The sequence below is a fragment of the Cervus elaphus genome, chromosome 27, assembly GCF_910594005.1.
Source record: "Cervus elaphus chromosome 27, mCerEla1.1, whole genome shotgun sequence".
NCBI lineage: Eukaryota > Metazoa > Chordata > Mammalia > Artiodactyla > Cervidae > Cervus > Cervus elaphus.
In genome coordinates, this window is record NC_057841.1 from 11,549,120 (window position 1) to 11,621,208 (window position 72,089).

Genomic DNA, 72,089 nt, shown 5'->3' on the forward strand with positions numbered 1-72,089 from the left:
AAATCCCATGGACAGAGGAGCCTGGTAGGCTGAAGTCCATGGGGTTGAGAAGAGTCGGACACGATTGAGCAGCTTCACTTCCACTTTTCACTTTTATGCCTTGGAGCAAGAAATGGCAACCCACTCCAGTGTTCTTGCCTGGAGAATCCCAGGGATGGGGTCGCACAGAGTTGGACACGACTGAAGTAACTTAGCAGTATAACTCATGTGAACTATAATACTACAAATTTCCACCCATTCAAGCATTCATTCTTCCATCTTTTCCTTTAGGAAATGCCATCATTAACCATCTTCTACGTACCAGACGCGGCTAAGCTCTGAGAGCCCGTGAAGCTCATAGCATGTAGGGCTTCCTTGCTGGCTCAGTGGTAAAGAACATCTGCTGATGCAGGAGACATGGGTTCGATCCCTGATCCAGGAACACCCCACACGCCGAGGAGTAACTAAGCCCGTGGGCCACGACTACTGAGCCTGTGTTCTAGAGCCCGGGAACCGCAACTACTAAAGCCCTCGGTCCCTAGAGCTGGTGCTCCACAGCAAGAGAAGCCGTGGAAATTACAAGCCTCCCCTTGCCACAACTAGCAAAAACCCGCACCACGAGGAAGACCCAGCACAGCTAAAAATAAATAAATGAATAAAATAAAAAGCTGATAGCACGTAATTATTGAAAACACAGAAGCAACAAATACTTCTAACAGTCTCTTCCCCATCCCCAGTTTACTGACAGGACCATACCCTCTGCAAATGATGTAAGCTATTCCACTAAGAAGCGCATGAGACACACCAGAAGAAAACAATTTCCAACTGCTTCTCCCACAAAGAACACATGTGCATATTTGGCCATCAAACCCCCAGCAAATGAATGAAAATCTTCCCCGTCTCAGGAGACATTTTCTAAAACCACTTAACTGGGTCAACGTTAGAGGGAGTCACAGCACACTCTAGAAAAGAAACTTTCATATCAGAATAACCTTGGGGCAATTTAAAAAGTAAAAAAATATTTCTGAAATGATCAGATGGCTAGTCAAAGAAACTGGCTACAATTAAACCTCACCTTGTACAGGGCCAAGCTGAAAACGACAGAATGCAGATACCACGTTAGCATAACAGAACAGCTAGCTCGCTGATGTTTTGACATTAATTGAAAAAGAACGTTGTGTTTGCTGGCGTTGAAATTTCTGAGACTGTCAACGCACTTACTGGAAATTCATTTGAGAATTCCCTTCTGAAGTCGGTTTAACCTGAGTTTCAAACCCCCAGGAAAACCATGATCTCTTCATCTGTATCTTATACAGTAGGCGGCGAGACACTTAATAAACTGAACAAGACTTTAGAAAGACGGGAAGTCTTCAATTTGAATTCAACCCATGCCTTACTTGCTACAGACGCTCTTTTTTTTCCCTCCCCCCGCACAGACGCTCTTTTTTTTTTTCCCCGCAGAGAAACCTCAGGCTGTTACAAATGAGACGCAGAGGCGGTGCCTCCCCAGCACACACAAATGCTTCCTATCCGTTTGAGGACTGTGGCTGATTGATTTGTTTGCCCTAAGGCAGACCGTGAGCAGTATCTTTCCATAAAGCAGGTGGATGCAAAGTGGTGAGGGGTCAGAATGACGACACCACCACCACCACAGGGCAGAAAAGGACCAATTAGCAGGAGAACCGATCACTATGAAACATGAGTGATTTAATTTTGTGACAAGTTGCTAAAATTTGCAGGAGAGGTATATTTTTATTTTGTCACTTATATACTGTAGTCACACACACACACACACACACACACACACACACAGCCCTACCTCACATCCAACGTTTCAGCAAATCCTGCTGCCAGTTCTACCTCCAAGTATACAAGAATCCAACCACCTCACCCCAACACCATCACCAACACCAGGCCACCACCATCCTTCCCGGTATTTCTATGACAGATCCCCACGCCCGGTCCTCTTCCAGGAGAGGTACGTTTTTTAATGGAGGGGTCATCAAACAAACAGGACTTCCCTGGTGGCTCAGCTGGTAGAGAATCTGCCGGCAATGCAGGAGACCCTGGTTCAGTTCCTGGGTCAGGAAGATCCCCCGGAGAAGGGAAAAGCTACCCACTCCAGTATTCTGGCCTGGAGAAGTCCATGGACTGTATAGTCCATAGGGTCGCAAAGAGTCAGATACAACTGAGTGACTTTCACTTTCACCAAACAAATCCAAGTTTTCTCTAATTCATGATCCTTAATCTGATAATCTCTTGAACTTCTGTTTATACAAATGAGTTGGTTTGAATCAGTTCTAATGAGATGGATGAAACTGGAGCCCATTATACAGATTGAAGTAAGCCAGAAAGATAAACACCAATACAGTACACTAATGCATATATATGGAATTTAGAAAGATGGTAACGATAACCCTATATGCAAGACAGAAAAAGAGACACAGATGTATAGAACAGACTTTTGGACTCTATGGGAGAAGGCGAGGGTGGGATGACCTGAGAGAACAGCATCAATACATGTATATTATCAAGGGTGGAACAGATCACCAGCCCAGGTTGGATGCATGAGACAAGTGCTCGGGGCTGGTGCACTGGGAAGACCCAGAGGGATGGGATGGGGAGGGAGGCGGGAGGGGGGATCAGGATGGAGGACACATGTAAATCCATGGCTGATTCATGTCAATGTATGGCAAAAACCACTACAGTATTGTAAAGTAATTCGCCTCCAACTAATAAAAATAAATGGGAAAAAAAAAGAAAGCTGAAAAAAAAACAAACCAAATGAGTTGGTTTACATATGCACTCACTCGTTCACTAATGCATTCATTCATTGCATTCTTCGGATGTGTAACTCATGAAGGATGGTATTCTTAAGTGAGCCTCTTTTATAAAATTTATTTTTAATTGGAGGATAATTGCATTGCAATGCTATGCTGGGATCTACCGTACGACAATACAAACCAGCCACAGGTACACACATGTCCCCTCCCTCCTGATCGTCCCCCCAACCCCCAACTTCATCCCACCCCTCTTGGTCATCACAGAGCACCAGGCTGAGCTCCCTGTGTTATCCAACAACTTCCCCTTAGCGAGCTCTATCACATATGGTAATGCACACGTTTTAATACTATTCTCTCAATTCTCCCTACCCTCTCATTTCCCCCACTGTGTCCACAGTCTGTTCTCTATGTCTGGATCTCTATCCCTGCCTTCCAAATAGAGTCATCAGTACCATTTTTCTAGGTTCCACATATATGCATTAACATACGACAACATGTTTTTCTCTTTCTGACTTACTTCACTCCGTATAACAGGTTTTACATAATGTTCTTTTTTATGGATTGCCAGTTTTTAATGCTCAAAAGGCAATGAGATTTTCAGCCTTTCTTCAAATTTTCAAATATAGGCAGATGCTGGAATAAGTTTTTGAAACAATAGGACCAAAACCAGCCTATTTTACTTTCACAACCCTACTGAAAAAATAAATCTATGCTATGATTTCAGGTCAGACATTTTGTCTCTAAGGAATAACAATAGACTGGAAACACTTGTTTAGTCATTGTTCAGCGGATAAGTCTTGTCCGACTCTTTGTGACTCCAGGGACTGCAGCATATCAGGCTTCCTTGTCCTTCACCATCTCCCAGGGTTTGCTCAAGCTCATGTCCATTGAGTCAGTGATGCCATCGAACCATCTCATCCCTTCTCCTCCTGCCTTCAATCCTTCCCAGCATCAGAGTCTTCTCCAATTAGTTGGCTCTTATATCAGGTGACCAACGTATTGGAGCTTCAGCTTCAGCATCATTCCTTCCAAGGAAAATTCAGAGTCGATTTCCTTTAGGATTGACTGATTTAATCTCCTTGCTGTCCAAGAGACTCTCCAGAGTCTTCTCCAGCACCACAGTTCAAAAAGATCAATTCTTTGGCACTCAGTCTTCTTTATGGTCCAACTCTCACATCTGCACAGAATTACTGGAGAAACTATAGCTTTGACTATATAGATCTTTGTTAGCAAAGTGATATCTCTACTTCGTTAATACACTGTCTAGGTTTGTCATAGCTTTTCTTTCAAGGGGCAAGACTTTACTGAGCCAGTGGTCTATAAATAACCAATAATATTTGATGCCTGCCTGTGTGCATGCTAAGTCACATCAGTCATGTCCAACTCTGTGTGACCCCATGGACTATAGCCTGCCAGTCTACTCTGTCCATGAAATTCTCCAAGCAAGAATACTGGAGTGGTTTGCCATGCCCTCCTCCAAGGGATCTTCCCAATTCAGGGATCGAACCCATGTCTCTTATGTCTCCTGTGATGGCAGACAGGTTCTTTACCACTAGCGCCACCTGGGAAGCCCAATAACATGTGGTAGCTATAAACAATGTGTAACATGAACATTTAATGCCCCAAATCTGCAACAGGAAGACTGGAAAACTGCACCTCACTCAGTTTTGTCAAGGTCAAAAGAATAAATCAAATCCAAATAAAATTTTGTCTAAAATCCATATGCACCAAGAAAGCCTAAAAATCCTGGGGTAAAAAGAGCTCTTTCTAGTCTGACTTTGTACTTCCTCTCTGTTCCTAACTGTTCCGAAACATACCCAAACGATTCAACATCATCACAGACCACTCACCTCCACATCCCAAGCTTTCAAATAGTTTATACCATGAAATCACAAAGGCACTGATTGTCATTCTCAAAAGACAGAATCACTCTACTATCACATCAAAAGCATTTGAATAGTTCCTCTAGTTATGGAGAAGGTTAAAGCTAAAATGTTGAAACTGTTGCATTATTATTTTGAAATGAAATAGCAAACCACATCAGACAGCTCAATAGGTATTGAATCATGCATGCCCAGAAAACTAAAGGCAACTGCTCAGACGACACCCAGTATCTCTTACACTTGATTTATGTTTATTTTCCTTGTGCAGGTCACCATATGTTCTAGTTTTCCATTAAGAAACAATAGAGGAGTCCTTCCGAAGCTAATTTAGCACCTGTGAATTCCCATCAGTGGGAACCAGAGAAAGGTCTCTGTTTGATTAAATGACTACCTTAAATTTCAAAGGTGCTAAGTTCAGCCTCTGGCTTCCCTGGTGACTCAGTGGTAAAGACTCCACCTGCAACGCAGGAGATGAGGGTTCTACCCCTGAGTTGGGAAGATTCCCTGGAGAAGGAAATGGCAACCCACTCCAGACTTCTTGCCTGGAAAATCCCATAGACAGAGGAACCTGGCAGGCTACAGCTCATAGGGTAGCAAGAGTCAGACACGACTTAGCTGCTAAATTACCACTAAGTTTGCTCTAGGACTGCAATTTAGCTACTAAATCACCACCATCCTCTGCACTAGGATTCTATTTTCATGAGAAGCTCATTTTTAATTTTAGTGGTGATATGAAATGGGACAGAACTGCAGAGGTTAACAGACGTACAGCTTAAATTTTCCAATAAGGGAAGTTATGAAACATTCCTCAACTTTGACATCAATGTGACTTTTTTTTTAGATTTTTTGTCTGTGAATGTGGACCATTTTTTAACATTTTTATTGAATTTGTTACAACATTGCTTCTGTTTTGTGTTTTGGCTTTTCTTCCGAGAGGCATGTGGCATCTTACTCGGGATTGAACTTGCACACCTTGCATTGGAAAGTGAAGTCATAACCACAGGACCACCAGGAAGTCCCCAGTGTGACTTTTTGGAATTGGCACACCATCACAAGAGTGGAAGAACAAGCAATATTTGGTTAAAGATGAGAAGATCTTGTATCACAAGGCGTCCTCATGGGTCCTTCATACCTTGGGCACCTTGAACACGTGAATTATACATAAAATACAACATATTTCATTTTCTGGATCTATCTTACAGCTAAGAGTTGGGTTATTTTCCCCAAACTTTTAACAAATTCAAACAAACCTCTAGAGTAAACTCCCAAGTAAAGTAGGCCACTGTGAGTCTCTGAAAATACAGATTACTTTATGAGTAGCATGAAAACATATCAATTTTTCCCCAAGTAATTCAGTACTGGGTCAGGCTGGGTGGACTGCTAGGAGAACTTAAAGAATTTATACAACTGCAATAAAATACTAATGGTTCTGACAGTATAATTCTTCCAAGGGAGTGTTCATTGGTTTAGGAATTTTTCATGAAATAAAACTAAGAGAATGACGATCTGTTTGAGGGGGACTATAATATTGTTCCTCAGCCCTTTTAATCCCTTGCCCCTTCTGCAAAACCAATCGTTAATACAAATCTTGCTTTGTGATTAATTCTGATCTGGAAATAAAAGCTCACGATGCAAGTACACACCTTTTTCACTTCACACATCTGCCTACCACGATGCCCACTCCCACCCTCCATCACAAGCCATCCCCCTGGAAAAGGAAATCACAGATGTTATAATGAGAGTGAATAGATCCCATGGTCAAAATGAGAGAGAAATCTGCAAGCTGTGATCTAAGGAATTTATTGCCCACACAATATAAGCCAACAGTATAGGTCCCCAAAATGATTCACCGAAGCTCAAATATAGACTCATGAGAAAGTAGGAAAGGACATTAGACGTAGGGTGCAGTTATGATCTTTTAGGTTAAACCACAGGAAGCCAATCTTCTGAGAAAATTTATTCCCCGGATCTTAGCAAAGCATTCCTTCCCTCGCTGCAGTCCCCTGTTTCAACGAGATAGGCTTGCCCTGAATATGGGATCAAACGTAACACCTCCCCAACCACATCGCTCTGCAGGCCCTGGGCTTTCCTTCCAGCTCTGATTACCTCCCAATTTTATGTTGTGCATTTACTTGCTTTCTGGTTGTTTCTCTCGCCCACTGGAAAACAAGCTCCATCAGAGCTCGGTCTGCTGTATTCATCTCTGTCCCCCAGAGGCACTTGGCAGACACTCCATAACAGGATATTAAATGAATGAATGTGCCCTGAATTCCAGCTGTAGAAACACTCACACAATTACTGCAATCACGAAAGATGGGGGGAAACCAATTAGAAAGAAAAGCCCTAACGGAGGACTTCTTAAAGAAACAAACAAATACCACAAGGATTATGCCTCCAAACTTCAAGATGGAAATAAAATTAAACTTCACAGCTTCTAAAACATACATAGATTTATTCATCTGTATTCTTTTCCCCAAATAGAAATCCATAGTTTCAAAACCACTAGTCATCATTTTATAGTACATAATTATTTTAGAAGGGGTTTCCTTGATGGCTTAGATGGTAAAGAATCTGCCTACAATGTAGGTGGCCCACTCCAACATTCTTTTTTTTTTTTTTCTCATGAGTGAGGTTCTCTGTTGCTAGTTTTATTTTTTTTTTTTATTAGTTGGAGGCTAATTACTTTATGCCTAAAGAATCCCATGGACAGAGAAGCCTAAAGGGCTAAAGTCCATGGGGTCGCAAAGAGTCGGAAACTGCTGAGCAACTAACACACACACACACAATTATTTTAGAAACAATACTTAAGGCATGAATAGGCTGACTGCAGCAGTTATGCACCTCTAGCTTCTAGTACACTCCAGTATTCTTGCCTGGGCAATCTCATGGACAGAGGAGCCTGGTGGTCTACAGTCCATGGGATCGCAGAGTCGGACACAACTTAGTGACTTAAGCACACCTGCACGCAGCTTTTGGTATATGCGTCTGAGCCTTTTTTGTCTCACTGGTTATCAGGCTGATTTTAGGCTTCCAAGAAAGGAAACTATCATAGGAGTCTGGGAATGAAACCACCTGAGGCCAGGGACCAAGCTGTCGAATTCCCAGCTGCTTCTCTGTGCTCTGAGAGTCAAGGCACCCGAGTCATTCTCTGGAGCACCCTTGCTGAGGCTTCCTGCCCTGGAAGTGTGGTTGTGCTGACCGACACCCCCTTGGCCAAGCAGAACCATGCCCTCTTGCAGTGATCCCCCCCAGGGGGCTGCGCCCACAGTTCTCTTGGACCAGGAATATTATCACGCCCGCTATTTCATAGCTTCCTGCTTGAGCATTCCCAGCTTTTAGTGTTGGGTGGGAACACAATTGGGAAAGATATAGATGGTAGCTTTTGTCCTTCTATTGAAGTGTCTCCTCCCCAAAAATAAAGAAACGTAGAATGCCAGCACACTCTACAGTTTCTTTCGCTGTTGTCGTTTAGTCGCTAAGTGTCGTCTGGCTCTTTGACTCTGCAACTCCATGGACTGCAGCATGCAGGCTCCTCCGTCCACTGTGCTGCGCTTCGTCCTCCACTATCTCCCTTTTATTTGTCAGTATTATATAGAATCTCAGTATTTCTGTGTAAATAAAATCATTAGCAGCAATTATAAGTTACTTCTTAGTCTCTGACTAAATACATCATAGGTTAGTTATCTTTTTATAGTGATATTAAACTACTCTAAAAGATACTTCCTAACACAGTCCTGAGAAGGACCTTCCTTCCTCCCAATTTATGTCTTCCCCTAAACACTCCATTTGTGCATAACAGCACCCTTGCACTGTCTCGTGGTTCTTCTCGTCCTAATTTTTCTTCATCAGTGGGTCAGGTTAACCTTTAGCGAGCGCCTTATCTCCTCTGGATTGCTCTTCCATCATTCCCCGAGTGCTGTCTCCTTTAATACTTCCACTTTTATCACCTCATTTTATTATTTGGTGTTAAAGGCAATCCCGCCTGCCAGCATCTGGCAAGTGGTCACTTTGATGGATATCACTCACACCGCACCTCAAAGCAGACTCTGATCGTCTGCTTGAAATAGACTCCAGCCCCATTTATAAATGAACGAACACCCCGCATGTCAGTTCACCACTGACCACTCGCGTGGTCACTTGTCCCTTCAGATGCCGGATGGGGGCATTAAGGGAATGGCTGCCTAAACTTAGAGCTGCCAAAACCTAGATATGAGGGTGCATGCTCACTCATGTCCATGACCCTATGGACAATAGCCCCCCAGGCTCCTCTGTCCATGGGATTTCCCAGGCAAGAATACTGGAGTGGCTTGCCAGTCCCTTCTCCAAGGGATCTCCCTGATCCAGGATTGAACCCCCGTCTCCTGCTTTTCCTGCAATGGCAGGCAGATTCTTTGCCACTGAGCCAACAGGAGCAATCTCCAATTTCCTAGAGAATATTCTTAAGAAAATCCTTTTAACTGAGTAATTTTTACGAAGGAGAAGGAGGATAATACAAAAAAGTAAAGTGGTGATGACGTTGGAGGCCGTTTACCTAGGGACAACCTGTTTCCATTGTTTAATTAAAAAAACACCCATTTTTATAGGTTCTATATCAATGATATGGCAGTACAGGCACAATAGAATCTTCCTGAAAAGGTTCTAATTATACTCCAGAATTACCTGGGGTTTCTACGGGCAAAATGAATGCATTCTTATCTCTTCAACACTGTAGAAGCAAGGACAGTTTCTTGCTTTAAAATAGCTCTTTGAATTGTCTCTGCCTTTACACTGAAAGCCAGACCCAGCTGCTGTATAAACATGCATCTTTGTTTCCAAGTCTCCTTAGAGCGCATAGGAGTATCATTAATGAAATAAAACAGAAGACCATTCACACAAAGAAGGCAAAAGAGCAATGAGCATGTAGCAAATGATTCCTGACAAACAGACAAAATAATTAATGACCGATGACCAACAAGGCACAATTATCTGGAGTGGTGTAATGATTACAAGTCATGCGGGTGACAGGGTTGTTTTTTTTTTTTTCTTTTTCCTTTCTTGACCCCTGGGCAAGCACACAAAGGCATCTGAGAAAAAAAAAGCATCTTTCACATGATCTTCTTCCATCCGCCCATCACCGCGTCTCCTATTGTCACGTCTTCTGGGTCCTTGGGGGGAAGAGCCTCCCAGAAGCAACGCAAGGTTTCTAAATAATACATCACAACTGGGCTCATCATTTACCTTCATCATTATTTTTCTATGTCACCAAGTCGGAATTCTATTTTCATATTCATTTCGAATTTCCACAGTCATCCTGGGCTGCAATGTAGAGGAAGAAAAAAGGGCCCGGTGAGACAGAATGTCAGGTGGGAAGGATTGTTTGCGATCAACAGGCAAACAAAGGACCGCAGTGAAAATTGCAGGTGGAAAGAAAGATGCTCATTACCCCACGACATAAAAATGCATGTCCTTCCTCTCTGCACCCGCGTGGTCCACGGGGACTTGAGATCATCAGCGGAGGCTGACACCGTCTTCTGTCACAGTTGCAAAGAAACAGCTGTAATACAGAACCCGCACAGGGAATGGCATCTGATAAATGGAAATGAAAGATCCTATGAAATAACACTCGGAAAGCCAAGCCCCATCAGTGATAGCTTTGGGTGTCGTTTGCATCCCAAACCCTGCATTAGTCAGTATTTTCCAACAGTTATTTTTAACTATGTCATGAAGTATTTACTTGACAAGAAAATCATTTGACTCTCTACAGAAGAAAGGTCTTGATAAATCTTTGAAATCACCCTGTTCTTCTTATGGATGGGATTCTCTCAAGAATAGTGATTCTATCAGGAAATTGAGAATCTAATGAAATGCTCAAAACAATAATTTTCACTTCTTTTAACTTACTGAATATTTTCCAGTAATGGTGCTCCCATCAGGAAATCTAGAGTATAATCAAAATAATGATTCATTTCCTGAAAAGTTTTTATGTTAGTGCTCTTTCATGCCAAATTTGTTTTCTGCTAAGAGAGCTTAAATAATATATTTATCACTATTAATCCTGACTAGGATATAGGGAAGAGCAACTGAGAAAATCTGCTACTATTTGGCAAACCTAATATTTGGATAATAGTCGCTTTTGGCTTTTCTTAGAAAATACCACAGTCTCTGGCTTAGCTGGTCACACAATTTCAACAATTAATTTCAACCCACATTAATTGCAAAGGGTACAAAATCCCTCAATAACAAAATTATAGTAAGAATTAAGCAGAAATCTCAACAGTTTTGTAGATGCAAGCTATTATATACAGTGTGGAAGAACAAGGTCCTACTATATAGCACAGGGAACAATATCCTTCTGGGATAAACCATAATAGAAAAGGATATGAAAAAGAATGTATGTGGCTGCATACTTGAGTCACATTGCTGCAGAGCAGAAATTAACATTGTAAATCAACTATACATCAATAAAGAATAAACAGAAAGAATTTCAACAGTTTTAAGTCGTCCCTCCATTTTAACAACCCTGTGCTCTCACTCTGTAATATCTAAACCAGAAACATTACCCTAGAAAATGCTTTGAAAAAAATAATGGTGGGACTTCCCCAGTATCTCAGTGGTTAAGACTTCACCTTTCAGGGCAGGGGTCGGGGTTCAATCCCTAGTCAGGGAACTAAGATCTGACATGCTTCAGAGCCAAAAATCCAGACCATAAATAGAAGCAATATTACAACAAATTCAATAAAGACTTTAAAAATGGTTCACTAAAAGAAATCTTTTAAAAAATGGTCCACATCAAAAAAAAAAATCTCTAAGTTAATTAATTTTTTTAAGTAAAGGAATTTGACAGCCAAAATAAATACTTGTCTGGGTGCCTCTCACTCTCTTATGCTCTCAAATGCTTAGTATCCCCCAGAATATAAATACAGTGGCCCCAACCAACCAAAAACACCATCACGCTGTTCTCGTCTAGCATCCAAATGTCCTTTGATGTCTCTCCTCTTTATAATTTAACTCAAAATCTAAACAGGCAATCCACATGTAAGTAACAGATTGTGTGTAAGTCACTGCAGTCGTGTCCGACTCTGTGCGACCCCACGGACTGCAGCCTGCCAGGCTCCTCTGTCCATGGGATTCTCCAGGCAAGAATACTGGAGTGGGTTGTCATGCCCCCCTCCAGGGGATCTTCCTGACCCAGGGACTGAACCCGCGTCTCTTGCATTGACAGGTGGGTCCTTTCCCACATGCACCACCTGGGAAGCACAAGTAACAGATTCGTCAATTTGCATTCACTATTCCAAGTTAAACTGATATTGGTGGGTAATGAGTTCTTTAAGAATTTTCCAAGATGGGAATACCAGACCACCTTATCTGCCTCCTGAGAAGTCTGTACACAGGTCAAGAAGCAACCGTTAGAGCCAGACATGGAACAACGGATTGGTTCCAAATTGGGAAAGGAGAACGTCAAGGCTGTATATCATTCCCTGCTTATTTAACTTATATGCAGGGTACATCCTGGGAAATGCCAGACTGGATGAAGCACAAGCTGGAATCAGGATTGCTGGGAGAAATATCAATAACCTCAGATACGCAAATGACACCACCCTTATGGCAGAAAGCGAAGAGGAACTAAAGAGCCTCTTGATGAAAGTGAAAGAGGAGAGTGAAAAACCTGGCTTAAAACTCAACATTCAGAAAACTAAGATCATGGCATCCAGTCCCATCACTTCATGGCAAATAGATGGGAAAACAATGGAAACAGTGACAGGCTTTGTTTTCTTGGACTCCCAAATCACTGCAGATAGTGGCTGCAACCATGACATTAAAAGAAGTTTGCTCCTTGGAAGAAAAGATATGACAAATCTAGACAATATATTAAAAAGCAGAGTTACTTTGTTAACTTTGTTACTTTGCCAACAAAGGTCTAGCTAGTCAAAGCTATGGTTTTTCCAGTAGTCATGTATGGATGTGAGCGTTGGACCATAAAGAAGGCTGAGCGCTAAAGAACTGATGTTTTTGAACTGTGGTGTCGAAGACCCTTGACAGTTCCTTAGACTACAAGCAGATCAAACCAGTCAATCCTAAAGGAAATCAACCCTGAATATTCATTGGAAGGACTGATGCTGAAGCTCTGATACTTTGGTCACCTGGTGTGACAATTGACTCATTAGAAAAGATCCTGATGCTGACAAAGATTGAAAGCAGGAGGAGAAGGGGACAACAGAGGACAAAATAGTTGGATCTTGTCACCAACTCAATAGACATGAGTTTGCAAGCTCTGTGAGACGGCAAAGGACAGGGAAGACTGGTGTGTTGCAGCCCGTGGGATCGCAAAGAGTTGGATGTGACTGATCAACAGAACAACGAGTTCCTTTGAAGATGAGATACATGAATGTTATTATCATGCACTGACATCCGTCCCTCAAAGATTATGTCTTGCAAAGTTATACAGGAAATGCATATATTATCACCTTAATTAAATGCAAAATGTTATATACGTCAGATTCTAAAATCTTTACCTTAAAGGTAAATCCATATACTAATTCTCTTTCATTTCTACATATGAGAACATAATGGAATTGTCTAGAACCTTGAGAAAACTATATCATTGATAAATATTTGCTGAACTGACTTATGTGTGATGCTTAGTTTTAAGTGGGTCAGAGATGGAGTTAGCCTGGGTGTAAAACCCGGTACCATGAGCTACTCTGTGTGTGGCCTGGAAAACTTACCTGCCCTCTGTGCCTCAGTTTCCACCTCTGTAAAATGGGCTGGATACCAGTCTGGTTTGGTTAGTTGGCGTGGTGACCAAATGAGCTCATGTATAAACTGTGCTGAGAGGGAGGCCTGGCCAGTGAATGCGACCTCTGGTTCTTCTTGTTATATTATACACTGACTTTTGCTTTAAATAGGGTGTCAATGTATTTAGCTCTTAGTATGCTGCGCACATTTACTTCGAGGTGATCTTGCTCTGAAAATTTTCCTTTAAAAATAAGAGTCTCGCTGCTTTATGCAATAAAGAGAAATACTGCAAAGGAAACAAGTGGCAGAACTTTTAACAGGCTTCAAATTTCTTAACTTCAGAACCAAAATCATTAAACAGTATTTGAAGTCGTACTAGATAATAAATTCCCCATTACCATACCAAGAGAACATACCAAGTTTTTTACAACACTGTGTCATTATAGAAAATTAATAAATGTAGCAAACATACATTGTGTTTTCTGCTGAGTGGATTGAAGGACAGACAGTTTAGCATTTTGTCTAAGGTCACACAGCTAGTCAGGTCTAGACCAAGCCTTAAAACCTAAGCAATCTGACCCTAGACGTCTCCCTGTTGATCGTTATCCTTCCCAGTTGCCTTTCTTTGCCTTGGTGACTTGATGACAAAAATGTCCCTTTGTAAATGAACTATAAATACATCTACCTGTTTCCACTACCTGCAAAGAAAATGGAGAACCTTGAGACATTTGCTATGACAAACCATCATTCCCAGGAAAATAAATGCCACTTTTCTGATAAGAATTGCATTAAAATTCCGAAAAGCTTTCAATTACTCAATCTCTTTGGAAATTTTTAAACACAAAAATAAATTTGCATATAGAGTAACAGAAACATATTTTTAGGCCTTAACTTCAAGGCACAACCTTGAGGAAGAAAATAGCTGCTGATATCACAGAAAATATCAAATTTAAAACTTACTACCATGATAGAGAGTAGTAATAGTTAGGTTAAGAAATATTTCTATTCCAAAGCCTTAAAGGAAAACTGGAAATGTCAGAAAGCCAGCTAGCTTTGGTTTGGGGAAAATTCTTTCTGAGCCGTGCAAATAGAAATTCACTGTGTCAGTGCCCCAAATGCAGAGGACTTTCCTCCCCGGAATTGGCTCTCTGCTCACCCAAAGCAGATGTATCAACTCATTTTACTGTCATATTAAAACCAAAACTTTAAACTCCGAGGAGAAGACTTAAAATTGTACTTCCTTCCCTCCCAGAGATATTTCACAGGCAGCTCAGCGGTAAAGAATTCACCTGCCAATGCAGAAGCTGTAACAGATGCGGGTTCCATCCCTGGGTCGGGAGGATCCCCTGGAGAAGGAAATGGCAACCCACTCCTGTATTCTTCCCTGGAAAACCTCATGGACTGGTGAAAGCCTGGTGGACTAAAGTCCATGGGTTTGCAAAGAATAAGACAAGACTGAACGACTAAATAACAACAAATTCTAGCCTTAATCAAGCACAGAACTAGTTGGGAGGCTTTGGGTTTTCAGAGGCTTTGACTCTGATCCCCTTGACGGGCACTTTCTATAGGAAGATGGAGCCTCTGTTACCATAAAATCCTGGCCCCTGGAGCAGACTGAACAAGATGTAGAACAGTGTCCTATTTGACATGGCTAATGTGTGCAATATGACCTAAACCGCACAAGTAAGAACCCTGACAACACTCAGATGATGCTAAAGGCGTTTAACTACAAGAATAAAAATAACTCTTAGTAACATTTTCACAACAGAAAAATAAACATAAAAGGGATGTTAGCCTTTTTTTATATAGATCCTCAAAGTATCTGAATGTTGAACTGGTTGTTTGGTTTCTTAGGAATAAATGTGTTTTTTTTTTTAATTGGAGGATAATTGCTTCACAGTATTGTGTTGGTTCCTGCCATACATCAGCGTGAGCCAGCCACAAGCACACACAGGTCCCCTGCCTTGGAACCACCCTCCCACCCCCATCCTGCCTCCCTGGGTGGTCTCAGAGCACCAGGCTGAGCTCCTGTGGTATTCAGCGACTTCCCACTCGCTGTTCCCACAGGGTACTGTGGATGTTTCAATGCAACTCTCTCCATTCATTCCACCCTCCCCTTCCCTACGGTCTCCACAAATCTGTTCTTGATGTCTGAGCCTCTTTTCCTGCCTAAATTTTATTAACACCACCAAGAATTGGGCCTTTTAAATACCCTGGTTAGGAATTTCCTTCTGGAAAGACAAAAGATAGACATATTTCTATACCAAAAACCAGCGGAAAACTTAGCCCACAACATAAGAGAGTCGCTTGGTCTCCGGACCCCAAGAGAGATGCAAATAAATTCACATCTGATGAATATTATCCTCTATTCTATTTTTTAAAGTCGCCTCCAGTGCAGTCTGCCCCAAGGGAAAATGTGACAAGCTGCACAAAATTGAATATGTTGTCATTCTCACCTGCTAGTTCATTTCAACTTCTACAGAACTATTCCTACATCCTTAAAAGACCAGCAGGTTATTTTAGGGTGTTACTGATAACAGTGACCTGGGTAATGAACGCTCTTAGTGATTCACATGACAGAAAATCTCCTTACAGGAACTTCATGTCCTAGCTTTCTATGCCAAGAGACTGGTATGACAACCAGGCACGTATTTTTAAAATGTCAAAGACCAGACCCTGATGGCTCGGGGTAAAGAATCCACCTGCCACTGCAGGAGACTTGGCTTCAATCCCTGGTCCAGGAAGATCCCACATGCTCCGGGGCAACTAAGTCTGCGCCACACCTGTTAAGCCTGTGCTCTAGAGGTGGGGAGCTGCAACTAACAAAGCCCGCACGCCCTAGAGCCCGTGATCTGCAACAAGAGATGCCGCAGCGGTGAGAAGTCCGAGCGCAGCAACTAGAAAGTACCCCTGCTCACTGCAGCTAGAGAAAGGCTGGGGCAGCAATGAAGACCAGCTCAGCCACAAATAAACAAATAAACAAGCAAACAAATAAAATCTTTTAAAAAAAAACTAAAAGTGCCTAAGATTAATGGATAAAGGATAACACGCCATGAATCAGTGACAGCATCACAGATCAGGAGTCTACAGAACAGACTTCCGGTCTTGCCACCAGGAAGCTGCTGCTGCTGCTAAGTCACTTCAGTCATGTCTGACTCTGTGCGACCCCACAGATGGCAGCCCACCAGGCTCCTCCATCCCAGGGATTCTCCAGGCAAGAATACCAGAGTGGGTTGCCATTTCCTTCTCCAAAGCATGCATGCATGCTAAGTCGCTTCAGGCATGTCTGACTCCATGCGACCCCATGGACTGCAGCCCACCAAGCTCCTCTGTCCACGGGATTCTCCAGGCAAGAAGACCACGGTGGGTTGCCATGTCCTTCTCCTACCAGGAAGATAACTAAACGCTAACAGGTGACGTTATGGGTGTTACCTCTCTGCTCCTTGACAACTTTGCCACGCTGGTACAGACGCCCATCATCTCCCACATGTACTAACATGGTAACTGCCAGGCTTCCCAGTCTAACCATCTCCACCTTACAACATCATGGCTCTTCCTGCTCGAAACCCTCCAGTGGATTTTCCTCACTCTTGAGATAAAATTCAACATAAGGACCTGGGTTTACCATACAGCCAACGCCTCCAGATTCATCTTCAGTTTCAGTTCTTTGGATTTCCTAACACAGATTTTATTCTCAAGATGCACTGAAATTCTTTCGCTTCCTCCATCTCACTAAACTGTTCGTTTTCTTTGCCAGTAATCTTCTTTCTGCCAAGAACATCTCTCTTCTCATCACCTTCTTCTGGCTAATTCCACTGCTCCTCCACGTCTCAACTTAAGCATCAATTTCTCAGGGAGAACACTTCTAAGCCATTGATTAGCATAGATTCCTCTTGTTTGCCTGCTAATCACCACCCTGCATGACTTCATTAGAACACATGCACCAGTTCATCATAATTACTTCTTCACCATCTGCTTCCTCATTCTAACATAACTTCACGAGTAAAAGAATGATGACTAGGTTCTCACTGAGGTTTACCAAAGACCATCCTTACCCCAATACAAAGGAGGCATTCAAAAAATAGTTGATGAATAAATGATTTAAAAGATATGTCAAATCACACATCCTAATGTTTTCTGACTCTTTCTTTCTTAAACAAGGCATGGACTAGACTCATGGAATCAATGAATTACATTGGAAGGAAATGTAAGCATCAATCACAAGGCCTACAACTTGAGATTCTGGATTGCTGGAGGGAGGAGGGGAGGAATGCTTGAATACGGACCCTCCTTCCTTATCCTTAGAATAAGAATTTGATGTTTATTTGCTTTTCCAATATCTTTACTTGTTCTTATTGACCGGTGCAACATTTAACGAGGCAACACGAATCATTTTGAAACTCTCTGGAAATCAAAAAAGCTGAGCTTGTGTATGAAGGATTTTGTTTAAATTGTTTCCAGGTAATCCTGCTTAAAAGCCAACCTATTTTAAGGAGAATCAACCATGAGTAATGTGAGAATTAAAGTGAGGAGATGGAGTCTTAAGCTAAACACAGAGGAGGGGATTTAAAAGGAAATTAAGGTAAGGTGCATCAGTTTGGTGCAAGAGTTTCCTTTTTTTTCCTGGTGAATTTAAAGGCAGCCTGACAATAAACATTTTAAATGGCTCTGAGTACATCACTGAGGAGACTGGTGCTATTTATCCACTTCTCTAACCACTGTCTGAGCAGTTTCCCAAACAGGGGAGCTCTAATGGATTTAAATCGGTGCACCTGGAACTGGGATTTATGGTTTCTGGTCCTCCCTTCACACCCCTTTACATCACACTCTGCTTCTCTGCACTGAATAGCATTCAATGAGCCAAGTAGGTATTGCTCATTTCCTCCTAATTTACCTGTGGTTTCATGTTTCCTGAAATTAAAAGACACTGGCTCCTTGGAAGAAAAGCTATGACAAACCTAGACAGCTTATTAAAAAGCAGATATAACACTTTGCTGACAAAGGTCCATATAGTCAAACCTATGTTTTTTCCAGTAGTCGTGTACAGATGTAAGAGTTGGACCATAAAGAGGCTGAGTGCCGAAAAACTGATGCTTGCAAACTGTGGTGCTGGACAAGACTCTTGAGAGTCCCTTGGACGGCAAGGAGATCAAACCAGTCAATCTTAAAGAAAGCCATCCCTGAATATTCATTGGAAAGATGCATGCTGATGCAAAGAGCCAACTCAATGGAAAATACCCTGATGCTGGGAAAGATAAAAGGCAGGAGAATAAAGTAAAAGAGGATGAGATGGTTGGATGGCATCACTGACTCAGTGGACATGAGTTTCAGCAAACTCCAGGAGATAGTGAAGGACAGGGAAGCCTGGTGTGCTGCAGCCCATGGGGTTGCAAAGAGTCGGACATGACTTAAGGACTAAACAACAACAACAGGGGTGTGTCATCTGCCCCCTGATACTTCCCAGCACCACTCACCCACATGACCTTATCAAATAGCTGATGATCCTTAGGAAGAATCCATGTCCCACACTGACCATAACTGACCGTAACTGCCACTGCTCAGAAAGACTTCCCTGAACGCCCAGGCATCCCAGCTCTGTGACATTAGGATCCATTCTATGCCCTTCTCATAAGCACTTGGGTCCAACTGCAATTATGATTTCATACAGTTTTGTTCTTCTGTCTTTCTTTATCATCAGACTGAGCATGCAATGAGTAAAAGGATCACTACTTTATCATCAGACTGAGCATGCAATGAGTAAAAGGATCACTACAAAAGTGGGCCAAGCAACTTTCATTCTAAAGAACACATGTCCATCATTTCATAACAATAATTAGGCAATTTCTTTGGTATGCAGAGATGCGTTCAAACCAATTGTTTCTGCCTTCTCATTTTTGTTTACAAAACAGAAAAAATCCTCAGGGTTTAAATTTGACTAATGGGAAGACAAGAGCTCTCTTCACAGCTAAAATATTTCTACATTCTTCCTGACATTCTTGATCTTAGTAGTTAGTAGTAGTGTTAGTTTCTCAGTCTTGTCTGACTCTTCACCACCACAAAGACTGTAGCCTGCCAGGCTCTTCTATCCATGGGATTCTCCAGGCAAGAATACTAGAGTGGGTTGTCATTCCCTTCTCCAGGGGGCCTTCCGACCCCAGGGATGGAACCTGGGTCTCCCGCATTGCTGGCAGATTCTTTACCATCTGAGCCCCAGGGAAGCCCTTTTTTGATCTCAGTAAAGTACATAAAACTATTTCGAGGTTCTCTTTTTCGGACTTCCAGGAAAAGCTCATCTTGGCCTCAAACTAAGATCACAAGATTAATCTTCTTAGAACACTACTTTATTGTGTCAGCAAAGTTTCACTTTTTAAAAAATATGTGTATGGCTAACCTTATAAAATCAAAATATTCATCCAACTGTTAAAGGTCATCCACAACCAGGCTCAATCCTATTCTCCCTGCTTTGAACTATTTTTAAAATCTTTCATCTTTGCCCAAACTCATTTGTTTGTAGCCCTTCCAAACCTATTCGCACAAGAAGTTCTTTTTGATTTCTGTTTTGTATTATCATGTATCTTGAATATCCACCCCTACTTCAACCAATTCAAATCCTTCCCTGTCTTTCATGATCCCATTAAAATTCACATCTTCCAAAAAGTGAACTTTAGAATATCCAGCCTGAAATAAACACTTATTGTGGACTGTATCAAACAGGTAAGCTATCAACTAATAATGTTAGTGGTTTAAACATGAAAGTCTGTTTCTTGCTCAGGGAACAGTACCGAGCAGACACAGGTGGGGACAGGCCAGCTCAGAGCCGGGATTCACTGACCAGGAAGACAAAGGGCTTTGGTGCATCGTTTCCAAGGTGACCTCGGTGACAGTCTCCACTCCAGCCTTACCAAGGGGACAGATGGACAGACGCACTAATAGGAAACCTAGCCAGAATTACGGGCTTCCCTGGTGGCTCAGCTGGTAAAGAATCCGCCTGCAATGTGGGAGACCTGGGGTCTATCCCTGGGTTGGGAAGATCCCCGGAGAAGGGAAAGGCTACCCACTCCAGTATTCTGGCCTGGAGAATCCCATGGACTGTATAGACCACGGGGTTGCAAAGAGCCAGACACGACTGAGGGACTTTCAGCCAGAATTACAGGTAGAGGCATCATATTTACTCACAATTCCCTTGGTTAGAACTCAGTCACATGCCATTCCTAACCTCACGGGAAACTACAAATTGTAGTCTAGCCATGTGGCCAAAAAGAAAAGGATGTGGACTTCTCTAAACAGCTAGGTTTCTCACCCATAAAAATAGTGCTTCTTCAGACACATGTAACATTTCTCCTTTAATTACTAATCGTATCATTTGGGGATTTAACATTTTATATATGTATAGTATATGTATTGTATATTTAAGTATTATCTATTTAACTATTATCTACTTAAATATACAGATCTTTGCAAATACTAGCGATCTTAGTTAAACTTTATCAGATTCTGGCTTGTTGTCAATCCTTACTGGATTCACTAACGGGGGCTTCTAAAGCGGATATTTTGGGATGTGGTGAAGAGCCGGAACTGTATGTTTTATGCACCAGATGTAGGAAGACAGAGTTGCCACGCCGTTGTGAAAGTTGAAGAGAGAGGGTTATATTCTCAGCCAAACAGAAGGCTTACCCACTCCAGCCAAGAGGTGGAATCTAAGGGGCGAGGTAGACAGAACTGCAGTATAGTTCATCTAAAGTGCTCAAGCTCTTTCTCAGGCATAGAGAAAAGCAGCACTCAGATCCCACCAAAAGCATCCTCACATGATACGAATCCGTGTCAGTGGTGCTGAATAGTTGCATGAATCAAGGCAACTTGACGGGGTGATTTGTTTACATTGGTAGGAAGGTAATTGATGATCATCTGTTACTTATGCCTGATCATGAAGAGTCAGACAGAGTAGCAAGAACCACTTGAGTTGAACAAGAGGATGGACCAGCCAGGAAGCAGCTGGAAGGTGATTAAAAGGCATGTGAACATACCTGAAACCTGATAGGTAATGATTCAAGTCTACATGATAGTTGACTTCAGGAGGGATACGAAAATCAAGAACAAAATCCCAGAAATGGACATGTATTCAGAAGCAAAACGTCTTCTCCCCAAATATTGGAAATGCAATGCTAAGAGCCAGAGCAGACACAGGTCTGAAGGCAGCAATAGGAACAACTATTACAGGTAAGAAATTAATTCAAACAATCCCCCCCTCAGCATGCAATCAGCGCTGTGAATTCCATCCCAAGCACTGGCCCAGGGTCAGTCACAATCCTAACCTAAGCCACCAGCTTCTTTGACTTGGATGACTAATACTTCCCTTACTGGTCTTTCTACCCCTTCCACTCGACATCCCATTGCAACTAGAAGGACCTTTTCAAACACTGTGTTAGTGGGGATTCCCCAACTAACCCTGAAACAAGGACCTGGGTGTAGGTGGGTTGTTTGGGAAGTGATCACAAAAAGCATGATAAAGAGTAGGCCTGCAGTGCGGGAGACCTGGGTTCGATCCTGGGTTGAGCAGATTCCCTGGAGAAGGAAATGGCCACCCACTCCAATATTCTGGCCTGGAGAATCCCATGGACAGAGGAGCCTGGTGGGCTGGCCCGCCAGGCTCCTCTGTCCATGGGATTCTCCAGGCCAGAATACTGGAATGGGTGGCCATGCCCTTCTCCAGGGGTCTTCCCAACCCAGGTATCAAACCCAGGTCTTCTGCCTTGCAGGAAGATCCTTACCATCTGAGCCATCAGGGAAGCCCAAAGTTATCATAAGTCCCCCTCCCAAAGCCCTCATCCCATGTCTCAGGGTCTTATTACGTTATTACTAGGACCCTGACTTTTGCATGAGCAAACTACTGTGCATTCCATTTCTGTCAGACTTTCATCTCCTATCAGATTTGAAATATAACCTGACCTGTGGCTGCAGGAGTTTTCAAAGTGCTCGCTGAATGACAGCTGTTGATCTGAGCCCGTCATCTTCTTTCTTTAGCCTTCAGGGGATGCTAGTGAACAGAAGACAACTCCATAATCCATGTAATTACCATGGCCCCCATACCAGCCTCAGGCACAGGGGTCATGGTGTAAGTTACTGGTTCTGCTGCAGCCTCCACCTCAGTCGATGTGCAGGGATGACAGAGTAATTATGATGATACAACCCTGTGGGGATTATTACTGTCCCGTTTCCTACCGCCCAGCAACATTCTTGATGCCCTATTATCGGTGAATGATCCAATTTCCAGAGCCCTATTCTTAGAGTCTGCTTTTATTGTGATTTCCAGTCCTAACCCTCTTCATTCAAGCTCCTTAAATAGAAAACACCGAGATAAGAACATTCATGCAGGCAGTGTATTTGGGATGTGATTCTGGAAATACAAGTGAAGCCATAGAGAAAGGAGAAAACAAATAAGTAGATTACTAGGGGGAGGAACTAGAGCTCTGTCCCTTTAGGACGTCCCTTTTGAAAGGATCTTGGAGTGATTCCTCAGTTTCTTCTCTCTGAAAAACTCCATACTCTCTCTCCTTTGTTGAAAACTGATGGTTATAGCATGAAACGCCCCAACGCTTGCTGACTGGCACACCGGCTGAACAAGACACCGCACTGCCAAAGAGGTTCCTGGGCAGGAGAGCCCCTCAGGAGGGGGACGGAGCCTGGATGCACCAGGGAGCTGGGAATCCCCCAGCCACCAAGAGCTGCCAGTGAATCTGGAGCAGGCAAGCCGGAGCGGGCAAGCGACCAGTGGTGCCTCACTGCTCATGCTCTCCTCTTCTCAAAAGCTTCAGTGGCCTCCCGTGGCCAAGTCAAAACCCTCGTGCTAAGTTATAAACCCTCCACCCCGAGACCCCCTTGTCTCTGCTCTTCCATCATGCTGTCTTCCAGCCAGTTCCTCTAACACGCACGGCTGTGGCTACGGCACCCTGACCCTTCTCTCCACTTTGCTGTTTCCTACACACCCTGCACATTTCTGGAACACCATTTCCCGCCAGATGCCTTCCCTGAAGCTTCAGGTAAGGCGAGCTCCTGTAATTTACCTCCCCAGCAACCTTCATGTCCACTTTGATAACACTTGTCATCCTTATGATTACATGGTCCCTGTCTGCAAACTTGGTTAGATGCTCCCTGAGAAGACAAACTGTACGTGTTTTGCATCTCAACAATCTAGCCAAAATCCATCACACAATAAAATCTTACTAATATATGTTGACTAAATAAAAAAAGAATGTAGAGCTGAGCTGTTCTGATGTGACACATTGACCTAGTGACTACGGCTTGATTTCAAAGTCCCAGGGGATACTGAGACATAGGAAAGAGTAATGGGGCCAGATACGGAGCTGGAGACCTCAAACCTGGGCCGATATATTTAACACACATTCTGGCAACTTTCAGTTGACATGTGCAATTGTCATTAAAATTCCTCTTTGGAGAGATGATATCAACATGTCATTAACATAAGCAAACACAGCTCACCTTCCCACTCACATGTTAATTCACTACATTAATTCAATACATGTTCATTGAAAGTCAGCATAATGGATAAAAATGCTTTGAGAAAGCTTGCTGATAGTTCTCAAATACTTTACAATCTCCCAACATAGCAATGGCAAGTAATATTTCCATGTCTCCATTGCTTTTTCCCGGTGCATGGAGGTATGGAATGTTACTGTCATTAAAAAGCATGAAATAATGCCATTAGCAGCAACATAAATGGACCTACACATTGTCATGCTGAGTGAAGTAAGTCAGACAGAGAAGGAGAAATGTCATATGACACCACTTATACGTGTAATCTAAAAAGAAATGATATAAATAACTTACTAACAAAACAGAAAGAATCTGACAGGCTTGGAGAATGAAGTTATGGTTGCTAGGGAGAAGGGACAGTTAGGGAGGATGGAATAGGCGATCAAACCAGTGAGTCCTAAAGGAAATCAATACTGAATATTCATTGGAAGGACTGATGCTGAAGGACTGATGCTGAAGTTCAAGCTCCAATACTTTGGCCACCTGATGTGAAGAGCTGACTCATTAGAAAAGACCCTGATGCTGAGAAAAATTGAAGGCAGGAGGAGAAGGGGACAACAGATGATGAGATTGTTGGATGATATGACCAACTCAATGGACATGAGCTTGAGCAAACTCCGGGAGTTTGCAAACTCCTGGCATGCTGCAGTCCATGGGCTTGCAGAGCTGGACACGAATGAGCGACTGAACAACAAATGGGATAGGCATATACACATTGCCATATTTTAAATGGATAACTAATAAGGAACTACTGTATAGCAGATGGAACTCTGTTCAATGCTCTGTGGCAGCCTGGATGGGAAGGGAGGCTGGGGGAGAATGGATACATGTATATGTATGGTTGAGTCCCTTTGCTGCTCACCTGAAACTATCACAATATTGTTAGTTGACTATTTGTTGTTGTTGTTGCTCAGTTGCTAAGTCATGTCTGCCTCTTTGCCACCCCAAGGATGGTAGCCCGCCAGCCTCCTCTGTCCACAGGGTTTCCCAGGCAAGAATACGGGAGCGAGTTGCCATTTCCTCCTCCAGGGGATCTTCTCAATCTAGGGATCAAATCCATATCTCCTGCAGTGGCAGATGGATTCTTCATCACTGAGCCACCAGGGAAGCCCAACCATTGCCATGTTGTTTGGTCGACAGGTTGTGTCCAATCCTTTTGCGACCCCGTGCACTGTAGCTCACCAGGCAGGCTCCTCTGCCCATGGGTTTCCCAGGCAAGAATACTGGAGTAGGTTGCCAGTTCCTTCTCCAACCATTGCCATAGTCAAGATTAAAAAAATAAGGAAACAGCGGCCAGAGATGATGGTATATTTATAGCATATTATAGTAATAATAGCCTCCATGAGAAGAAATCTGTTTAAGTAATTTAATTTTTTTTTGTAAAAAGAAATAATGATAGCACCTACCTCATAGGTTTACAGTGAAAATTAAACTAGAGAATTACAGGTAATTCAGTAAAATTGTGCTTTAGTACAATAATAGCAAATGAAGAAACAGACAAAGGATTAATCTCAAAAATATACAAGCAACTCCTGCAGCTCAATTCCAGAAAAATAAATGACCCAATCAAAACATGGGCCAAAGAACTAAACAGACATTTCTCCAAAGAAGACATACAGATGGCTAACAAACACATGAAAAGATGCTCAACATCACTCATTATTAGAGAAATGCAAATCAAAACCACAATGAGGTACCATTACTCGCCAGTCAGGATGGCTGCTATCCAAAAGTCTACAAGCAATAAATGCTGGAGAGGGTGTGGAGAAAAGGGAACCCTCTTACACTGTTGGTGGGAATGCAAACTAGTACAGCCGCTATGGAGAACAGTGTGGAGATTTCTTAAAAAACTAGAAATAGAACTGCCATATGACCCAGCAATCCCACTTCTGGGCATACACACTGAGGAAACCAGATCTGAAAGAGACACGTGCACCCCACGGTTCATCGCAGCACTGTTTATAATAGCCAGGACATGGAAGCAACCTAGATGCCCATCAGCAGATGAATGGATAAGGAAGCTGTGGTACATATACACCATGGAATATTACTCAGCCGTTAAAAAGAATTCATTTGAATCAGTTCTAATGAGATGGATGAAACTGGAGCCCCTTATACAGAGTGAAGTAAGCCAGAAAGATAAAGAACATTACAGCATACTAACACATATATATGGAATTTAGAAAGATGGTAACGATAACCCTATAGATGCAAAACGGAAAAAGAGACACAGAAATACAGAACAGACTTTTGAACTCTGTGGGAGAATGTGAGGGTGGGATATTTCAAAAGAACAGCATGTATACTATCTATGGTGAAACAGATCCCCAGCCCAGGTGGGATGCATGAGACAAGTGCTCGGGCCTGGTGCACTGGGAAGACCCAGAGGAATCGGGTGGAGAGGGAGGTGGGAGAGGGGATCGGGATGGGGAATACGTGTAAATCTATGGCTGATTCATATCAATGTATGACCAAAAAAAAAAAAATTAATTAAAAAAAAAAAAAAAGAAATAATGATAGCACCTACCCCATAGGTTTACAGTGAAAATTAAACTAGAGAATTACAGGTAATTCAGTAAAATTGTGCTTTAGTACATATTAAGTAAGCTCACACATGTTGATGATTCTCATTATTATTATTATTGCTATTGGTATTAGTTTATTATTAGAAAGAGGAGAGTATGAATTTTCTGGGAATGTGGTTTTGCAAGGGAAGTAACTGCCTGAGAGGACAATGCAATATTGAAAAAGAAGTTACGTAAATAAGAAAAAGCAGCGTCTTAGAGAAACACTGGAAGATGGGCTGGAAATCTGACACACCTGCTGGTGATTAGAGGCCGTAAATTAGTCCATCCTCAAGGAATTCAACCCTGAATATTCATTGGAAGGACTGATGCTGAAGCTAACGCTCCAATACTTTGGCCACCTGATACGAAGAGCCAACTCATTGGAAAAGACCCTGATGCTGGGAAAGACTGAAGGCAAAAGGAGAAGAGGGCAGCAGGGGATGAGATGGTTAGATAGCATCACTGACTCAATGGACATGGATTTGAGCAAATGGGAGACAGTGAGGAACAGGGAAGCCTGGCGTGCTACAGCCCATGGGGTAACAAAGAGTCAGACATGAGTTAATGACTGAACAAAACAACACCTGGAAAACCCCCCAAAAATACACAATGGTCAACCTCACAGCTGGCATAAGTTCAATGGATTTTTTTTTTTTTAGATATTATTACTTATACCTAGAAGCAAGCTTTCAATGAAACTTTCAAACCTAGATTCACATTTTTAAATTGATGCAGAAAACCATAGGTGAATATGAAAATAACAGCATATAATTTAATGAATATACATGTGCTTTGCCTGGTTTTTCTCATTCATGGAGCCTCTATTTTTCATCATTGTACCCCTCACTCAAATATACAGTTGTTCAAGGATTTTGCTTATCTTTCTCTTTAAAGAAACAATAATCATTCCAGGTTGAATAACAAGATGTTGAGCTTTGACTGAGCCTTTAGATCTCTATCTAACAACAGTAAGACAGCCATGCATCTGTTCTTAGTTGTCATAATAAACTACAGGGGGCAATTTGATAGAGTATAATTGACTTTACCAGAGGTTGAAAAATAGGAAATGATGTTATGTTTCATGACTAGTTCAGTTAGATCTTACATAAAATAAGACAACTTGGCATTCCATTGCTTACCTCCTTCCTTCAGGCTGAAATAACCCTCTATTATCCAAAACAAAGCACTTTATCAGAAGATCACAATTTGTCTTGGTAATAAAGCTAATTGTGTAATCAATCATCACAACCATATTGTTTGAATATGATGATTCTAAGTCTAGGCAACAATTCAGTCCTTCACATGAAAATGAGACAAATTGTGTAACACATTAACAAAATGTGTTTTGTCTTCCTAACTTCCAACCATCTACTGATTAAGCCATTACGCTGCCTAAGAGAATGGATTAAGTATACATACTGAAGTTCATGATTTTTCTTTAATTTCCAAATCATTATAACTGGTTTTCTGGGTAAATACTACTGCTGAGGGCTTCTTTACCACTATTGCTGGTGGTAAAGAATCCACCTACCAATGCAGGAAATGTAAGAGACACAGGTTAAATCCCTGGATTGGGGAGATCAGAGGAGGGCATGGCAACCTACTCCAGTATTCTTGCCTGGAGAATCCCATGGACAAAGGAATCTGGTGGGCTACAGTCCTGGGGGGTCGCAAAGAGTCAGACACAACTGAGGCAAGTTAGCACATATGCTTGCACTATTGCCAAATTGAAATATCTATTAAAATAATCTATGAGTTATGATCACTAAACTTAAGCTTAGAAACTCATGTTTATATTTTATTGTATTTTTATAAGGAGCTATAGCTCACCTAATTCAAGTATGTTTAATACAACTTTAAAAGTAATATAACAAAATAGTAATATTAACCAACATTTTCACAAGCCTGAAAACTGCCATAGCCTATGCTCATTTTAATGTGTTTCTGCACAACAGTCAACCACAATTTCATATACACATTTATTAATGTATTCAACAAAGATTTATTCAATTAATTATGTCCTAGGCACACAGCTGAGCATTAAGAAAACAACACTAAACAAGATACCCATGTTCTATGTCCTCCTGGAGTTCAAATTCATAAGCACACTGGTGTCAGAAGAGTTTTCTCAGCAATAGGGCTAATTTGCTGAATTCACCGATTTACTGATTTGTTAAGAATATATAGACATATTGGAGAAGGAAATGGCAACCCACTCCAGTATTCTTGCCTGGAAAATTCCATGGACAGAAGAGGCTAGTGGGCTACAGTCTATGGGGTCACAGAGAGTCAGACACAACTGAGTGACTGAGCATACAGACATATTTTCCACATTTAGGAAATCAAAAATTCTTACTGAAGTTGTTAAAATCTTGCTTTAAAGTCAGTAGCAATGTTGTCAAAACTGTTAAAAATCACATTTTGTTAAGTCAGTATGTTTTGTAAATTTGGTGATCTGGCCCTTAGACAAGTTAATCATTAAGTGGAGAGTAGGGTATCACTGAATAGACCTGGAGATGTTTCTTCCTACCTTTGTGGTTGCTGTTGTTGTTTTAGTCACTGAATTGTGTCCAGTTCTTTGGGACCCAGTGGGCTGTATGGGCAGGTGAATTCTTTACCACTGAGCCACCTGGGAAGCCCTCTGCTACCCTTGTGTGTGTGAAGTCACTCAGTCGTGTCTGACTCTTTGCGACCCCATGGACTGTAGCCCATCAGGCTCCTCTGTCCATGGGATTCTCCAGGCAAGAATACTGGAGTGGGTTGCCATTTCCTTCTCCAGGGAATCTGCCCAACACAGGGATCGAACCCAGGTCTCCCAAACTGTAGGCAGACGCTTTATCATCCGAGCCACCAGGGAAACCTGCTACCCTTGCTGATGTCCAAATCCCAAGACTAACTTGTTAGTCCTTTACTAAAATGCTCACTGAACCTCACCAAACACTGTGTGCAACGATCGCAGGAGGAACTTGAATCTGCCTGGTAGACGTGGGACTCAGGGTTGCGGAACTGTCACGCCTACAGCCAGCCCCTAAGGTTGGAAATTCAGAGTTGAAACCTGACACTATCCGGTATTAAGCCATGTTTAGATTCACAAATTCACAGCAACACAGCAAACCAAAGGAAGAAGGGCCAAAAGTTCTTTGGAAGTAAGACACATTCCGGCAAAATCAGTGTGAAGTTGTCACAGTGCTCTGACTTTATAGAAAGTGGTGAGGCTGAAGCAGGTATCTGACGTGTTATTGGTGAACTTTTCATCTCCTCAGCAGACATTACGGCTACACTGGTTAATTATTAAACTTGAACTGTCTCTACCTTGGAAATTTCAAATCCAGTGGAGAAAGAAAATGCCATATGACCACAGGCACGTTTTAAACTTCTGCGCCTACCTCTCATCAATAATGAGCTGGGAATTATAGTGATAATTATCCCATCCGGCAATGAGGTGGATGAAATGAGATAATAAAGATTAAGTGCTTAGAACCTGCTTCTCAGAGCTGATACCTGGAGCGCTTCCAGAACGGGTAAAAAGGTAACCAGATTTTGTCAATGGCACAAATGGTACACAGATCTCAGAGGTCCATCCAGGGAGCTTCCCAGCTTTGGGACATCTTTGTCCTTGTAGACGAGACAACTGAATCCACCAAGAATCAGATCACAGACTTGCAGCCCCTCCAAGGGCTCTGCATTTTATCCTCTAGACTCTGAAGATACTTGAGTCTTTTTAATCAGAGAAGTGTCACAATGAAATGTGCATTTTAAACAGTGTGTCAAAAACCCAGGAAGAGCAAAATTAAAAGCATTAGATCAATAAAAATAATTAGTAAGAGTTTATTGTGCACATAAAAATAGTTTTCAAACTGGGAGCTCTGAAATCCAAAACTGACATGACACTCAAGAGAAATAACATTGCAGGATGGCTTAGAAAGTGAAACTAAGGATTGTTTGGCCTTAACACTGATTCATTTTTAAAAGGGGGGTTTCTCCATACACCAGTGTGTGAGTGCCAAGTTGCTTCAGTCATGTCCCACTCTTTGCAACTCCTGGACTATAGCCTGCCAGGCTCCTCTGTCCATGAGATTCTCCAGGCAAGAATACTGGAGGGGGTCGCCATGCCCTCCTCAAGGGGATCTTCCCAACCCAGGGATCAAACCTGCGTCTCCTGTGGCTCCTGGATTGCAGGCAGATTCTTTATCGCTTCAGCCACCAGGGAAGCCACACAGCCGGGAACTGGTCAAAAGTGATTATCTTATACCATTTTCAGTAAGAAGACTAAAGTTTCTCTTGTGATTACCAGAGGTATTTATTTATAAGAAACAAGTTAAGTTTCACTTTTGTTTATGCAGTAAACTAGATTTAGTTTTGCTTATGTGGCTTAAAAGGTTTTGTCTGCTTGGGAAATTTTGAAGCCTCCTCTCCATGTTATTTTAACAGGATCATTCTCCTAATAGTATAGATGATTGGATATAGGTAGAGATTTCAATATGTCTGGAGATAGATCCAGGTTCAAGTAAGTTACCATCTTACTTGAGGGTGGCTCCGATGGTAAAGAGTCTGCCTGCAGTGCAGGAGACTCAGGTTCAATCCCTGGGTCAGGAAGATCCTCTGGAGAAGGGAATGGCAACCCACTCTAGGATTCTTGCCTGGAGAATCCCACGGCCACAGGAGGCTGGCGGGCTACAGTCCATGGGGCTGCAAAGAGTCTGACACAACTGAGCGACCAACACTTTCACTTTCTTTCACAAGTGTAAGTATAGCCAGATACAGGTATAGTATAAACAAGTACTGGTGTAGATGCAGATATGGGTGCAAGCGTAGACGTGGCATTTAACCAGTGAAAGAAGCTTCTTCCAAGAACCAGGCTAAGTGCTTCACATATATTATTTCAGAAACTAACATAGAGTCTTTTGGTGGCCAAGGAGTTCATATTCAGGAGCAAGGGAGGGTTTTGCCATGAGAAGTTTCAAAGAGGAATAATACTGAAACCCACCTGAGCCACAAGGGCAGCCCCAAATGAATTTTAAGCTCCCAGTGATTTTGAAACCCAGCCTGCAGGGGGCAGTAGCGGACCCAGAGCTGTTTCTGGAGAGCCACGTGGCAAGGAGCTGAGGACAAGGGGGCTGGGGCCTTGGCCACATTAATAACAATGTACTTTCAGGATGCAATGGGCACTATATCCATTATCTAACCGAGTGCCCCAATAAATTTGTAGGACAGCCTCGACTATCCCCGCTTTATAGATAAGAAACCTACAGTCAGTGGGAGGCGCTTCATGAGCTCGAGCTGGAGAAGCACAGATTCTGGTTTTCTTTTTAGAAAAGTAATCCTGGCACAAGTAATTTGAGTATAAATTACATCTCATTCTCTTTTCTTTAAAAAGACTAGGGACAGATTGTCAGGCGACAAACTTGAAAGCAGAGAGCTCAAACTCACCCCTCTCACAGCGGTTCAGTGCCAAACGGTAGGGGCTGGAAGTAAGCCACTGACATGACAAAGGTCAACGAGAAAGGGAGGGGAAGGCTGGAGAGAAAAAGTCTAGAATGACTCCCAGACAGCTCTTTGCAGGCTGGGGATTTGGAAGGCCCTGCAGGTTTAGTGGGGGTCACGGTGGAGCTGATTTCAGTTCTGAATGTTTTGAGAATAAGGCATGACTGGTTATGGAAGTGCCACTTGGAGAAATTCATCTGGTGCTCAGGAGCAGGACCTGCATATCAGGCATCATGTAGCTGGTGATGCTCTACTGAGAAGCGCACTGAAAAGGGAGTGATGGGAAGCACGTTGATTCGTGACTCCACAGCTGTGCCACCTCCTCCTAGAAGCACTCCGTGATGACACAGCTCAGCAGGAATGGACCTGCTCATGGAGGGAAAGATCACCAGGTACACAAGCATCAGATAATATAATGCCATCACAAGGTCTTGCAAGGTATCAGGATAGACAGCTTCACGCAATTCCCTGACACCAGATACTTGAGACTCACACCTAGGGCACGAAGTTGTTCCCTGAAAGAAAGGCTTAAAGCCTCAAGAACAAAAGAGGTGGCTCTGCCACAGCTATGAAGCCTTCCTGGAGGGCACTCGTGTGACCAGAGTAGCTAAATTCAGTAAATAAGAAAGAACCACTGGGCTTCCCAGGTGTCACCAGTGGTTAAAAAAACAAGCAAAAAACCCACCTTCCAATGTAGGAGATCTGGGAGACCCAGGTTCGATCCCTGGATCAGGAAGATCCCCAGAGGAGGGCATGGCAACCCACTCCAGTATTCTTGCCTGGAGAGTCCCCGTGGACAGAAGAGCCTGGCGGGCTATCGTCCACGGGGTCAGAGAGAGTCGGACACGACTGAAGTGACTTAGCACACACTCAAGAAAGAACCACCTTGAATGAGATGTGGCTCTCTCTCCATGTCATCTTCAGGAAAAAAAGCATCAGCAAAGAAAGCTTTTAAAGAAAGGATCTCAAAAGTATTATGCAGCATTTTGTTGTCCTCTCCTCCACATGATCAGAATAATACACTATACTAAGACACAGCTTGAGACTTCATTTGGCCTTATTCTAAAGATACAGTATCTGCGGCCTGAATAGCCTGCCTTTAAAAATCATTTGGGTCTTCCCTGATGGCTCAGACAATGAAGAATCAGCCTGCAATGTAGGAAACTCAAGCTCAATCCCTGAATCAGGAAAATCCCCTGGAGAAGGGAATGGCAACCCACTCCAGTATTTCTGCCTGGAGAATCCCACGGACAGAGGAGCCTGGCGGGCTACAGTCCATGGAATTGCAAAGAGTCAGACATGACTGAGCTACTAACACACAAAAATCACTAAATAAAAAATATTCTAGACCCTTCACTATAAAGTCTGTTAAACTAAGACAAACTGTGTTCAAATGAGAACAGCGGTTGATGACCACTTTTATTTAAGAAGTTAACATTTTTCCCCCTTCGAGTTTAAAATACTCGGAAAACAAAATCAGCATGCTGTCCATAAGAGAACAGGGCCCTCCTGGTGCAGAGTGTATCAAGGATTTCTAAGGGAAGATTATTACTCTGTTTTGGATCCTTAATTCAAAGCATGTCTAAATGCTTTGAGGCTTACAGGCAGATTTTCATGATTATGTGGAGAACTGCATATAAAAGATAAAAAATGTGAAATAAACAAAACCACCTCTGTGAGCAAAGAGCAACACACACAGCCCTCAGGAAGATAGTCAGGAAAAACAGAGGATGACAGATAAATGGCCTCAAGTCTAGTGGAAAGAAAAATGGTTTTCATTCCCCCTGCTATGCAACTCCCAACTCCATTTCAGCCAGTCATTATTAAAGCCATTCAGAATTTAACTTAATTTTTTAAAAATTTATTAACTATCTTTTCAATGTGTTTCCCTAAGATTTTGTATCTACCATTATGATAGTATATTGAAAGCTAAGAGGGATTATTTTTAATAACATCATTCTATATTCTATTAACAACTGTTTCTATTTTTTTTTCGATGAACCAGTGTAAGTTTATTTTTTAACTTTTAATGTTATATTGGAATATAGCCAATTAACAACGCTGTGATAGTTTCAGGGGCACAGTGAAGGGACTCAGTCACACGTGTACATGTGTCCATTCTCCCCCAAACCCCCCTCCCATCCAGGCTGCCCCATAACACAAGCAGAGTGCCCGGTGCTCTAGAGTAGGTCCTTGTTGGCGATCCATTTCTAACGCAGCATCCCAAACTCTCTAACTGTCCCTTCCCCCCACATCCTTCCCCCAGCAACCATAAGTTTGTTCTCTAAGTCTGTGAGTCTTTTTCTGTTTTGTAAGTTCATTTGCATCATTTATTTTTAGACTCCACATATAAGCAATGTCATACAATATATTTCCTCTGTTAGGCTTACTTCAGTCAGTGTGATATCTCCTGTTTCATCCATGGTGCTGCAAATGACATTATTTCATTCTTTTGAATGGGTAATATTCCATTGCATCTGTGTACCACATCTTCATCCATTCCTCTGTCGATTATATACTATATACTTCTCTATGCAATGCCCATTCCTAAATATGCACCTACATATATAAGCAAACACATACACAATATTTTATGTTTTGCCTAATCCTTTCTGGCTGAATCTTTCAAAGCTGATAGAAATATAACTTGAGAGTCTCACTAAGAGTAATACTGGTTCTAGTCCATATATCTTGCCCTAAATAATTCAGTAATATTAGAAAGATACCTTTAAATGATAGGGATATTTTTGGCATAGAAAAAAATGTAGAACACAACCAGTATACAAATGTTCTTTGGTCAAGTAACTTCATCTATTCTCCTGGACAGTATAGTTGGCATAATGAAATTTTACAAATTAAAATTTTAAGAGACTCACAGCCCAATCCACAAATCTAGCATTTACTCAAGATGTAGCTCAATTCCAGAAACTTTTTCTTTTTTTCCTCTGTTCTATAGCTCTCTGAAACAATGTATCATCCTAGAAGTTGACTGTTTTCTTTTTTTACCAAAAAGTGGCTGTGATTTCTTCAGATTTCCATATTTGGGTTGGTTATTTATCTAGCATCCACTAAGTTTTTAGGAAAAAGTACTTTTTTTTCCTTCAGAGCTAGATCAGTATGGAAAAAAATCTAAATTTGTGATTATATGAATACCAACCTCAGTGCAATTCCTCTAGTTCTAGTTGTTTGGTCTTAGAAGAACATTTAAATAAAAAGTGAAGTTATATATGCCCATCAGTCTGAGTCCTTAAGGGAGCTGTGGACCTTACAACCAGGTTGCCTCATAAATGTTCATGCAGTTCAACAAACCAACAGATACAAGTGAATAATACAAACGTTAAGAAATAACAATGTCATTTGATGGTGATACATGCCAGGAAATAATCTTTAAACACACACAAAGATGATGCTGACAAAAAGTTTTTAATGTTTATTCTACAGTAATAAATTTTAAAGTATTTAACAGCTCATGAAACCAGAAAGTTCAACAAAAGTATATTCATTTGCAAGTACATATACATATATAACTATTTAAAGTCCATATTTATATAGCTAAGCATATGTTTAAATAATTGAGTATACATAAGTATATATATGTGTGTGTGTGTGTGTGTGTGTGTGTGTGTATATATATATATATATATATATATATATATATATATATCTTTCAACCTTTAGTTATAATTTTTAGGAATTTTGTAAACAAAATAGAGAAAAAAGTAGGTTTGAGACCTGGTTAAAATTAAATTATAGTTCCCATGAGAATTCCACCTCTAACGCCTCTTTTGATTCTTTCTTGTCTTTTTCTGGGCAGACCGCTTTAACAGAATGCAACGGACTAAGTGGCTTAAACAGCACACATTTACCTTTCACAGTTGTGAGGCTAGGAAGTCCAAGATCAAGGTGCCAGCACATTCAGTCTCTGGTCTGCGGATGGTCACTCTTACTCTGTGTCCTCCACGGCACAGAGAGTGATCTCTCTTTTCCTCTTCTCATAAAGCCACTAATCCCATCATGAGGGCCTCACCCTCATGACCACATCAAACCCTAGTATCCTCCCAATGGCCCCACCTCCAAATAGCACCACATTGAAGATTAAGGCTTCAATATATGAATTTAGGGGCTTCCCAGGTGGTGATAGTAGTAAAGAACCTGCTTGCCAATGCAGGAGACATAAGAGACACAGGTTTGATCCCTGGGTCTAGAAGATCTCCTGGAGGAGGAAATGGCAACCCACTCTGGTGTTCTTGCCTGGAGAATCCTCTGGATAGAGGAGCCTGGCAGGCTACGGTCCACAGGGTTGCAAAGTACCAGATATGACTGAAGCAACTAAGCATGAGCATGTATGAATTTACAGGGGGATACGATTCTGTCCACAGCACTTCTTATCTCTTCACCCATCACTTCTTTTATCTTCAAAAGAAAATTATACATGGGCTGTGAAAACCATGGGTGCTAGAGATGCAGACACATAAGTCCAATGATGCACCAGATAGTGTATTAGGCAGAAAGGTAGAAGATTCTGAGGGTGAAAGACATCATGAATTAATAGCAATTAATTTTATTGAATTGCTAATGGCAACCCACTCCAGTATTCTTGCCTGGAAAATCCCATGGACTGAGGACCCTGGTAGACTACAGTTCATGGGGTTGCAAAGAGTTGGACACGACTAAGTGACTTCACTTCACTTCACTTCAATTTTATTGAAAAATGTGGTTTTATATCTAGTTAAAATTGGTTTTACAATACAAATGCTGCTACATGCCTTTTATATGTTCTATATTAAATTTGTTCAACTGCATACATGAACTGTATTAAAAGGCATGTACGAAATGAACACTCCAGGTAGCAGCTTACAAGCACTGTCTCCAGAGCCAGATGGGTTAGGTTTGAACACCTGTTCTGCCACTTACTAGCTGACTTTGGGCAAGTTAACTGACCTGTCTGTGCAACAATTTTCTCATCTGTAAAAGAGGAATAACAATAGTATCCACCTCATGCAATGGTTGTAAAGATTAAATGAGCTAATTTATATAAAGCATCAATATGCATATTATACAAAGAACATTTCTGATAGATAGTTAATACTGAATGCTTGTTATTATTAGCAATAAGTGAAAAGATTGCTAAATATGAAGATGACACCCAAAAATATGCTCTCAGAGGAAATTCAATTATAAATAAGACTGGAAATAAATATGGAATTCAATACCAAGTCATGGAAAACTAACCCTAAAAATGCAGGGAGCTTCTGAATTGGTTAAATCGCATGTCACTGTGTACCAAGGGTAAACATTTACGAGGATAACCAGAACAGCCATCAAATCAAATGAAGATACTTTAGGTTCACTGCTGAATCTACAAGAACTCAACCAACATCTGCTAAATACATAAATGGAGAAATGTAAGCACCAACTGAATCACTTATGCATGAGGAACATTCAACATAAATGAGGGCAATGAAGTGAGCCAGTCAGGGTTTCAGGGAAACACACCAGACATCTGGTCAACAACAAGAAAGGAACTGTTATGGTCTGCTCGTTTCTGAAGACTGCACATTAGCATTAATGAGAGTAAGAAACACAAATGCTGGCTAAACATGTCTAGGAATTTAACACCTAAATGCCTTGAACTCACCTACACAGAACTACCTAGAAGCCAGCTGTCAAAGACATCATGAGAAGTCTAGTGAAAAAAAAGCAATAATTAACCACTCACTCCAAAAATACAGACAAGAGAGCCGATACAGATAGACCCATTGCCTGTTCAGCCACTGAAATCACTTCTTTTAGAAACACCACAGGATTTACCGCAGAATAAAATAAAAAGTGGAAGTGTTATTCACTCACTCACATCCGACTCTTTGCAACCCCATGGTCTATATAGCCTGCCAGACTCCTCTGTCCATGGGATTCTCCAGGCAAGAATAGTGGAGTGGGTAGCCATTCCCTTCTCCAGGGGATCTTCTCAATCCAAGGATTGAACCCTCATCTCCTGAACTGCAGGCAGATTCTTTATGATCTGAACCACCCGGGAAGCTGGAGTCCTCCAAAATAAGAGATTTTATTGTTATTATTAGCAATAAATGAAAAGATTGCTAAATATGAACAGGACACCCAAAAATACACTATCAGAGGAATTTCAATTATAAATAAGGCTGGAAATAAATATGGAATTCAATACCATTAGCCCAAAAGGTATTAGCAAAGGTATTAGCCCAAAAGTTGGGCCTATAAGGGAGCTCTATAGAAAGACAGCTTTGCTTTATTAAGAACCAGCTCTTTCTTTGTTGCAAATCACAATCTATGACTTGTAGCCACAGGTCTGGCTGACAGAGTCTTTTGTCACAGTGTGACTTTAATGTATAAATAGCTAAAATTTCCAAATCTACAAGCTGCTTGAGAATGTCATGAAAGTCCCAATAGGCTTTTAAAGTTCTATTTCTAGAGTAGTTAAGCAACAGAAAGTTTAGTAAGCATTTCTGTGCTGCCCTGTACTTTGGGCTATTTCAAAGCTTGGTAGATAGCCATATTTCTCTACATGTTAATATTTCCAAGTTTTCATGTTCATGTATTGTCAGTGTGCTAAATAATGTGATAAAATGCTTTAAAATCCCCTGTTTCTTGTCTTGGGACAACTGCTTAATTCCCAAAGACAGACACAAGTATTATTGAGCAGGTGAGCCAAGGAATGAATGGGGGTTGAAAAGAGGAGATACTGAAAGCTGATAATTTATGTTGTTGTTGCTCAGTCATTGCCACCTCACGGACTGCATCACATCAGGCTTTCTCATCCTTCACAATCTCCCGGAGTTTGCTCAAACTCATGTCCATTGAGTCTGTGATACCATCCAACCATCTCATCCTCTGTCAACCCCTTCTCCTCTTGCCCTCAATCTTTCCCAGCACCAGGGTCTTCTCCAATGAGTCAGCTCTTCACATCAGGTGGCCAAAGTATTAGAGCTTCAGCTTCAGCATCAGTCCCTCCAATGAATATTCAGGGTTGATTTCCTTGAGGATTGACTGGTTGGATCTCCTTGCAGTCAAAGGGACTCTCAAGAGTTTTCTCCAGCACCGCAATCCAAAAGCATCAATTCTTTGGCACTCAGCCTTCTTTATTAAATCTAACATATTATGATCATTCCCTTAGCAGTAAAGAATTGTCAGAAACACGATGTGATTTGAACTCATTAGGTCTCTACTAACACTATTTTAAGTCTTAAAGCATGTAATCCTTCATTTCTTTGACCATTGTGTCCAACAGCAGCACAGTGCAACACAAAAAATAGTCTAAACAAAAACGAGACTTTGATATTTACACAGACTCGGCTGGCTCATTAAAAATAAAGTGATTAAACAATAAAAGGCAAGTCACTAATACTTACAGAATACCTACTGAATCTGAACTTCTCATTACAGAGCTAGAATAAATGTACTTGGAAGAATCACCCTTGAAGGTTCTGAGGAGCAGCTTGGTTGTGAAATGCTAGTACAGGCAGCCCTGAGAGGGAAGTTAAGGAAGAAAAGATCTGAGCAGATTTAAAACTGTTTGGAAAGAGTAAGTAGAGGAGAGGCAACGAGAAAGGAGATAAAGGGGTAAACTTTGCAAACAAGTTCTCTCTGGGGACAGGGTGACACAGAGATAGACACAGAAGACCTACTCAACTGAGAGAGGAGAAATCAGCGTCTGCACTGGAGCAGAGGCGTGAAGGGAGAGTGGAGATACAATTCAATCCAGAGACTGAGAGGCAGAAAGTTAATGTTTCTAGGCTTTTCTCAAAGCCAACCTGTCTCCTAAGTGTGAGGGAGGAAGCCATGAGGTTGGATATTCAATGCAAATACAGAAAGCTTGAAGTAGCTGATTGCTTTGTAAATTAAGCACTAAGTGTTCTTCGTTCTGAAAAGGTAAGTGACGAAACTTCTCGTTAGTATTTCATCCGTGCCTTAAACTATTACAACTACCATCCATTCAAACATGAACTCTAGGATTGATGAATTAGGCTGGGCAATTAGAACAGCTAAAAAGCCATACTGAAAAAAATTTATCAAGTTTTCACCAAGGCAGGGTTGGCTGTGACAGCCTTTGTAAGTTGTGGGTGTCAGATCACCTGTGATTACCATCCTCTATAATTAATCATTACGATTTCCACATCACAGCTTATTTTCAAGTCATTCATTCTAGGGGAGGATGAAGAATTATTCTCTTGCTATAAACAACCTATTTCTAATGAACTGACCCAGCTCTTTCATTCGTTTTTGGAGGCTCTGGCAAAAGATGCCTTTTCTCAGCTTCCCAGCTTCCAGAACCTGCCCACATTCCTAGGTCCATGTTCACCTACCTGCATGTTCAAAGTCAGGAACATTGCATCTCATCTTCCTTAGTCATCTCTCTCTGCTCTGATGAGATTTCCACAGTTGGACTGAGCTCACCGTGGTAATGCAAGAAAACCTTCTCCCATCACATAATCATACCTGCAAAGTAGTTTTTGCTATGCAGTCTAACATTTTTGGGCTTCCCTAGTAGCTCACTGCTAAAGAATGTGTCTGCAATGCAGGAGATGCAGGTTCCATCCCTGGGTCAGGAAGTACCCTGGAGAAGGAAATGGCGACCCATCCCAGTATTCTTGCCTGGGAAACACCAGGGACAGAGGCATCTGGCGGGCTTCAGTCCATGGGGTTGAAAAAGATTCAGACATGACTTAGCAACTAAACAACAACTAACATATTTAGAGGTTCTGGGGGTTAAGATATGGACAAATCTGGGGGAAGGAAGCATTACTCTGTCCACCACACATTTATCATTTCTTCTCATTTATAAGTACTTTTCAGTGTGCTTTTCAAGAAATATTTACCTAATCCAAGTTTGCAAAGATTTTAATCTTGTTTTCTAATAGATGTTTTGTAGTTTTAACATGTATGCTTAGATCTACATCTATTTCAAGTTAAATCTCATCTGTGGTATGAGGTATGTGTTGATGTTTATTTGTCTGATGTATAATTAGCTGTTATAACATCATTTATAAAAATGATTATAATTTCCTACCGGAATTACCTTGGCAACTTTGTCAAAATTTATTGACCATATTTGCCTGGGTATATTTCTATATTCTCCACTCTCTTCTAGTGATGTGTGTCTACCTTTTTGTTAATTATACTGTCTTGATTACGGTCACTTTTCAGTAAGTCTTGAAACTTCTAGAACTTTCTCTGGAAATGTGGCTTAAATATTAAAATCTTTGTCAATTAAAAATTAATGACAGAATTCATTAGGTAATATAATAATGAATTGCTATAAATTTGGTATACTTTTATCTCTACTTATACAAAAACTGCCATTTTTACTGTTTACAGTAACCAGGACATGGAAGCAACCTAGATGTCTATCGGCAGATGAATGGATAAGAAAACTGTGGTACATGTACACAACAGAATATTACTCAGCCATTAAAAAGAATGCATTTGAATCAGCTCTAATGAGGTGGATGAAACTGAAGCCTACTATACAGAATGAATTAAGTCAGAAAGAAAAACACCAATACAGTATATTAATGCATATACATGGAATTTAGAAAGATGGTAACGACCCTATATGCGAGATAGCAAAAGAGACACAGATGTAAAGGACAGACTTTTGGACTCTGTGGGATAAGGCAAGGGTGGAATGATGTGAGAGAATAGCATTGAAACATGTATATTATCTTATGTGAAACAGACCACCAGTCCAGGTTTGATGCATGAGACAGGGCGCTCAGGGCTGGTGCACTGGGATGACCCTGAGGGATGGGATGGGGAGGGACGGGGGAGGGGGGTTCAGGATTGTGGACATATGTACACCCATGGCTGATTCATGTCAATGTATGGCAAAAACCACTACAATATTGTAAAGTAATTAGCCTCCAATTAAAATAAATTAATTAATTTTTAAAAAACTCTATTTTTTTAAGATCCAGCTGAAACATTACCCAGCTGAGAACATATCCAATAATTGCTCCTTATTAAGATGTCATAATATTTACTATCTATACTGCCCTTGAAATATATTTTATATACAACCTTGCATTTTTAATAATATCTGTAATATTTCCCATTCTAAATGAAAATACTCTCAAATGGATGAAACAACATACATACATTTGCATCTCTAGTGCTTTGCATTTAGCAGCTGTTCAGTAAAGAACTATCAGTAACATAGAAGGCTCCTGAAAACAAAAGAAAAAAGAAGAGCTCTTTCTGGCAAGTGGAAGTAGTATATTATCATTTGTGGTTAATAAAAGATGCATCCTATAAACAATAATATTCTACAGCACTCACCAAGCCAAAAGTGAATAAGAGTGGGGAAAAAAATCAGCAGGACAGTATTTAAATATTACTGGAGAACTAGTTTAGGCAGATCTAAAAATAGACATGGCTGCTGTCAAACACTGGGCCTTGAGGAATCAGTGCGGTTCATCTGAGATCCTGACTCTGTTTCTCTTCTTATCTGATTATAAAAGACTGTCCTCATTTCTTTTCCATCAAGTGTTCCTTTATCCTTCAGACAGATTTTTTTCAAACTGCTTGAGATGTACCTAACGAAATTATCCATGCTGCCAAAATCTCTTGGCCTTGAGTAAGAAGATTTGGTTCAACATTTCAAAAATGTGTACCATGTGCCTACTCTGATCACAGGTGTGGTATATGAAAAGATAAGGTGCATGCACAGCCTAGTGCAAAGACAGATACACGTGCAAAGGGGAGTCAGCGAGGCAGCGGCTTGTGTGCGGAGCACAGTCCTCCTGCACATCAGTGGCAGCACCGCAGGAGACAAAGCTGAAAGCTGGGTGACCTCAAGGACACGTAGGATTTCCCCGCAGAAACCCAAAGAAAGGGAATAACATTGGAGGTGGGACTTCAGAGCTTTCCTTTGGAAGAGAGATGCAGTTTTTCACATTCTTCCAAAGATATGGTTTTTCCAGTAGTCATGTACGGATGTGACAGTTGGACCATAAAGAAGGCTAAGCACTAAAGAATTGATGCCTTTGAACTGCGTTGTTGGAGAAGACTCTTGACAGTCCCTTGGACTGCAAGGAGATCCAACCAGACCATCTTAAGGAATCCAACCCTGAATACTCATTGGAAGGACTGATACTGAAGCTGAAGCTCCAACACTCGGGCCACCTGATGCAAAGAGGCAGTTCACTGGGAAAGACCATGATGCTGGGGAAGATTGAGGACAGGAAGAAAAAGGAGTGACAGAGAATGAGATGGTTGGATGGCATCACCAACTCATGAGTTTGAGCAGATTCCAGGAGATTGTGAAGAACTGAGAAGCCCGGCGTGCTGCAGTCCGTGGGGTTGCGAAGAGTTGGCCATGACTTAGTGACTGAACAAGAACAACAACAACAAATTCGAATTAACGTCATCTGTTCTGGATGATCTTCCAGACGGCTGAGTGTTTTTTTGAAGATTTTTAGTGCATTACCTAACACATTGGTATGAGCTCATTTGTGAAGGTGACAGGCACTCGTTCTCATGTCCGCTTGACAAGCTGAGGGCACTCGGGAGGCATGGCTGTGTTAAAGAATAACCCCAGGAACCAGGGAGCACTGACTGGGGGCTAATTAGGTACTGATGACTCTGAGAACATCATGAAGACAGAACCTGAAGTTTCCAGGTGCTGGGAGTGCTTCTGAGCATCTATAGGAAGTTGGGATGGAAGGGCTGCAAATAAAAGAGGATCATGTCACACTGATGTCACGACCTTGCTGTATGCTGTGTTGGGTTCCTACGGCTGCCATAACAAAGTCCCAACAACTGGGCAGCTTAAAATTCCAGTACCTGGAACTTCCCTGGTGATCCAGTGGTGAAGAATTCGCCTGCCAAAGCAGGGGACATGGGTTTGATCCCTGGTCTGGGAAGATTCCATATGCCTCAGGGCCACAAGAACTGAGCCCGCATACCTATAGCCCAAGCCACACAACAAGAGAAGTCACTCCAGCTAAACGGCCACCCACAGCAACTAGATAGTAGACCCCAATCGCCACCACTCGAGAACCCCTGCAAACAGCAACCAAGAACCAGTGCAGCCAAAGATAAATCAATAAAGTAATTCCAACAGCTGGGCAGCTTAAAACACCATAAATGTACGGTCTCACCGTTCTGAAGGCTGGAAGTCCAAAATGAAGGTGTCAAGAGGGGCAAGGCTCAGCGGAGGAGCATTGACGGCACAACGAGCGTCTCGGGAAGGCCACGCCCCCCCCCGCCCCCACTCTGGAGGAGGACCGCCTTCACCTCTTCCAGGAAGTCTGCTGACAGGCCAGCAGGGCTCGGCTTGCTGGTATACCCTCCGGTCGCGTTGCCGTCTTCTCCCCGTGTGTCTTTCATCTTCCCTGCTTAATGCCTGTCTCTGCATCTAAACCTCCCTGTTTATGAGGACTCCAGTCATACTGCACCGGGGCCCACCCTAATGACCTCATTTTAACTGGAGAGCCTCTATGAAGACTTTATTTCCCAAAAAGGTCACATTCTGATGTTCTGGGATTTAAGACTTCAATATATCTTTTCGGCAGCAAGAGACAATGCAGTCCATTACATGTGCCTTTCTGAATCCCAGACATACACTGTTTATGAGAGTTTATTGATCTGTATAGAACAGAAGCTTCATTTGGAGTAATTGGTATTTATTTAGCTCCAACATGCTTAAGAGTGGCTATCTTTTTCAATAAGTAACAGAAATCCTATGTTTAATAATTTGCCTAAGATCATATGTACACCTCTGTGTTTGATTATTATTCATACCCTTTTCCTTGATGTAGAAACATCTGACAGTTTTCAAAGACAGTGTACCTTTTAATTCCCCATTGCCATTTCCTGATATTTAATAATTTTTCTAAATTATACCTTCTATACTTCACGATGCCTGGTTTCATGTAGTCATTTCAACCTTTTCTCATCCTTAAAAAATTTACGTCCAAGCTCTCTTGAAATGGATGGTGCTCTTGTGCTCCCAAACTACTGTTTGGAATTTTAATATTTTGTAAGTTTTTCTTTTTTTTTTAATCTCTGGTCAAAAGGAATAAATGGTGTTTTAGGGTTTATTTACCCTAAGACATTTCAGCCTTTTGTATATTAATGTGAACTGAAAAATTTGAAGAAAAGAAAAAAAAAATTTTTGAAGAAAAGAATAAAATATGCAATTTTCACCAGATACATTAGCACATGGTGGTAGTGGTTTAGTCACTAAGTCATGTCCAACTCTTTCAAACCCGTGGACTGAAACCTGCCAGGCACCTCTGTCCATGGGATTTTCCAGGCAAGAATACTGAATGGATTGCCATTTCTTTTTCCAGAGGACCTTCCCAACCCAGAGATCAAATCCTGGCCTCCAGCACTAAGGGCATATTGTTTACCACTGAGCCACCAGGGAAGACATATTAGCCCATGGAATCCTCTTATTATATAATCACACAGAAAACATACTTAGGAATTACTGTCCTAAGCCATCTACCTACTCTAAATACATTTTTTAATCCTATTCCTTAAAATTCCTTAAAATCAAAATAATCAGGTACTCAGTTTTCACACTGTCCTTTTTCCTCAGTGTTATTACCTTCAAGCCATAAGATGAAATTAAAACATTACCTTATTTCTTGTTCCTCCCATCTTCTACTTAGTGAAAATAAATCACCAATTTTTCCCTCTTTCTCCTGAGTAGTCGTCTAAACTTCAGTGAACTTAAGCAGTCACGGGCATATACCTAGAATCACTTCCTTTGGCAAATCTCCTTTCTCTCATTTGAGAAAAAGTACTGCCCATTTTATTTGGCTTGTTTGCAGCCAACCCTGCCCTGAAGTGAGTCAGACTAAAATATTTCACCTTCCTTGGATCATATTTGTACACAGGACACAAAGTAAGACAGACAGATTTATCCCTGGAAGCGTTGCATTCAAAAAAAAAAGAAAGAAAGAAAAGAAAAAAAAAAAAAGAAAAGTGAAGAAGATTCTTGGTTTGCTTAAAAACTACAAGCTGTGAAAATAATGTAGTTATTTCATGTTCAGCAATCAATATGCGTGTATCCTTTCTGCATCAGGAAGTCTGACTCAATTTTCTCACTCAAGCATATGAGAAAGTCATAACACATGCATTTAGATATTAACAAGGCATCAGTGATCCCTGCATTGTTGTTGTTCAATTGCTAAATTATGTCCAACTCTTTGGGACCCCATGGACTGCAGCACGCCAGGTCCCCTTGTCCTTCACTATCTCCCAGAGTTTGCCGTTCATCTCCATTGAGTCGGTGATGCCATCCAACCACCTCATCTTCTGTTGCTCCCTTCTCCTCCTGCCGTCAGTCTTTCCCAGCATCAGGGTCTTTTCCAATGAGTTGGCTCTTCGCATCAAGTGGCCCAAGTATTGGAGCTTCAGCTTCAGCCCTTCCAGTGAATATTCAGGGTTGACTTCCATTAGGATTGACTGGTTTGATCTCCTTGCTGTCCAAAGGAGTCTTCCCCAACACCATAATTTGAAAGCATTAGCTGATCCCTATAGTTCATATTTACCAAAAAAATACTCAGTATAATTAAATATTTTTCCATTTAGAAGAGGTATTAAATTCATATAGAAATAACAGTAACTAGTTCCATGGAAAGAACTAGTTTTTCATTTCTGTTTCCTCTAGGAAGTACATTTTCAGGTACAACTAGGCTTTCTCTTAGAAAGTCACTTAAGAGCAGAGATAAATATGTGGCCTCATTTGCATCTTTCATAAATCTTACCAGAGTGCTCAATAAATATTTGTTAAACTGAATTATTTCTTTGATATCTTAGCAGATCATGCATCATCGAGTCTATTGATTATAATTAATTGCTCCAACACCCATTAAGATGCATCTGCTGTATCTCAAACAGCACACCCATCTGAAGATATTCTACATAAATTGTGCTCCCGATTGAATATCATGTTGAGGGATTTCAGGAGCCTTTGTTTCTGGCAGCCTGTTTTCCCTTAGTTTGAAATATTAGTCTCTAAATACTAGTTTCCCTTGAGCAGATTATCAAGATTAACAATCATTCTGCACTTTCTATTCCAGGAGGAAAGCTTTTTACTCAATTTCTCCCAGGAAACAAATGCAGTCTCTACCCTTCCTGGTGTGTTGGGTTAACTTATATTGTTTCTGCTGCTGCTGCTACTGCTGCAATGTCCAAAGTCTAGAGCTAGGTTGTCTGAGTAACATTGAGAACCTCTGCTTCTCAGGTGGTGCTAGTGGTAAAGAACCCACCTGCCCATGCAGGAGACATAAAGAGATGTGAGTTCAATTCCTGGGTCGGGAAGATCCCCTGGAAGAGGAAATGGCAACCCACTACAGTATTCTTGCCTGGAGAATCCCTTGGATCAGAGCCTGGCGGGCTACACTCCATAGAGTTCAAGAGTCGGACACACACACCAAAAAAAAAAAGAGTCGGACACAACTGAAGTCACTTAGCATGAATGCCACAAAGCTTGGCATTTTTCTTAAAAAGCTGTATTCCTCCAGCAAGTATAAAAGTAAGAGGTGCTTTTGATCCCCCTTCATTTCCACTGTGTTGGATTTTAAGATCTTCCTACCTTACCCCTTGGATCTCACTTAACATAAGCTTTAGCCAATGTTGTTCGAGCACCCACTTTCCACTGGTTTCTGCCTTTGACATTGTGGAAACAGCTGAGAAACACATCTTGTTTTTTCTTTTCTTTTACAAGAGATTCTTTTTTTTCCTTTTTTTTAAACACCAATAACATTTTGTATTAGCGTATAGCCGATTAACAATGTTGTCATAGTTTCAGGTGAACGGCGAAGGGACTCAGTCATACACACACATGTACCCATTCTCCCCCCAGCTCCCCTTCCATCCGGGCTGGCACATAACCCTGAGCAGAGTTCCCTGTGCTCTACAGCAGGTCTTTGTTGGTTATCCATTTTAAATACAGCAGTGTGTACATGACCTTCTCAAAGTCCCTAACTGTCCCTTCCACCCCAACAATCATAAGTTTGTTTTCTAAGACTGTTAGTCTCTTTCTGCTTTGTAAGTGAGTTAATCTGTATCACTTCTTTTTAGATTCCACATATAAAACATACCTTGCTTTTGTTTTCAACAAATGTTTTTTTTCCCTCTTACCATAAACCCCTGTAGCCTGATTCTCTACTTCATGATGTTTCTTTCTTTTCTTTTTTTTTTTTTTTTTTGCTCATATTTTTTATAACTTTCTGTGTTGGTTAAGATTAGAGTTGGCTGCTAGAACACAGAATTGAAATAACAGTAGCTTAAACATGATTGAACATTTTTCTCACTCACCCAATAGTCTGGGTAAAAGGCATCCAAGAGATGGCTGGGCGGCTCCTGGGGTCTGGAACATGGGCACCTTCCTCAGCTGGTCACTCTGCCATCCTGAAAGGGTTGCTTCATCTTGGCGGTCTCAGAGGATTCAGCCTCACATTTGAGGTCCTGCTACTAAGAAGGAAAAGGGGGGATGGAGGGCAGGCCTCATACCTCCTGCTCAAATCCCACTTGGCCAGAACATGGCTACACCTCTTAGACAGAAGAGTTCAGAAAATAACATTCTTATTCTTGGCTGTTAAGAACCAGAGGTTAGACAATTATAGGAAAATGAGAAAAGTTATCAGGTACAATTAGTGACTCAGCAGAGTTCATCTAGACCCGTCTTGTCAACAACAAGTCACAAGATTCAACCAAGTCAAGACCTGATTGAAACTACAAGGTATTTCACTCATAACAGAAGTTTAACCTTGGACTTCACTGATGGGACAGTGGATAAGAATCCACCTGCCAATGCAGGACACACAGGCTCGATCCCTGATCTGGGGAGCTTCCATATGCCACAGAGCAACTAAGCCCGTGCGTGGCAACCACTGAGCCCGTGTGCCTGGAGCCTGTGATCTGCAGCAAGAGAAGGCACCGCAGGGAGAAGGCCACGCACCACCGTGAAGAGCGGGCCCGCGCACCACAACTAGAGAGAGCCTGCATACGGCATCAAGGACCCAGCACAACTGTAAGTACATAAATACACAACTTTAAAAAAAGAGAAGTTTATCCTTGATGACAGAATGGATCCTTAGTTGTAAGAACCATACATTAAGAGAAGGTGTCGCCTGCTGTATTTAAAATGGATAACCAACAAGGTTACTTTAGATAGATAAGTGTAGAGCACAGGGAAATCTGCTCAATGTTAGGCGGCAGCCTGGATGGGAAGGGAGTTTGGGGGAGAATGGATACATGTGTATTCATGGCTGAGTCCCTCCGCTGTCCACCTGAAACCGTCACAACATTGTTAACTGGCTACACGCCAATATAGAAGAAAAAGGTTTTTTTTTTAATTCACGTTGTAGTTAAATTTCCTCTTATCACTAGCCAATAGTTTCTACTGAAGCTGAATTCCTCATTACACATCTCAACTAGCCACCCAGGCACTCCCATGAGGCCCGAATTCTATGTTATTTTTCTCATTAACTGAGCAGACCATCAAGGGGTGAGTAATCCCAGTCTTTGGAATCCAGAGATTGTAAGACACCCAAAAATTCATATAAATTTTATCTTTCCTGCTTCCGCAAATAATTACATGTGCCTCCATGGGAAAATAGAAGAAACACACTTGTGTGATAACAATATAATGGTAGCACAATTAGTTCTGCTCATTTCAATCCTGCCTTTATTATGAATGCTTTCTCATTACTTTTCGTTTAACACCTGATAAAAATAAAGGAAAAGAAATTAGTGCAGGATATGGTTGAGAGTTTTTTTCATGTACTCACACAAAGGTGTTATCACAGAGACACCACTTGTTCAAAAGATGTTAGCGTCGACTTTGGAGGAAGTGAAATAATTATCCGCGGCTAGGAAAAAAGCAAGCTAGGAATTGTCTAATGTTCATCCCAAATAGCAATGAAAAATCAGGATGTAAAAATGAGTTTTGCATAGCAAGTGTGTTTTATGGTACGAAAGCATTGCTTTGAAATGAAGGTACAAGGTACATCAACTCTAAGAGCCCTATTCATCACACGGAAGGCTTCCGCAGTCGGGCGGCATTAATTCTCTGGTTTTGTATGGCGTGTCAGGCCACAGGATGCGTATTATTTCACAAAGAAATATTGGAGATGGTCAGAGGCACTTGCAGACACACATGCGGGATGGAATAATGATGCCTGGCACGTTTACTCCATGCACAGGATTTAGAGATGGGAAGCAGACGCCTTGCTCATCTTCAAAAATCAGCTCTTTAAGATGAGCCGATTGTCAAGTAAGGTTGATAGACAGGTTCAATACACCCACATTAGGAGGAGGAAGGGGGTGTGCACCAAACAATTAATTCAAAACCTTGCGAAGCATAAGCATCCTGTTAATGGTCCATCCACAAGAAGGCCGCCCCTCGCCATGGTAACCAGGAAGAGCTGTCGGGGTTCCCATACTTCTAGCCTCTGTCATCACTCAAGGGGACCTCGTGGATGCCTTCATGCCCCCCCACTTCTGGACATGTTTTCCAAAGGTGAAGGCACTTTTTAAGAGTCGTGTTGAAGGTTCTTTTTTTAACATCACGAATAAAATGAAATATAGCAGATCTAACTAGAAACTTGGGCTTCCCAGGTGGCTCAGTGATAAAGAATCCACCTGCCAATGCAAGAGACACAGGTTTGATCCATGGGTCAGGAAGATCCCCTGGAGAAGGAAATGGCAACCCACTCCAGTATTATTGCCTGGGAAATCCCATGGACAGAGGAGCCTGGAGGGCTACAGTCCACGGGGTCACAAAAGAGTCAAACATGACTGAGTGACTAAACAACGGCCAACTGAAAACTGCACAGCACCTTAGAACTTACTACAAGGGTCGGATTCTGTGTCCCATAACCAAGGTGAGAGATGGGGGCAAATGTCACGGAAGGCAAGAAGGGGTTGGAAGATGTGGTGCAGATGGACTTCGAGGAGCCTGCTACACAGGCATCACTTTCACTGTCTGGGCAAAAAGATGTCTAGGAATTGAAAGTACTTTACAATATTAATGGAGAAGCCACTTCAAAGAGAATGTGCAAATGTTCAATTGCAGCCCAACTGGATAATGGATCATCATAGGTTGTGCATTAAAGAAAGGTTCAGTTCAGTTCAGTCGTTCAGTCGAGTCTGCGGCCCCATGAGTCCCATGAGTCACAGCACTCCAGGTCTCCTTGTCCATCACCAACTACTGGAGTTTACTCAAATTCATGCCCATCGAGTTGGTGATGCCATCCAGCCATCTCATCCTCTGTTGCCCCTTTCTCCTCCTGCCCCCAATCCCTCCCAACATCAGGGTCTTTTCTAATGAGTCAACTCTTCACATGAGGTGGCCAAAGTATTGGAGTTTCAGCTTCAGCATCAGTCCTTCCAATGAACACCTAGGACTGATCTCCTTTATGATGGACTAGTTGGATCATGACTATGAACGGCACACCTTGATGGCAGGGAAAACCTACTCACACGATCTACTTATGAATACATGTGCTGCCTCAAAACAATCTGCTCTCCCTCTCATCCCTGCTTTTCTGGCTCATTGACACCTTGTGTTTATCTTCTGTTATTAACCCTCAAGTCATACATGTTTTGACACGTGTTTTCTGCTTGAGCAATTGATATTTTCAAATGTCTATCTCAGTCCCATCACTTCATGGCTAATAGATACGGAAACAGTGACAGACTTTATTTTATTGGGCTCCAAAATCACTGCTGATGGCAACTGCAGCCATGAAATTAAAAGATGCTTGCTATTTGGGGGGAAAAAAAAGCTATGACAAACCTAGACATTTTAAAAAGCAGAGAAATCACTTTGCCAACAAAAGGCCATATAATCAAAGCTATAGTTTGTCAAGTTCAGATCATTTTGTCATTTTTGAGTTTGCACCCAAGTACTGCAATTCAGATTCTTTTGTTGATTATGAGGGCTACTCCATTTCTTCTATGGGATTCTTGCCCATAGTAGTAGGTATAATGGTCATCTGAATAAATTCACACATTCCCATCCATTTTAGTTCACTGAATCCTAAGATGTTGATGTTTATTCCTATCATCTTCTGCTTGACCATGTCCAATTTAGCTGGATTTCGCTGGATCATAGAGAAAGCAAGGGAATTCCAGAAAAATATCTACCTCTGTTTCACCTACTATGCTAAAGCCTTTGACTGTGTGGATCATAGCCAACTGTGGAAAGCCCTTAAAGAAATGGGAATACCAGATCATCTTACCTGTCTCCTGAGAAACCTGTATGTGGATCAAGAAGCAACGGTTAGAACCCTGTATTGATTGGCTAGAGATTGAGAAAGGAGTCCAACAGGGCTGTCTGCTGTCACCCTGTGTGTTTAACCTACACACTGAGCACATCATGAGAAATGCCAGGCCGAATGAGCTACAAGCTGGAATCAAAATTGCCGGGAGAAATATCAGCAATCTCATATATGAGGATGACCCACTCTAATGGCAGAAAGCAGAGGAACTGAAGAGTCTCTTGATGAGGGTGAAGGAGGAAAGGGAAAGATCTGGCTTAAAACTAAATATTAAACTAAGATCATGGCAAATAGAAGGGGAAAAGGTTGAAGTAGTGACAGATGTCCTCTTTTTGGGTTCTAAAATCACCACAGATGGTGACTACAGCCATGAAATCAGAAGACTATTGTTTCTTGGCAGGAAAATTATGACAGACCTAGGCAGTGTGTTGAAAAGCAGGGACATTACTCTGCCGACAAAGGTCCGTATAGTCAAGGCTATAGTCTTCCCAGTGGTCATGTACAGTTTTGAGAGCTGGACCGTAAGGGAGGCAGAACGCCAAAGAATTGATGCCTTCAAACTGTGGTGCTGGAGAAGACTACTGAGAATCCCTTGTACAGCAAGGAGATAAAACCAGTCAATCTTAAGGTAGTTAAACTCTGAATACTCGTTGGAAGGAGCTGATGCTGAACTGAAGCTCTAGTATTTTGGTCATCTGATGCAAACAGCTGACTTATTGGAAAAGTCCCTGATGCTGGGAAAGATTGAGGGCAGAAGGAAAAGAGGGCCTCAAAGGATGAGACGGCTGGATAGCATCACGATGCAAAGGACATGAACTTGGGCAAACTTCAGGAGATGATGAGGGACAGGGAGGCCTGGCGTGCTATAGTCCATGGGGTCACAAAGAGTCAGACCCAACTGAGTCATTGAACAACAACAGTCTCAGGGATAACTGGAACCAACGGTCTTATATCTAAAGGGCCCACAGTGAAACGCTCTAGATGCAGATGGGAGGTGGTTCCTTGTCCCCCAAGGAGGAACGATGTGGCTTCCAAGGCCCATTATCCCAGACTCTTATCTTTAGTATTCTATTTATTTTTGTTTGTTTGGGAGGGTTTTTTTAATTAATTTTTATTGGAATATAGTTGCTTTACGATGTTGTGTTAGTTTCTACTATACAGTAAAGTGAATCAGCCACGTGTGTGTATGTGTGTGTGTGTGTATATAAACACATATGCTGTTGTTGTCTAGTCACTAAGGCATATCCGACTCTTTGTGACCCCACAGACTGCAGCTTGCCAGGCTCCTGCATCCACAGGATTCTCAAGGCAAGAATACCGGAGTAGGTTGCCATTTCCTTCATGTATATATATATATATATATATATATATATATATATATATCTCCTCCCTTTTGGACTTCCTTCCCTATCAGCTCACGACAATGCATTGAATTCCCTGTGCCCTACAGTAGGTTCTCATTAGTTATCAATTTTATACATAGTATCAATACTGTACATGTGTCAAACCCAATCTCCCAATTCAAATGAGCTATCAGTTCATACTGGTCAGAATGGCCATCATCAAAAAAAATCTACAAACAATAAACACTGGAGAGGATGTAGAGAAAAGGGAAGCCTCATACAGTCTTGGAGAAGGGACTGGCAACCCACTCCAGTATTATTGCCTGGAGAATTCCATGGACAGAGGAGCCTGGCGGACTTACAGTCCATGGGGTCACAAAGAGTCGGACACAACTGAGTGACTAACACTTGAATGTGTACAGTTTAAGGCATGTCCATTTTGACTCAGTAAAGATGCTTTCTAAAAATTTTTTTAAAAAAAGGTCTTTTCTAAAAAGAAAAATGACTCATTCAAACAAATTCAAAGAGTATTTTAGGCACCCAAGCACCTTGAACATGATCTGGATTTAAGGTGTGAATGGGGAGAGAAATTTCAGTATGATGAGTGTGATGGAGGAGACAGATTTGTAAACATAAATGTCAGAGAGTGTGATACTGAAAGCTGACACTCAGCGGTGTTGTCCAGCAACACAGAGGCTCATGTTAGCTCTGCCTCGTAACAGACACACAGGCCACCCTGATTCACACATGCTCTGAATGCCACCTGAACCTGGTGATAAGGTTCTGTAACATCCCTGTGCCTAAAGACGGGCTCAGTCTCTAACAAGGCAGGATCCAGGAAACGACATTGGAGACTAAGTCAGTGACTTAAGCCCAGGCCTCGAGACGTACGAGTGATGGATTAACTCACTGGTCCACACAGCTGGTCCACAGAAGGACTTTGATGGCACCCAGGCCTGGAGGGGGAGGAGGTGAGCCCAGGCATGGCCTCTGGCACCATAGTTACGAGGACAAGAATGAGTGCGATCCACAAGGAAGAGACTGCAAAGGGGAACGAGCGGAAGACCCTGTCATATAAAAATAAGATCTGTATTCTACGAAAAGAAGCAAAAAATTAAGAATCACTGAAGTGGGATGGGAGGGGGCAGGGAGGTTTAAGAGGGAGAGAATATTTATATGATGATGGCTGATTCTTGTTGTATGGCAGAAACCAACAGATTGCTGTAAAGCAATTATCCTCCAATTAAAAAATTAAATTAAAAAAGAAAAAGAATCCCTGGAGATCAGGGACTTCCCCAGTGATCTGGTGGCTAAGACCCCAAGCCGCCAATGCAGGGTGCCTGGTTTGATTATCTGGGGAACTAGATCCCACATGCCACAAATAAGACCCGGCACAGCCAAACAAATAGACAAAATGCATAATGTTAAAAAAGAATCACTGAAGATCAATAACGTAGAACAGGATGCTTTTATAAAAAAAGCAGAGGATAAGACAGCACAGTCCTACCTACACCCCACTTCTGTGTCCTGGAGCAGGGGAGGATGACGTAACACCACACAGAAAGTAAAGTGGTAAGGGGCCTTGGTTTTATTTGTCCCACAACAGTCACCCATGGTGGGGTTTGTGGCTGCAACAGTAAAGAATCTGCCAGCAATGAAGGAGAACAGGGTTTGATCCCTGGGTTGGGAAGATCCCCTGGAGAAGAAAATGGCAACTCGCTCCCGTATTCTTAACTGGAGAATCCCATGGACAGAGGAGTCTGGCGGGCTACAGTCCATAGGGTTGCAAAGAGTCAGACATGACTGAACAACTAACACTTTTCAGTCACCCACTTCTGGTCCCATGAGTCCAAATATTCCACTGAAAAATGTAAGACTTCAGTTTGCAGGGACATATCTCCCAATCACAACCGGGCTGAATTGACTCCTTCCAGGGGCTCTTTGGGCTTCATGAAGACCACCTCAACATGTTAGCTTTCTCAGTCTGGTTTTCCCAACCTTCTTTTCCCAATAACTTCCTTGGTAACTATGGCAAAGTTTGTGAGAGAAAAAAGTCAGAAAAAAATTTTTTTACTGGATTTAGCTCAGAGGTGGCCAGAATTATAGATTATGATTTTTGTGGACATGCACAATAGCCATCTGACTGAAGCGCCTTGCTTGGAAAGTGAAAGGGTTCCTTTCTGCTACACCCCCGCAGCTTCCGGAGACCCCCATGGATGTCTTAAGTGTGGGCTCCCACAGCAGTCTCTGCCACCGAATTTAAGGCCAAAACCTGAGAAGACCCAGCACCTGCCTTTCACGGATGAGCATCAGAGTAACGGAACCACAACTCCAGCAGGAGGTCACGGCCCGGCAACTTTATTGTTATTATTGAAGGCAGTGAGCAGAGCCTCGGCCCTGAACATCAGCCTGTGAACAATGAGAATTTCATTTTATGGTTCCTCTTTAAAAAAAAAACAAAGAAGACATATTCTTGGGAATCGGCCATTCTGAAATTCAGCACGATCTTGATTCAATGCTTCCGACCTGTACGATGACTGTCTCTGATTGTTGGGCGGTATTAGTGGCAGAAGCTGAAAATATCCTTAAATCAAAATTAGTGATGCCAGTTGCCATTTTCAAGTTGAAATGGGAAGCATGAGCCCTTCAAACCAACTTTTGGAGCCGAGATGGACACCCCCACCGCAGTCACTGTCTGCTTAGAGAACCTAGGGAAGCTGACAGTCACAGCGGCCAGCTGGAGGGGGACTCCAGACCTTGACCTTGAGTGTCTGAGTGGGCTGGCTCATGTCTCACTGAGGCTCACACGCAGTGTGGCATGAGCGCTGGGCTTCTTGCAGGGAGCACGTAAAACGAGGTCCGGCCGCACCCGTGTGCCAGCCGGCAGGGTGGACATGCAGGGGATGCCATGTGCAGAGGGCTTCTTCTCTGCCGATTTCACCTCCTCTGAAGGTGCTGCTCTTGCATTATGTAAAGTCAGAGAGTCCTTGGATCCGGGGGCACAGAACCTTGAGACCACAGAGACACACAAAAACTTTCATCCAAAACAATCCCCAATTCACAAAGGATCAGCTGTGTGTTCTTTTGACACCTATTACTAAATTCATGACAGTTAAACCTAAGTTCTGTCTTCTTTACCATTCTTCCACTCACCTCTCCAAAGGACAGTTTTACAGCCTATACCATTGCTGGTGAGCTGAGATTATAACAAACTAAACAGAGAGGCTCTTCCAACACTTTCACACCATTTAAAGGTGAAGAACCTGACTGAATATCTATTTTTTTATATAATAGTGTATAGACAGTGTATTTAGAAAGCAAAGACATCACTGTGCTAACAAAGGTCCATATTAGTCAAGGCTATGGTCTTTCCAGTGGTCATATACAGATGTTGAGAGTTGGACCATAAAGAAGGCTAAGCACTGAAGAATTGATGCTTTCAAACTGTGGTGCTACAGAAGACTCTTGAGAGTCTCTAGGACAACAAGGAGATCAAACCAGTTAATCCAAAAGGAAATCAGTCCTGAATATTCATTGGAAGGCCTGATGCTAAAGCTGAAACTCCAATACTTTGGCCACCTGATGCGAAAAGCAGACTCGTTGGAAAAGATCCTGATGCTGGGAAAGACAGAAGGCAGAAGGAAAAGAGGGCAACAGAGGGTGAGATGGTTGAATGGCATCACCAATTCAAGGGACATGAACTTGGGCAAACTCCAGGACATGGTGAGGGAGAGGAAAGCCTGGTGTGCTGCAGTCCATGGGGCCACAAAGAGTCAGACATGACTTAGCAACTGAACAACAATAAATATGTTTTTTCAGCCACTGATATTTTCTAAAACCTCACTGTTTCTGACTCCCTGTTTGCCTGGAACATTCAAGATTTCTGCAAGATTTCAAAAAATAGGTCAGCTTATTTCTTATGGATAGTCTTATGATGATGTTCGTTCTGCAACTACTCTGAAAAGGTATAAGTGAAGTGCTACATCTCCTTCCTCTAGGACATTGCTACTGCTACTGCTAAGTCACTTCAGTCATGTCCGACTCTGTGTGACCCCATCCCTGGGATTCTCCAGGCAAGAACACTGGAGTGGGTTGCCATTTCCTTCTCCAATGCATAAAAGTGAAGAGTGGAAGTGAAGTCGCTCAGTCATGTCCGACTCTTCGCGACCCCATGGACTGCAGCCCACCAGGCTCCTCCGTCCATGGGATTTTCCAGGCAAGAGTACTGGAGTGGGGTGTCATTGCCTTCTCCATCTCGTACATTAAGCCACTTTAAATTAGAGAAACAACATAATGGGCAGTACCACAGTGTGAACTTTACATTTTTATAGTTTATTTTACCCGCCACGAGGAACTATAAAGAGCGGGATTCATGCGCAGGTTTTAGAAGCCTCGGGTTCTCCAGACCACTGTCTGAGATTAAAGATTTTTGAAATCTCTAATTCACATACAGAGCTTCCCCAGTAGCTTAGCAGTAAAGAATCTTCCTGCAACACAGGAGTTGAGGGTTTGATCCCTGGGTCTGGAAGATCCCCTGAAGGTGAGCATGGCAACCCACTCCAATGGGTTACAGTCCATGGAGTCGCAGAGTCAGACACAACGGAAGCAACTGAGCATAAGCAATTTACATGTAAGTTTAGAACTAAGCCGTGAACGATGCAAACATGTCCTACTGGCAAAAGATTTCTTGGATGAAAATGTTATGAATGCTCTAGGAACTGCCCGGAGCTTGGACAGGATCAGGTTTTTGTGAGAAGCCAGGGTAGGATCCGTTGACTCACTAGACTCAGCCAGGACCTGAATCTAACACAGGGCAGTCCTTTAGCCACGTGACCCACACTGTTCACTTTTACATGAACAGAGCTGAGCCTGGTAGTTTAGAATGCCACCTGGAAGACTCACGGGCACGGATGTAGCTGAGGCCTTTCGCACCTGACTAGGCTGGGTTCTAAGGCCGGTTCTAAACACCCCTCTCCCTGGTTCAGGTGAAGAGCAACAGGCTAGGAGATCATTCACCTGGGGATGGTGATGAAAGCATCTGTAGAAAAATCTGTGCTTCAAATCTGTGTTTCCAAAACATTCACCCAGAGAAGGCTGTCCCTGGCACTAGGAGATAGGATGCTGTACCCAAGGTGCTCTTTCCCTCCAGGCGTGGAGCTCTGGGAGTGTGACTGCTGACTTTAGCAGTAGCCTTGATCATGTTCGTTCTCTGTCTTCACAAACTGCACCGAGAACACCACATCTCAAGAGATGTACAGACAGATGCTCTCCATAGTCCTGGTTCCAACGAGGTCATTATTTCCATCCTATTTCCTTTTCAGAGCAATAGAGACAATAAAGCCTCAATTTCTGCGCATTTCTCAAGAGTCATTAATGGAACAGTGAAGCCTGAATGCATGCTAAACTTAGGGATAAAAAAAACTGAATATTTGGGACTTTCCTGGCAGTCTGGTGATAAAAATTTTATCTTCCATGCAGAGGGTGCATGTTTGATACCTGGTCGGGGAGCTGAGATCCCATGTGTCTTGCAGCCAAAATACCAAGACATAAAAGAGAAGCAATGCTGTAATAAACTCAGGAAAGACTTTAAAAGTAGTCCACATCAAGAAAAAAAAATTTTAACTGAATATTTGTTAAGGTTCTATCAAGGAGTGTATTCACTGTCTCAGATATCTAGGAGATGGTTTGTTACAGACATGGAGACATGTAAATGAATGCTTTCTGCATGTCAGGACCCATGCCAAGTGTTTTACTGATATAATTCTATTTACTTATTAACAAATATCTTGAAGTAAGCAAAGCTATAAAAGAAAAACTAATTGTCCCCAAGTGACAAACCTAGTAAAAGGCAGACTTAAAAATTCTAATTCAACTTTGTCTCACTTGAAACCTTATCATCTATTCATTCTACCGCTATTTCAAAATGTGTGCTGTTTGCTCTGTCCCTTCAGTCGTGTCCAACTCTTTTCAATCCTGTGGACTGTGGCCCGCCAGGCTCCTCTTGTCCATGGGATTTCCCAGGCAAGAGTACTGGAGTGGGTTGCCATGCCCTCCTCCAGGGGTTCTTCCTGACCCAGGGATCAAACCTGAGTCTCCTGCATTGCAGGCAGATTCTTTACTGTTGAATTACCAGGGAAGCCCACTTCAAAATATATAGTTTTAAAAATTCTAAAACTAGAATTACTAAAATTACTAAACTTGCAAGAGATTTCACATTTTCTTAGAGATGCTATTATATATTTCAAAAAGTGTACAGAAAAAGCTTAATAGAAGTAATTGAAGATAATTACAAGAAAATATTTATGTGAAATGGACTAAGATATCAAATGATAACGCATGAAATCATTGCCATCAATGCTTTAAAAACTGCATATCTGCACCACATACAAAAATTATCAGATCATTCCATTTTTCTACCAGTTTTGATTTGGGGTTGTTTCTGCTTTTAAGATCTGACTCCTTAGGTACAAACTACTAGGTATAAAATAAGATACAAGCATGTAAAAAGTACAGCACAGGGACCATAACCAACACTTATAATAACTTCAAATGGAGTAAAATTCATAAAAATATTGAATCATTATGCTACACACCTAAAACTAATATAACATTGTAAATCAACTCTGGGACTTCCCTATAGCTCAGATGATAACAGAGAAGGCAATGGCATCCCACTCCAGTACTCTTGCCAGAAAAATCCCATGGATGGAGAAGCCTGGTGGGCTGCAGTCCATGGGGTCACTAAGAGTTGGGTACGACTGAGTGACTTTACTTTCACTTTTCACTTTCATGCACTGGAGAAGGAAATGGCAGCCCACTCCAGTGTTCTTGCCTGGAGAATCCCAGGGACAGGGAAGCCTGGTGGGCTGCCATCTATGGGATCACACAGAGTCGGACACAACTGAAGCGACTTAGCAGCAGCAGCAGCAGATGATGATAAAGAATCTGCCTGCAATGCAAGAGACCTGGGTTCAATCCCTGGGTCAGGAAGATCCCTTGGAGAAGGAAATGGCAATCCACTTCAGTATTCTTGCCTCGAGAATCCCATGGACAGAGGAGCCTTGTAGGCTACAGTCCATGGGGTCACAAAGAGTCAGACACGTCTAAGTGACTCACACAACAACAACAAATCAACTCTACTTCAACAAAAAATAAATAATAACTGACTCCTTGCTCATGAAATGTTGCAGACAGTTCTCATCAAATCTCTAAACAAACTTTCTAGAAAGAAATACATCTATCTAACTGTACTAGGACCTCAGAAAACAGATTTGCAGATTTCTCTGCAGTTCTAGTCTGTTACCATATGTGTACGAACTCAGTCATGTCCGACTCTTTGTGCCTCATGACTCTAGCCTGCCAGGCTCCTCTGTCCGTAGAATTTCCCAGGCAAGAATACTGGCGTGAGATGCCATTTCCTTCTCCAGGGGGTCTTCCCCACCCAGGGATCAAACTCACATCTCCTGCATTGGCAGGCGAATTCTTTACCGCTGAGCCAGCTGGGAAGCCCTTCTAGGGCTGTTAGACTCTGTCCAAATCTGAGAAGATGGAACAGCGATCAGCACAGATTTTCTGTATTCATGATGCCTGGGGAGTCTGACAGGGGCCCCAGACCCTTGCTCTCTAGAGAGAGATCAGAGTCTATCAGAAAGACAAGACACCGTCACATAAGCCTTCCAGAAAGAGGGCGTTTGTACAGCAGGGGACCCTACAGGCAAGACTGGGGTGTCTGTTAGCAGGAGGAGGCATGGCCGTGAAGGAGGGAGACTTTATGTTCTTCACTTAAGGGAAACTCTCATATGATATGGATTTGGTCATCCCTTTGTGATCAGTCCATGTAATCTTAATTTGGAAACTATCCTGAAGGAAAATCAATGTACAGTAAATACCCTACATATGAACCTTCAAGTTATGAACTTTCAAACATGGTAATGTGCATTCCATCAGCGCCAGGCATGAGGGAAACTGCAGCTTGCCTTCTCAGCTCTACCATCTCCCACCTCATCCGCCTCTTGCGGTCAGTAACTTTTCTTACCTGTTCACCCGATGCCAGCCCTTGTGTGCCAGCTGCTGTACTGTACTTCTGTACTTTTCAAGGTATTGTATTGTAAGATAAAAAATTTTATTTTTTGTGTTTGCTTGTTTTTATGTCATTTTTAATGTTTTTTATGTTTAAAAATGATGTCTTTATATCATTTGTATGAAAAGTATTATAAAACTATTACAGTGCAAAACTACATAGCCAATCATGTTAGCTGGATCCCTAGGCTAACTTTGTTGGTGTTATGAACAAATTGGACTTACAAACGAGCTTTCAGAACAGAACTCAGTTATATGTAGGTGTATGCATGCTCAGTCATTAAGTCATGTCTCACTCTTTTCGACCACATGGACTATCGACCACCAGGCTCCTCTGTCCATGGGATTCTCCAGGCAAGAATACTGGAGTGGGTTGCCATTTCCTCCTCCAGGGGATCTTCCAGACCCAGGGACCAAACCGGCATCTCCTGCATTGGCAGGTGAGTTCTTTACCACTGAGCCACCAGGAAAGTCCCTTCTATCTAGAGGACTTACTGTAATTGGTATTCTGTAGTAATTTTGACTGAAGCACCACTCTGGAAGCTTCTTTTGACTCTAACTTATAAGGAAGATCACCTACTGAAAGTCATGTAGATGTATAAATTTGCCTAGGAACTACACATGTTGAACATCTTGTAGATCATCACTCAACCTTAAATTTTGGTTTGATTCTATTTAGTCTTCCTATAGTTCCTTAGAAGAAAAGCTATGACCAACCTAGACAGCATATTAAACAGCAGAGACATTACTTTGCCAACAAAGGTCCATAAGTTCGAAGCTGTGGTTCTCCAGTAGTATGGTTTTAAGTAAGTATGGTTTAAGTAAGTATGGTTCCAGTAAGTATGGTTTTCCAGTTATGGATACATAACACTTACTGGGGACCAGACATACATTAAAATACTATGTCACCAGGCTCCTGAGGGAGAGCTGTGGCCAGGAGCCCAGGCGCCCTCCTCCTCCTAGCAGGAAGAAATCCTCTGACCTCATTCTCCTGCTCCCATTGGTCAAGCCTGACCAGGAGCCAGAGGGCAACTTGATGCCATGAGAGAAGGTCAGACTCTGATAGGACAGTGCAAGGAGCAACGCGAAAACCTCCAGGACAAACCCTAACAAGATGACAGTCAGAGACTCTCCCCCAGAACAGGTTTGGGAAAGAAATCAACAAAAACACGGCCCAGAATGACCAAGAGGTGAACACAGGCACACAGTCAGGTTCAGTTCAGTTCAGTTGCTCAGTCACATCTGACTCTTTGCAACCCCATGGACTGCAGCACACCAGGCCTCCCTGTCCCTCACCAACTCCTGGAGCTTGCTCCAACTCATGTCCATCGAGTCGGTGATGCCATCCAACCATCTCATCCTCTGTCATCCCCTTCTCCTCCCACCTTCAATCTTTCCCAACATCATGGTCTTTTCAAATGAGTCAGTTCTTCACACCACATGGCCAAAGGATTGGAGTTTCAGCTTCAGCATCAGTCCTTCCAATGAATATTCAGGACTGATTTCCTTTAAGATGGACTGGTTGGATCTCCTTGCAGTCCAAGGAACTCTCAAGAGTCTTCTCCAACACCACAGTTCAAAAGCATCAATTCTTCAGCACTCAGCTTTCTTCATGGTCCAACTCTCACATCCATACAGGAGCACTGGAAAAACCATAGCTTTGACCTTTGTTGGCAAAGCAATGTCTCTGCTTTTTAATATGCTGTCTAGGTTGGTCATAGCTTTTATTCCAAGGAACAAACGTCTTTTAATTTTATGGCTGCAGTTACCATCTGCAGTGATCTTGGAGCCCCCCAAAATAGAGTTTCTCACTGTTTCCATTGTTTCCCCATCTATTTGCCATGAAGTGATGGGACCAGATGCCATGATCTTAGTTTTCTCAATATTGAGTTTTAAGCCAACTTTTTCACTCCTCTTTCACTTTCAACATGAGGCTCTTTAGTTCTTCGCTTTCTGCCATAATGGTGGTGTCATCTACATATCTGAGATTATTGATATTTCTCCCAGCAATCTTAGTTCTAGCTTGTGATTCATCCAGCCCAGCATTTTGCATGATGTACTATGCATATTAGGTTAAATAAGCAGGGTGACAATATACAGCCTTGACGTACTCCTTTTCCTATTTGGAACCAGTCTATTGTTCCATGTCCAGTTCTAACTGTTGCTTCTTGACCTGCACACAGATTTCTCAGGAGGCAGGTCAGGTGGTCTAGTATTCCCATCTCTTTAAGAATGGGCTTCCCTTGTGGCTCGGACAATAAAGAATCCGCCTGCAATGTGGGAGACCTGGATTCAATCCCTGGGTTAGGAAGATCCCCTGGAAAATGGAAAGGCTACCCACTCCAGTATTCTGGCCTGGAGAATTCCATGGACTGTATAGTTCATGGGGTCGCAAAGAGTCTGACACAACTGAGCAATTTTCACTTTCACAGTCAGGTTACACTTCAACTGATTTGACATTAGTGACTTCCTTGGTGACTCAGTGGTAAAGAACCTGCCTGCCAATGTAGGAGGCATGGGTTTGCTCCCTGGGTTGGAAAGATCCCCTGGAGAAGAAAATGGCAACCCATTCCAGTTCTTGTCTGGAAAATACCATGGAGAGAGGAGCCTGGTGGGTAACAGTACATGGGATCTCAAAGAGTTGGACACGACTGAGTGACTAACACTTGCTTTCCACACTTACTAGCAAAGAGGTAACATATTGTCATTTATTACTTGCTTATATCATGCCTGGAATTTCAATCATCTGGAAATATATCCTTCCATCATAGAATCACATGCTAAGCCCAGAGGAGGGAAAACAAATATTCAATCTACTTTCACTGGTCATCAATGAATGTCCAATCTGTAGAATAATCACAGCTTTGCTACCATCCACTGCTTTCCTGTGGGTAACCTTTAATTAATAGAAGCTATTTCCACTGCTTTTAACATTTTCTTAGGTTACCAAGAAAAACAGTATGAGTCAATTTTCACGTTAATCAGTTTGAACTGATGTCTTAGAGGGTAAAGAATCCACCTGCAATGCAGGAGACGCAGGTTTGACCCCTGCATCAAGAAGATCCCCTGGAGAAGGAAATGGCAACCCACCACAATATTCTTGCCTGGAGAATTCCGTGGACAGAGGAGCCAGGTGGGCTACAGTCCAATGGGTCTCAAAGAGTCAGACACAACCGAGTGACTAAACAACAACTTGACATTAACATCATGCTTCATGCTCCGCACAGAAACGATCATTCCGATCAGATGAGAACACCAAGATGCAGGAAATGTGAGTAAGCTGCCAAAATTCTTACAGCCGAGAAGTGGCAGAAGTGGGATTTGAAACAAGGTTTCCTGATTTCAAACCAACAGACTTCTAGTAGCAGGCCTTCACCCCTGGCCATATATGAGGAGTTCTGTGATTCCCCACTGGCCTGAGGTGTAGCCGTAGTAGGGAAGATTCAATTTTCATCAACCTATTTGCCTCTAGATTAGAAACAGTTGAAGGTCCTTAAGACTTGGGTATCCAAGAAAATCATTAGATGACGGGAAGAACAGGATCAGTCATTGAGAGTTTGTTTATCCTTTGTCTTTTAATGTATCAAAGATACACACACTGAAAGAAAATCTGCCACCCAGGCATTTTTTTCTCTGCCAGAAGCATTTCCACCACTTGAGAGAAGAGGCTGCCATTTATATAATACTGGAGTGGTTAATATTTATGCTTGTTGTCTGCTGTTATCTACCCCCAGATAATCAGAGCAAATTTTCAGAGCATAAATAGTGATGTTCTTCATAAAAATCAGATAAAAAATACATGTCACCAAGCTGGGTTTGATCTGGCCTCAATAAACTTCTCTTCCATTAACCTCCTTCAGTGGACCAACAATTATCAAGAGGAAAGATAATTTCTCACCTGTTCCTTATTTTAAGGAAAACACTCATATGAAATAGACTAGTTCATCACTTAGTGATCAATCCATATAATCTTTTTTTATTTTGTAGTGAAATATACTTGACAAATAACACTGTATAAGCAATGCATATGTTATTTTGATGTATTTATTTTGCAATGTCTAATGCTGAAGCTCCAATTCTTTGGCCACCTGCTATGAAGAGCTGACTCATTAGAAAAGACTCTGATGCTGGGAAAGATTGAAGGCAAGAGGAGAAGAGGGTGACAGAGGATGAGATGGTTGGATGGCATCACTGACTCAATGGACATGAGTTTGAGCAAACTCTGGGAGATAGTGAAGGATAGGGAATTCTGGCATGCTGCAATTCACGGGGTTACAAAGAGTTGGATACAACTTAGCAACTGAATAACAAATTATGTAATGTAATTGCCATTATAGTGATAATCAGCACCTCTATCACAATACATAATCATCATTTGTCTTTGGTGACTAAAATAATTAAGTTCTTCAGTTCAGTTGCTTAGTCATGTTCAATTCTTTGTGACCCCATGAACTGCAGCATGCCAGCCCTCCCTATCCATCACCAACCCCTGGAGTTTACCCAAACTCATGTCCATTGAGTCAGTGATGCCATCCAACCATCTCATCCTCTGTCGTCCCCTTCTCCTCCTGCCCTCAATCATTCCCAGCATCAGAGTCTTTTCAAACGAGTCAGCTCTTTGCATCAGGTGGCCAAAGTATTGGAGTTTCAGCTTCAACATCAGTCCTTCCAAAGAATACTCAGTATTGATCTTCTCCAGGATGGACTGGTTGGATATCCTTGCAGTCCAAGAGACTCTCAAGAGTCTTCTACAACACCACAGTTCAAAAACATCAATTCTTCAGCACACAGCTTTCTTTAGAGTCCAACTCTCACATCCATACATGACCACTGGAAAAACCATAGCCTTGACTAGACAGACCTTTGTTGGCAAAGTAATGTCTCTGATTTTTAATATGCTGTCTACGTTCTACACATTAGGTAATGTCATTGTCTAAGCACTGTTGGGAGCAGTGGACAAAAACGTGCAGTGGATAAAATGAAACACACATGTATGAACATACACAGAGATCACCTTTGGACCAATGGTCATCACCATCTGATGGAATGGGTAGAACTCCCCTACAAGTTAATAGGTAAGACAAACATCCCGAGAACTCACCAGTTTGAAGAACAACATGTTTTTGTAACTAACACACAACATAGCACTGTCTGTTTTATGTAGGGAAATGTACATGCCTATATAAATAGAAATGGCCTAATATACTCCCAACACTGCGAAAAGTGTCTCCATATAAGGAGTATGAAAAGGAGGAATTGAGGCAATGGCTGAAGAGACTTCATCTTTGTGTATAAGACTTCACCTTTTAAAAAAAAAAAAAAAAAAGACTTCACCTTTTATAAGATAAATGTATTTTTTCAAATTTCATGTATTTTTTAAAACCTTTGCAATTACACAAGCACAGTAATAGTGGTGCACACAAAGTTGTATTAGCACAGATGAAGGAAACGTTAAATGTGTTTGCGTAATCCTGGAGGCCATCTCAGAGAAGAGGCCATTTGAATTTAGTCTACAGATAAATAGGAATTCTCTGGTTATAAATGTGAGGGTGGGGCATATCAAGGGGAAAGCAACAGAATACACAAAGACAAAGGAAGGGGACAAAATATGATGTGTAAAACCATTTTGAGGGTGGTTAACAGGTAGAATGTGTCTGCATGGGGGGAGGGTATGGTGAAAGAAAAGGGTAGTTAGACCTGTGAGAGACTAGCCTGCAGGACTGAAGAGCTTAGAATCAGGATTCCAGCTTTTAATCCATGACCCCTACATAATCAGAAATGTTTCCTGCTTTCCTTTAACATTAATTTAAATTTCAAAAATTAATTAAATATTGCAACTAAAAATTAGACAAAGAAATAATATCTTTACTCTTGCACAACAAAGGAAACCATAAACAAAATGAAAAGACAACCCACAGGATGGGAGAAAATATCAGCAAATGAGTGACCAACAAGAGATTAATCTCCAAAACATACAAACAACTCATGCAGCTCAATATCAAGAAAAGAAACAATTCAATCAAAAAATGGGCGGGAGATCTCAAGAGACATTTCTCCAAGGAAGACATACAGATGACCAAAAAGCACATGAAAAGATGCTCAACATCACTATTTATTAGAGAAATGAAAATCAAAACTACGGTGAGGTATCAGAATCTCCCGACAATCAGAAGTGTGCACCAGTTGCTCAGTTATGTCCAACTCTTTTCAACCCCATGCACTGTAACCCACCAGGTTCCTCTGTCCATGGGATTCTCCAGGAAATAATATTAGAGTGTGTTTCCATTCCCTTCTCCAAGGGATCTTCCCAACCCAGGGATCAAACCCAGGTCTCCCCCATTGCACGGAGATTCTTTACTGTCTGCGCCACCAGGGAGACCTCAGTCAGAACAGTCATCATCAGAAGATCTGCAGATAAATGGTGGAGAGGGTGGAGAGAAAAGGGAGCCTTCCTACCCTGCTGGTGGGACTGTAAGTTGGTACAGCCACTATGGAGAACAATACGGAGGTTGTTCTAAATATAGAACTTTGATATGATCCAGCAATCCCACTCCTGGGCATTTATCAGGAGAAAAGTAAAATTTAAAGATACATGTACCCCAATGCTCACTGCAGCCATATTTACAAGAGCCAAGACATGGAAGCAACCTAAATATCCATTGACAGAGGAACGGATAAGAAAGATATGGTAAATATATGCAATGGAATATTACTCAGCCATTAAAAAGATCAAAATAATGCCACTTGAATCAAGATTAATGGACCTAGAGATTGTCATACCGAGTGAAGTAAGTTAGAGAAAGACAAATATCATATGATATCACTTACATGTGGAATCTTAAAAAATGGTACACATGAACTTATTTACAAAACAGAAATAGAGTCACAGATGTAGAAAACAAATTTATGTCTACCAGAAGGGTAAGGGGGGGGGGATGAATTGGGAGACTGAGATAATTAATAAGGACCTACTTATAGCACAGGGAATTCTACTCAATACTCTATAATGACCTAGATGCATGAGAAAAGAATCTAAAAAAGAGTGGATACACGTGTATGTATAACTGAATCACTTTGTTGTATACCTGAAAATAACAAAACGTTGTAATCAACTATACTCCAATGAAAATTTTCAAAAAAAAATAATAATAGCTTTAGAGTCTCACACACACTTACACAATCTAATCATACACTCTGCTTGCCGGCTACAACTTTTCTATTCCATGCATCATGAAAGAGAAAAATCATATCTAATCTTAAATATTGATCTATTAATACTGCTTTATTTCCATAGCCAACGATACAAATAAAGCAACTTCCTGCTTACACACAGATGAAAAGAGTGAGATAATACCCAAAGCCAGAGAGAGAATGCCAATTTATCCCATTATCAAATCCTAAGAGATTTTTCAGAAGCTAACTATGTCAAATAAACCAAATATTAATGTTTAAAGATTAAATTTTCTGGGGCATCTGATAAAAGTGATCACCTCCGAGGAGGGTTTTTCACAGGCTTCCTTCTCTGCCAGGGTTGGGGCAGCTGTGGGTGGTTCTCTGGACGCGTTCTTCCCCATGAGGTGAGCCTCTCTTTCTTTCAACCACTGTCAAGACCATGCCCACGGAGAGCATCCTTAAGGATGAAGCATTTGGCATCACCATATTTTTATCTGTGGCTAGAGCTTATGAAAGGCTGTAGGTTTTTTCCCCTCGGTTTCAGGTTCAACAAATTCCAAGCTCAAATGTATTTGCCAAATGTGCTAAGCTCTTTTGAAAATTATCATTTGGGGAAGCTTGAAGCCCTCAGTGTTTCCCAGGGTGTTCTAAAACCAGAGTAACTTGGGGTCATAAATCTGGGCGACTATGTTTCCCTTTGACAAGACTGAGGCACGTTTTCTATGGGCTAATTTTAATCATTTATAAACAGCGTCTGCCAGGCTTCCTGAGCCAACCTTCATGGCTCACCAAATTAAATATTTTAGTAACACTGGATGTTTACAAAAGAAGCCAGTATATTGGAGGAAGGACCCAAAGGGAAGGTTTTGGAATGTTGTCTGACCCCTGAGGGAGGGGTTCATAGGAAGTCCGTGCTTCTGCACTTCTCACTTTCATGCATTGGGGAAGGCAACGGCAACCCACTCCAGTACTCTTGCCTGGAAAATCCCATGGATGGAGGAGCCTGGTGGGCTGCCGTCTATGGGGTCGCTAAGAGTCAGACACGACTGAGCGACTTCACTTTCACTTTTCACTTTCATGCATTGGAGAAGGAAATGGCAACCCACTCCAGTGTTCTTGCCTGGAGAATCCCAGGGACTGGGGAGCCTGGTGGGCTGCCATCTATGGGGTTGCACAGAGTCGGACACGACTGAAGCAACTTAGCAGCAGCAGCAGCCGTGCTTCTGGAAGAATCTGTGTGAATGAATCCTGGAACCAGGCTCAACTGTGCAGACACCATCTTATCAACCACAGCAAGCCTGAGGACTGGAGATCATGTCTCCATGAGGAGAAAATTATTATATGAACCACAGTGCTTGTATGCTAGGTCGCTTCCGTCATGTCCGACTCTGTGACGCTATGGACTATAGCCCACTAGGCTCCTCTGTCCATGGGATTCTCCAGGCAAGAATACTGGAGTGGGTGGCCATGCCCTCCTCCAGGGGATCTTCCCCACCCAGGGATCAAATCTGTGTCTCCCATATCTCCTGCATTGCAGGCAGATTCCTTGCCGCTGAGCCATCGTGGATATCAGTTTGTAATTAATCACAATGATGGCAAGAATGAACTCTTCATTTGGATCACTAGACAGGGTTTTCAAAGTTAATATTCAGTGGTGAACAATCTAATGCATTCCAGAAAAAAAAAAGCTGGCTCTTTCCTTTGACTTCCTACTGAAAATCTCTATTACAAGCCAGCATAGCTGGCATTTCATCAGTAAATGCTCCAATCATTTTTTGCTAAATTAATTCATCACATCAAATAATTTTTTTCAGCTACAAACAATCATCAGCTTTATTGTGCTCTTCAGTGCTTAAGACTAATTTGGATATTTTTCATAGTCATTTTTTCAGTCTCATATGCATAAACTAGAAGTTGGGACAAACTTCTTTGCTGTGAAATTCATCACAATGAATAGCATAAGAGGAATGACATCATCCTGGGCATATTTTATAGCTTGAAGTGCTAAATTATTGATTTGATGATTGACTATTTGTTGTTGTTATTGTTTAGTTGCTATGTCATGTCCAACTCTTTGCAATCCCATGGACTGTAGCCCTCCAGGTTCTTCTGTCCATGGAATTTCTCAGGCAAGAATACTGGAGTGGGTTGCCATTTCCTCCTCCAAGGGATCTTCCTGACCCAGGGATCAAACCCATGCCTCCTGCATTGGCAGGCAAATTCTTTACCACTGGGAAGCTTTGCCACCTGGGAAACTTGGCTATATTGATAGTTAATTTTATGTGTCAACTTTGCTTGTTTTCGGTGCCTGGATATTTGTCAAACACTATCTTAGGTGTTTCTGTAAGGGTATTTTTAGATGATATTAACATTTAAATCAGTAGACTGGGGGGAGGAGCCAAGATGGTGGAGGAATAGGACCGGGAGACCGCTTTCTCCCCTACAAATTCATGAAAGAACAACTGAACGCTGAGCAAATTTCACAAAACAACTTCTGATCGCTAGCAGAGGACATCAGGCACCCAGAAAAGCAGCCCATTGTCTTCGAAAGGAGGTAGGACAAAATATAAAAGATAAAAAGAGAGACAAAAGAGCTAGGGACGGAGACCCGTCCCGGAAAGGGAGTCTTAATAGAGGAAGTTTCCAAACACCAGGAAACCCTCGCACTGGCGGGTCTGGGGGAAGTTTTTGAATCTCAGAGGGCAACCTAACTGGGAGGAAAAATTAAATAAGGCCCACAGATTACCTGCCTAAAAGCAACTCCCAGCAGAAAAGTACCCCAGACATCCTCATCCGCCACCAGCAAGTGGGGGCGGAACGGAGAGGAGCGGGCGGCGTTGCTTAGGGTAAGGACCGGGCCTGAGTGCCCTGAGAGCAATCGGAGGGAGCTTTTTTAAACTGTGGGATAGCAGGAGAGAAAATTAACCAGTCCAAACACACTGCCGGCCGTTCACAAAACAAAGGGACTGAGAAACTCCAGAGAAGAGCTAGCCTGCGGCGGACGGGCCCATCCCCGCCAGAGGTAGGAGGCAGGGGGGAGGGGAAAGGGGCAAACTAGGCCCCAGAGACGGCATCCCCTCCCACACTGCAAACAGGCCTCCAGTTTCTATCCAAAGACTCCCTGAGATTCTGGATGGTCGACATCCGCCGGGAGGGTCTCAGCTAAACACAGGGCGCACGCAAGCGACTGGTGTGCGCAGAAACTGAGGCTGGGGCTGCGAAGGGGAGAGGGCGCGCCGCACCTGGGGACAGTGCA